The sequence below is a fragment of the Adiantum capillus-veneris genome, chromosome 2, assembly GCF_014529385.1.
Source record: "Adiantum capillus-veneris isolate H3 chromosome 2, ASM1452938v2, whole genome shotgun sequence".
Classification (NCBI taxonomy): domain Eukaryota; kingdom Viridiplantae; phylum Streptophyta; class Polypodiopsida; order Polypodiales; family Pteridaceae; genus Adiantum; species Adiantum capillus-veneris.
In genome coordinates, this window is record NC_140932.1 from 81,133,027 (window position 1) to 81,205,115 (window position 72,089).

Genomic DNA, 72,089 nt, shown 5'->3' on the forward strand with positions numbered 1-72,089 from the left:
TCTATGGTTATGTCTAGGTTTAAAGTGAGGTCCAAGTTGTGTTTATTGCAAGTACACATATATGGTTTTATGGGCAAGGTCAATTTTATCCAGTATTTTGACAAGGAACTCCGGCTTTATTTATGGTGAGTCAAGCTTAGTGATTTTTATCGCCATGTTGATTGTGTTTATGGTGAGGTTTGGTATAGGCTCAATGTCGAGTTTTTGGCAAGGTTCAATGTATTGTCATATATAGATTTATGGACAGGTTCTGTTTATGGTCACGTCTGGGTTTAGGAGGTTCGGTTGTGTTCATTGCCAGTTCGAGTTTACAAGTTTATGGCATGGTCAATTTTTTCCAAGTTTATGGCAACGTTCGACTTTTCTATGGTGAGTCTGAGTATATATAATCATGTTGGATTGTGCTTATGGTGAGCTCTAGTTTAGGCTCAATGTGGAGTTTTTGGTGAAGTTTGGTTTATCATCATATCTAAGTTTATGGCAAAGTTTGGTCTATGGTCATGTCCCGGTTTAGGACGAGGTCCGTTTGTGTTTTTTATGAGTCCAAGTTTACAGTTCTATGTGTTAAAGTTTAGGCATCTCAAGTGAACTGCCCAATGTGATCCCATCATTTAGTTTGGCTTTTAGGTATTTATTTTACTTATTTGTCAAAGTCTTGGGCAGGGAAATCTACTAGGCTTGCTATATAAGCAACCCTTTGCCTCCATTGTATACACACTCAGTTATTCATTGCCAAGGTTCATTGGTTTAGGAGACTCTCTCTCTCTCTCTCTCTCTCTCTCTCTCTCTCTCTCTCTCTCTCTCTCTCTCATGCTCACTCCCCTTGGTCTCTACGCTTCCGCATCGTCGACTTTGACATGGTATCAGAGCATGTGACTTGAAGCCCTTGATGGAGGAGCAGCCCCGTGAAGAGAGGAACCCACTGGTCACCGGCCACCTTGCTCTTCCCATCTATGCTGTAGGGTTTTAAAACGCAGCCCAAAACACACTGTGCATTTTCAAAACGCTGACATCGTTGCCCGTTTCCACCTCCCCTCCCAACAACAATTTAAAACACCATGCCCAACAGTGCCTCCCCTCCTCTGCACGTATTGAAACGCCGGCCAACCTGCGACACACAGTCCTGCTCCTCCTGTCCCCAACATATTGAAACGCTACCGTAAATAGTGCCCAGCCTAACCTCCCGATTTGCATTTTGAAACGCTGCCCGCCCCGACAAAGTTTGGCGGTCTTCCCAACTGCACAGAGCATTTTGAAACGCCGTGAGCTACAAGGTAAGCACCGCTTGGGTTGCAGTGAGGGAGATTTGGACACGAAGTCAATAACTTTTGGGGAGATTTGGAGTCTCCAAGGGGCTTCTAGGGCAAACCTTCGGAGGAGTTTGGTGGAGAGTTTTATCACGCGGCTTGGAGGAGTGCAGAGTGCTAGGATTTGAGTGGCCAATTGGTGGGAGTTTTGAGCGGTTTCAAGTCTAGAGAGAGATAGAAGAGGGTGTGGAGCGGCTTGGCACAAGCAAGGAAATTGGAGATCTTGCGGCTTGGTTCAGTCCATTAAGACTTCCAAAATGCTAAGGTTCCAAAATTCAAAGGTTGTGTCCAAAGGTCAAACATTAGGGGAATTGGATGCTTTGAGTGTGTCCCAATAAGTCTTTGTCAAGCCCTACATAGGAGGGGGCGAGCCCAAGAAGTAGGGGATGAGAGAGAAACACCCACACACATCACAAGCTTCATTTGTACACAAGGGGAAAGAGGGACACATGTCAGCTCCCTAGGCCAGATGCCCACAAGGTGTACTCAAATCCTATTGGATGGCCATGGAGGTGAACCAATGAGAATTAGGCTAGAGTAAATCTAGTTTAATTAATTTAAAAACACTTAATAAAAGAACCAATAAGAATTAAGCTCTCTAGAAGACTATTGGACAGTCTCCCAAGGGGACCAATGAGCATTTAGCAGCCCACTGGCTTGCCTGATTCCTATTGGCTAGGAGGCAAAGGGGTCCAATGAGAGTTTAGTTTCATTTATTGATTACCTAAAGCTCTCACAAAAGGGGAAAGGGGGACACATGTCAGAAGGCTATCACTTATGCTGCTTAATTTCCATTGGCTGAGGCTGGGGAGGTTCAATACGACTATAGCATGAGTAATTAGCAAGGGACATTGACCAAGAGAGAGAGGGGGTTGATTTTTGGAAGGCATTATCACACACACACACACACACACTCACACAATCTCATGTGTGAAGCAAAGAAGGCTCTCTCTCCTTCTAAAGCTTTAATAAAAAGCTTACCACCTACTCTAAGCTTGTGAGAAGGGAGGCCTACACCAACAACTCTTGGCTTTGTGATGCAAATCCAACCAAGATGCAAGCTTCAATGCATGCTCATCTTCTCTACCATGCTAATTACTAAGCTAAGCTATGCTAATATGAGTGATTATGTGAGGAGATGTACATCTTTCTCGTAAGATTACTCCTTCTTCCTCTCAATCTACTCTCATACCCCACTAGCTCTCACCATCTTCGAACGTGTGTGAGGTCTTGGGTCTGAGACTGTGAGTGAATTGATGTTGTGTTTGATAAGTGTTTTGCTTAGTGCATGAAGTTTCCATCTTCATTGCACTAGCTAGTATTGAAGGAACACAAAGAATTGTATTATAAAATGTCTCTCTTGATGGGAGAAACCATAATACAAAGCCTTTTGGAGGGGGGACCGGCTCCATGCAAATCCGGTCCTCAACTATTGTCAATTTCTTAATTTCTCTCTCTTTTGAAGTATTGTTCATGCTATCTAACTAGGTGTTATGCTTTTTGTTGCTCTCTCCACCCAAGCACTCTTGTTAATCTCATTAGGAATCTATTCTAATGAAATGCTCACTATGTTCATGCTATTTTCCACTACACACAAGTTACTAGGCCATTAAATGTTACATTGGTATCAGAGCACAAGGTTTCTCTTTTCTTGATCAAGAAGGGAGGTCCTCAAGCTAGCTGTAAATGGTTGTTACTATTAATTGCATGTGAGTAAGTAGAATAGGGATTTTTCAGCCTTGCAGTGCACCTGCCTTTGTGCAGTTAATGGGGCATCACCGTCGAGAGCTATGGTCTTAATAGTGGAGTCCTATGGGGCTTGCCTACGGCTTACCTATGGCTTAACCACTATTGAGCTATTAGAATCTTGATAGGAGCCGGTGCTGTTTTGGTGTTGAACGACCCTCTCTTCTATTTTTTGCAATTAATGGTATTCGAGCCACGAGTACAGTAGCTTGAGTGCTTTTTTTGAAGGGGTAAAGAGGAGTAGCAAATAGGGCTTAAAGTGCCAAAGTACACCTAAAAAGTTTACACCTAAAAGTTGTTAGAATGGCTGACAATAGTAAAGAGAGTGAAATTAATGTTGATAACTTTGATTTGCTAATGAGCAAGCTACTAATGATGCCCCAATGCTTGTTAACTATCTTGTTTCTAGGCTTCAACAAGCCATGGAAAATCCATCCCTCCAAACTGAAGTGCAACGGCAGCTTCGTGCTCAAGGGATTCTCCAAGCTCCCCACCGTGACGAGAGAGCACCTAGGAAGCCTCCTTGCAAGACTTCCAAAAGAGGCCTCCCTCCAATTCAGGAAGAAGAAGAGGATCCATATGAAGGGATCAGAAATTTTCTCCTTCATGAGGCATCTCCTTCTCAAAGGAGAACTCAAGAGCCTCCACCGAAGGAACGAGAAAGAAGTGAGTGTCCCGCCACCTTGGTGGAGATGGCTCCACGAAGACTGTGGGCTAAACGCTCTCCATCACCTCCAAAACGGAGAAGACTATCGCATACTTCTCCACACCATACTTCAAAGAGGGATGACAAAAAGCAAGAGAAGAAAAAGGCAAGAAAGAGGACACCCTCTTCTCCATATTCTTCATCCTTTTCCTCTTATGAAAGTGATGGTGAAGACAATGAAGATCAAGGAAAGAAAAAGGCAAGAAAGAGGTCACCGTCTTCTCCATCTTCCTCAAATTCTTCATCTTCTGAAGAAAGTGATGGTGCAACCTTTGAACCATAAAAAAGAGGAGGCCATAGGAAATCCTATGCCACGTGGAAGAGGTCGTCCAAGCTCAAGAAATTCAAAGAGGGAGGGAAGAGCATCTCTTTCCTTACCTATGATGGCACTTTTGGTGCTACGGACAAAGTCTTGGCCTTTATCCAAAAATTCGATGTGGTGTTTGGAGATGAGGGCTTCACAGAGTCCTCTAAGCTACGCCATGTAACTATGCACTTTCAAAAGTCCGCCAGGCAATGGTGGTCTAGCCTACGGGCCAATGGTGAAGCTCCACAAACATGGAAATCTTTAAGAGTTTCCATTATGAAGCAGTTTTTGGCCACCGATGCCAAAGACAAAGTACTCACCGAATGGCGAAGCTTAAAGCTCTCTCCTTATGAATCCATTCACAAATATGTAGACAAGTTTTGGGACCTACAACTCAAAGCACTGTCTTTAAAAAGTTGGATTTTGGAGAGCAAAAGCAACAATTTTGTGCGGGCTTAACTGAAGAAATGGTGGAGTATGTTAACTCCCAAAGGCCACGCACCATATCGGCGATTATACACCATACTATGGTGGCCTCTCAAATCAATTTCCAAACGGGGGCTAAAATGAATTCTAAGCCCACGGAAAACAAGGGTTCCAATGAGCCTAAGGGGAAGGACAATGTCCAAAAGTCTCCTAAGGGCAGCTCCAACAAAGCTAAAGAGAAGGGCGTTTATAAAGGCAAAAATAAACTCTCTCCTGAAGAGCTTGAGCATTATTGCAAGGATAACCGCTATTTCAAGTGCGGCGAGCAAGGGCATGTGTACCACGCTTGTCCCTAAAAGAAGACTCGCCATGAACCTCCTAGAGCTACCTTGGTCAAAATCCAAGAGGAGGAAATTCACCACAAAGGATCTCGTCTATGCCATGCTTGGGGAAAGGTAAGAGAACATGATGCTTTTATTCTCTTTGATCCTAGTTCTACTCACAATTTTATATCTATAGAGTTGGCCACCAAGCTAGGCATACAAGCCTATGAGATGGGAGATGTCCTACCCACAGACGGTGCTTTCAAGGGGCAAGAAGCTTCAGTCACTCCCTTAATCGGGAAGTTGAGGCTCCATATCCAAAGCTATGTGGACAAAGAGGACTTCTTTATCTCTCCTCTCAAGCATGAGGATGTAATCTCAGGGGCACCATGGTTTGATTGCATGGCTGCCAATGTTAAATTCCCTGAAAGGAGAATCTCCTTTAAGTTCATGAAAAAAGATATGTATATAGATGCTAAGGAAATGGGTAACACTGTACCCATTGTACATACACAAGCTTTCAACAATTCAATAGAGCTCTATTTCCGTGTACATGATTTTTGTTAAAAATCTCAACATGAACCTAATGTTTTAGCAAAAGAAAATATAAACAATCAAAAGGAATTAGAGTTATCCAATTTTCTCAAGGGGTTTCAAGATGTCTTTATTGACGACATCCCTTGTGAGCTACTTCCTAAACGAGGCAATGATGACCATGCAATTGAACTTCTTCCAAGAAGTTCACCGCCTAACAAACCTCCTTATAGAGTTCCTCAAGCTCAACAAGAGGAGATTATGCGGCAAGTGCATGAGTTAGTTGAGAAGGGCATGGTTAGGCCTAGCTCATCTCCATTTTGTTCTCCTGTGCTACTAGTGCAAAAGTAAGACGGCACATATCGTATGTGTGTCGACTATAGAGCACTAAATAGGATCACTATCAAAAATAGGTTTCCCGTTCCGCGGGTAGAAGACCTGTTTGATAAGCTACAATGGTCCACCTACTTCAATAGGATTGACCTAAAAAGTTGATCAAGACATTGTGAAGACCGCATTTCGCACTACGTTTGGTCTTTACGAATACATTGTCATGCCTTTTGGCTTGACCAATGCACCAATTACATTCAACCGCTTGATGGAGAAGCTATTCAGGCCTCACCGAACCTTTACTGGGGTGTTCTTTGATGATAACATCATCTACTCTAATTCATTAGACGAACACAAGCAACACCTCCAGGTAACATTTCAAGTTCTAAGAGAGAATAAACTTCATGTTAATTGAAAGAAAAGTGAATTTTTCTTACAAGAGATTCAGTATTTAGGTCACATTATCTCTCAAGATGGCATCCAAATGGATCCATCAAAGTTAGAGGTAATAAAAGGATGGCCTAAACCAAGGAATCTTCATGAGTTAAGAAGCTTTATAGGTATGTGCACATACTATAGATGCTTCACAGAAAAGTTCTCACTAATAGCAGGACCATTACATGACCTAACAAAGAAAAACGTTAGGTACACATGGTCTGCCAAGGAGAACAATGCTTTTGAAAAGCTTAAAGAAAAGCTTATCTCTCAACCTGTGCTTACACTACCGGATCTCTCAAAGCCATTTGAGGTCCAATGTGATGCTTGTGGTGATTGCCTTGGAGCTGTTTTGCTTCCAGAAGGGCATGCCATAGGCTATGAAAGTCGAAGGCTCGACCCTGTTGAGCAAGATATAGGCATATATGAAAAGGAACTCCTTGCAGTTCTACATGCCTTAGACTCATGGAAGCACTATTTATTGGGGACTCCTTTCATTCTGCGAACAGATCACCAAAGTCTTAAGTACTTCATGACGTAGACCAAGCTCTCCGACAAACAAATGAGGTGGGCAAATTTCCTTTCACAATTTCATTTTCATATTGCTCACATTGCTGGCAAGCATAATCAAGTAGCCGATGCACTCTCAAGACGGTCGAGAGTGAATGCGGTTTCCATAGCAACTCACAATGATCTATCTTCTATGATAGATGAGTATGCTATTGATCCCGATTTTAGAGATGTGATTTCAGCCCTTGCATTAGGGAAGAAAGAGGAACCATTTACTCTAAAAGATGGTTATCTTCTCTATGGAAATATGATAGATGAGTATGCTATTGATCCCGATTTTAAAGATGTGATTTCAGCCCTTGCATTAGGGAAGAAAGAGGAACCATTTACTCTACAAGATGGTTATCTTCTCTATGGCAATAGACTATGCGTTACTAACTCACTACGTGAGAAAGTAATGTATGAATCTCATGCTCCTCCTTATGCGGGGCATAGAGGGATTCAATCTACCCTAAAAGGGATTGAAACATATTTCTATTGGCCTACCATGAAAGCAAACATACAAGAGTATGTTTCTAAATGTGTGGTATGCCAAAAGACAAAGTTTGATAGAGGGAAGCAACCTGGATTATTTAACCTTTGCCAATCTCTAATTCACCATGGGAGAGCATATCCATGGATTTTATCTTTGGATTGCCTAAGTCTATCCATGGGAATATGGGAATATTGACGATAGTAGACAGGTTCAGTAAACAAGCTCATTTTATACCTGTCAAAAAGACTATCAAAGCCCATCAAATGGCAACCCTCTTCATTTCACAAATCTTCAAGTACCATGGCTTGTCAATGTCCATAGTGTCGGATAGAGATCCTAGAATGACCAGTAATTTTTGGAAGGGTCTCTTTGAGAAATTAGGAACAAGGATAAATTTCTCTTTGGCCTATGGCACTCGCAAACGGATGGCCAAAGTGAAATAGCTAACCTAACAATTCTCGATCTACTAAAAGCCTATGTAACGGAAGTAGATCAAAGATCCCAATGGGAGAAGTACTTACCCTTAGTGGAATATGCCTACAATAACACCATACATATTTCCACGGGAAAAGCAACTTTTGAGGTAATTGAGGGAAGATCAAAAAGTCCCTTGTTACTTAAGGCACACGAGAAGATCTTCGCTGCAGATGAGTATAGCCGAGACCTACAAGAATCTTTCCAAAAGATTAAGGATGCTATCTCTATCTCACAACAAAGGCAAAAGGTTGCTGCTGACAAGCACATAAGAGCCCAAGCCTTTAAAGAAAATGATTGTCTTATTAAAATTTCTCAAGGCTCGATTAAGGCACACGACAGGCAAGAGTCCTACAGGACACCAGAAGTACTATGCTAAGTAAGCAAAAAGTTACTATGGTCCCTTCCAGATTCTTAGGCCAATCAATGAGATAGCCTATCAACTCAAGTTGCCCAATCATTGGATCATACACAATGCTTTCCATGTGTACCTACTAAAGCCTTACAAAGGAGAGCCACCTCAAGAACCAACTATTGAAGACCCACCAGAGATCGAGGACCAAGAAGAGGTGCTACAGCCCGAGTCCATTCTCCGACATGAAGACAAGGTACTAAGGGGCGGTAAGACTATCCGACGATATGTTATTAAGTTTAAAAATTATCCTTTTGAAGACGCTAGATGGATGCAAGGCATATAATTAAAGGATAACCTAAACCTTGTCAATGCTTACAATGCTTCCCTAGAGTAAGCAACTGTACAAATGTTAAAAATGAACAAAGTTTTTGTCTTATAAGACTCTCTTTTTCTTTATTGTGCACAAAAATGAAGTAGTATGCATGCTTAGATCAAGTTTGCGGAGACAACGTCTCCCGAACACCAAGTAGAGCTTGTCACTCTACTATGGAAGACTGCTAGGACTAATGTGCAGACATGCTTGCGGCAACTTAGGCTCTCAAGCACCAAATGGACTAGCCATCCATTCTGGAACAATGTTGTAGGGTAACATAGGGATCCTCTACCCACTACGAAAAGGACTAATGAATATGATTTATCTTCTCTACCCCATAGTTGAGGACGACTATGATTTCAAGAGAGAGGTAATGTCATAATAATCAATATCTAATTCTCCTAAATGATTTTCTCATGTTAAACTGATCATTTAATATGGGGAAGTGCCAGGGGAGAAAAAGCTAGAATATTAGTAGGGATCCAAAGGAGGGAAAATAGGCATCCAAGGGGGGGGCCATCGGAAAAAGAGCTATGTGCAACAATGTGATCAAAAGACCCTAAGGTTCAGCCAATTAAGACTTCCAAAATGCTAAGGTTCCAAAATTCAAAGTTGTGTCCAAAGGTCAAACATTAGGGGAATTGGATGCTTGGAGTGTGTCCCGATAAGTCTTTGTCAAGCCCTACATAGGAGGGGCAAGCCCAAGAAGTAGGGGATGAGAGAGAAACACCCACACACATCACAAGCTTCATTTGTACACAAGGGGAAAGAGGGACACATGTCAGCTCCCTAGGCCAGATGCCCACAAGGTGTACTCAAATCCTATTGGATGGCCATGGAGGTGAACCAATGAGAATTAGGCTAGAGTAAATCTAGTTTAATTAATTTAAAAACACTTAATAAAAGAACCAATAAGAATTAAGCTCTCTAGAAGACTATTGGACAGTCTCCCAAGGGGACCAATGAGCATTCAACAGCCCAATGGCTTGCCTGATTCCTATTGGCCAGGAGGCAAAGGGGTCCAATGAGAGTTTAGTTGCATTTATTGATTACCTAAAGCTCTCACAAAAGGGGAAAGGGGGACACATGTCAGAAGGCTATCACTTATGCTGCTTAATTTCCATTGGCTGAGGTTGGGGAGGTTCAATAGGACTGTAGCATGAGTAATTAGCAAGGGATGTCGACCAAGAGAGAGAGGTTGTTGATTTTTGGAAGGCATTATCACACACACACTCACAGAATCTCATGTGTGAAGCAAAGAAGGCTCTCTCTCCTTCTAAAGCTTTAATAAAAAGCTTACCACCTACTCTAAGCTTGTGAGAAGGGAGGCCTACACCAACAACTCTTGGCTTTGTGATGCAAATCCAACCAAGATCCAAGCTTCAATGCATGCTCATCTTCTCTACCATGCTAATTACTAAGCTAAGCTATGCTAATATGAGTGATTATTTGAGGAGATGTACATCTTTCTCGTAAGATTACTCCTTCTTCCTCTCAATCTACTCTCATACCCCGCTAGCTCTCACCATCTTCGAAGGTGTGTGAGGTCTTGGGTCTGAGACCGTGAGCGAATTGATGTTGTGTTTGATAAGTGTTTTGCTTAGTGCATGAAGTTTCCATCTTCATTGCACTAGCTAGTATTGAAGGAACACAAAGAATTGTATTGTAAAATGTCTCTCTTGATGGGAGAAACCATAATACAAAGCCTTTTGGAGGGGGGACCATCTCCATGCAAATTCGGTCCTCAACTATTGTCAATTGCTTAATTTCTCTGTCTTTTGAAGTATTGTTCATGCTATCTAACTAGGTGTTATGCTTTTTGTTGCTCTCTCCACCCAAGCACTCTTGTTAATCTCATTAGGAATCTATTCTAATGAAATGCTCACTATGTTCATGCTATTTTCCACTACACACAAGTTACTAGGCCATTAAATGTTACATGTCAAAGTCTTGGATAGGGCAATTTACTGGGCTTGCTATTAAGCAGCCCCTTTCTTCCATTGTATACACATTTAGTTATTCATTGCTAAAAGTGATTTGTCAGGAGACTCTCTCTCTCTCTTTCTCTCTCTCTCTCTCTCTCTCTCTCTCTCTCTCTCTCTCTCTCTCTCTCTCTCTCTCTCTCGTGCTCACTCCTCTTGGTCTCTATGCTTCTGCATTGTCGACTTTGACACTATGGTGAGGTTGATGTGTCCACATTTATGGCAAGGTCCAACTTTGTTTATGGTGAGTCAGGTTTTTTGGATCTATGTCAAGGTTGATTTTTATGGTCATGTTGATTGTGTTTATGGTGAGCTCTAGTTTAGACTCAATTTCAAGTGTCTTGCAAGGTTCAATTTATCATCATATATGGGTTTATAGCAAGGTTTGGTTTATGGTCTAGCGAGGATTGATTGTGCTTATGGAGAGTACAATTTTATGGTTTTTATGAGGTAGATTTTACCCAAGTTTATAGCGAGTCCAGGTTTATCATTGTGGTGGTTGTGTTTACAGCAAGGTATGTTTTACTGATCATGCTGGTTGAATTTTTGGTACGATCCCAAGTTTATGGTTCTATGGCAAGGTCAATTTTTGTCAAAGTTTATGTAAGGTCTGGTTGTGTTTATAGCTCCCGATTCTAGGTTACGGGCTTTATGGCGAGGACGATTTTGATGGTCTTGTTGGTCATGTTTATGATTAAGCCTTAGTCAATGCTGACTTCATGTCTAGGTTTAGGTCAAGGTTCGGTTGTGCTTTTGGTGAGTCCAGGTTTATGGTTTTATCGCGATGTTGATTTTGTTTAGGTTTATGGAAAGTGTGACTGTATTTATGGCAATTTTCCAACCCTAAACCCTAAACTAGAAATTGCAACATACTCTGCCTCAGTGGTGAAAGACAAAGTGAAATTTTGGATACATGATCTCCAAGAAACTGCCGCTCCAGCAAACAAGAAAACATAACCAGATGTGGATCGCCTAGTGTCCACACAACCCGCATAATCTGGATCAATGTATACAACTATGGATGCATCATCTCCCTCTGTTTCGGAGCATTCTGCATGCTCCAAAGCTTTGGTGTCGACGAGATGATATTCACACTCGTCTAGGCACTGACGCTCTAGTCGTGGCAGTGGCGGTTGCTGTAGGGATGCCGTCGCTAATGCCTCGACACAGCCTCGTGTTCGATGAGGCTCCTTACCTTCCCCTTCTTTGCTCGCCCCCACACCAGCCACTACATCGCCATCTATGCCATGTTTTGCACGGCTATCTATCGTTCCTGGCTACACATCACTATCTACTCCTCCGGGAGTCACCCCAGTCGACACTCCTCGCTTTGGGGCCAAGACTCTAGTGGAGACACATGACATCCATACCCCCATTGAGACGTTGCTAGAGACCCCTCTCGAGACACCCAAGTTCATGCGTCACTGGCGAGATGGCTTGCCGTACTCGGTCAACATCAACGACGACATCATCTTGGATGACAAAGGCAAGAAGGTGATCTCGCGCATGCGCAGTCTTTGCTCTCAGGTGTTTCGACACTACATACTAAACACCTGGAGTGAAGTGCCAAATGAATTAAAAGACAGAGTCATCAGCATGCTGCATGATAAGTTTTCCGTGTCAAGTCGGGATGAGTGCTTCAATGAAGAGACTCGATGAAGGTTCTAATGCGCGAATACTGCAAGCAAAAGCGTTCTAAAGTACAAAAAGCAACAAAGCATGGGTGGAACAGACTAGCTTGGCTGACCAAAGAAGATTGGAAGAATGAAAAGTGAACAGTGCACGAGAATCTTAACAAGTGGAAGCAACAAAAGGAGGCAGCCAAAGCGCAAGTAGAGGCAGGGAGCTAGCACCACTTGGGGAGCGGTGTGTGGGCATCATTTGAGGCCAATTTTGTAAGTGTTTTTGCAGTGCTCTTTAGGTTTGGTAGTTACATCTATTTCTACTTTTAAATTCTAATAGTATTTCACTTTACTCCTTTACATTTTTGTTGTATTTTAATGATAAGCTAAGAAAATAGATCGTTTTGTAATTATATGTGTATACTTACACAAAGTCTTATTGTTTTTTTCTGCAGAATTCGACAAATATGCCGCTTAGACGCGATGAGACGTCTGATTAGGCGACGTCAATCTAGCCGTAGCCAGATAGCATTAGTTTTCTTTTATCATAGCATGTATAATGAAATGACGTGTATACGTCTTTTTGTAACTATTGAAAAACCATGTATTTTCTCAATAATGACAATTGTGTTGTAACTATTACATTTGCAAAGCTTAATAATCAAGTGATTTTGTCTATGATGTGTATAATTATCATTGATTTACTTTTATCAATTTACTTTCGTCCAATTACTTTCGCCAGTTTTGTATCTTTATTTTGCAAACAATACTATATGATAGAGTTAATGGTTATATTGTCTTGTGGGTGACTACTTTGGGCCTATACCTTGCACTTTCTTTCAAAGGTAAATCTGGGCTTATCTTGGATTCATTTAGGTTCACTCTATTCTGGAAACATTCAATATGGTTGATTGAATGCCCTACCACCCAAATTTTTTTACTCTCGGGCGTCCCTATCAGTGTCTCTATAAGGTTCTGTAACGTCGCTATAAGCGTCGCTATGAAAGGACTGCAAGTGTCACTATATGCATCGCTATATAGCAATACGTATAGCAATGCATATAGCGATTATTATAGCGACGTTCCCGTAGCGACGTTGTTAGCAACAGTCTTATCGACGTCGGGGAATATAAAACCCAATGTATTTCCGTTGCTAAAAGCGTCACAAGTACACATAACCTCTTGTAGTGGATGAGGTGGAAATAGCTAGCACAGTACATTCCAGATGGATGTTCTTTTTAGAACGTTTCATGAAAATGCTCAAGGGATATGTGCGTCCGAAAGCACGTCCGGAGGGTAGCATGGCCGAAGGTTGGCTGGTATCAGAGTCCCTAGTTTACATTGGAACCGTGGCTAGACGGATTTGATAAAGCCCAAGACATGCTATGGCGAACCATAGATGATGAGCGCATATATGGGATTCTCATGTGCCATATCGGGGTTGAGAAGAAGATGATGAAAGATCTAGAGGCTAAAATCAACCGATTTTGCATGCTTCACAATCCAATGATGCAAAAGTGGATTTCACAATACGAGGATGCAAAGCAAGAGCGATAAAGGGCACGAATCGAGTGGAGACGGGGAAGACGACCACCGATGCATTATCCAGAGGGTCTGGAGAGCCTACCAACATTCATGAGCTTAAGATGGTTGCACAACCAATTGAAAAGCGTACAACAGTGCGGTGAAGAAGTGACCGAGGAGGAGTAAGAGTACTCTAGGAGTTGCACGACCAAGGTGAGTTTGCAATGTACGACTCATCGAATTTCTAGATGTTTGAATGGCCACTCATAATCTTTGTTGGTTATAGTATAAGTCATACACAGCAACATGGTATAAAGGTCGACATTTTAGGGTGGAACGGATCGACAAAAAACGTTTTACACAAGATTGTGGAATCATGGCAAATTTTGAATAGTCTAGTCGATGACGGTCCTCTGATGCAGATCTTGTGGTGGCGGAACTCACTTACTTCGGCAGGCCACAAGAGATTTCAAGGATTGATTATAGAGGATTTTTTGTTGACTTGTTCGACATGCAATGGTTCAAGATAAACATGGAGGGTTGTAACGCTATTGTGCGCAGAGGGGAGTCTGGTTTCCTTGAGGTGGATTCAACTAAAAAATGGACCGACCTAAGAGACACTTTCATACTACCCGAGCATTGTGAATAAGTAAGTCTGTAAATATTTAACATCCAATTTTAAAAGTCATATGTCTAGAAGCACTTATCTAAGTTATGTGGCTCTGGCAGGTGATATTTCATGCTATAAAGTCTGCATAAAACTGGTGGTACGTCATAGAGGTAGCCACTCGTAGTGCACAGACGTATGAGGCTACCATGTGCCAATCACAGTGGCATCAATGGAGGAGATCGGAGAGGATGCTCAGTCAGAAGCCGCTGAGGTGGTGCCAGATGAGCATCAAGCTACTGCTCCCTATAGGGTGCATGCAGAGGATCTACAAAATGAAATGGAGGACATCTGCCTAAACGGAGAGCTCTATATAGACATAGGGAGTTATGCTGAGCTATGAGAGAATGAGAGAGAGACCTCTTAAAGCCATAAACATTGTATTTGAACAATTTTGCTCCATTTTATAATACATATTATATTCACGTGGCTTTTTATCCATTCTTGCCTATATGCTATACTTGAGAAATTTAAATTGTGTTTAATTGTCATTGCTTCCACTCCAAGCCGAAGGAGTCCTCAAAGGGCAGGTAGATCTTGCTCTTCTAACGAAGAAGCAAGAAGCGTGCATCGCTACTCGCTAAGGTTTAATTTGAAGCTGGCTTGAACTCCTCGTCGACAGGATTCCCTCCCCCTTTATGAGTCCTCTCTCTCTCTCTCTCTCTACACAGGAATCTCTCTACACAAGAATCCCTCCCCCTTTATGAGTCCTCTCTCTCTCTCTCTCTCTCTCTCTCTCTCTCTCTCTCTCTCTCTCTCTCTCTCTCTCTCTCTCTCTCTCTATACACAGGAATCCCTCCACCTATTATCTATAGTATAGATTATAACTTGTCCATATTTTCTTCTCCATTCAATATTAAGATTAAATGTTTGTGCGTTTAATGAGGTATAGATGATGATCACTATGAAAATCTCCAAGTGTTTACCGTGCTATTTTACCGCGTTTTGTAGAGAGAAGGTGTAGATTCAATCAGAGAAACAAGAGAGAAGGGTGGGTTTTTTTGTGTTTTAAAGTATTACCACGACTTTATCCGCTGTTATTACCGTTGTTATTACCGCGCTCATTACCGTCGTTATATTCGCTGCCCAAATTTAGCACCTCAGAACTTTCAAATTCTGGCTTAACCCCTCCCCCCCCCCCCGCCCCCCCTCAAATTTTGGTGTCTCTCTCCTTTCAATAAAAATTAAAGAATATTGTATATAATTTTCAAATATAAAAAAGAAGAGAAAGAAAGAGAGAGAGAGAGAAAGAGAAATAGGGGGAGAAGGAGGCGGGGGATGTAAGATTACACTTGGTTACAACTAAAGTAATCCGAATTGTCAATTGATTAACATAATTGAGCATATTCTCAAACCTAAAGAGAGGAAGAGGAGGGAGAGATAGGTGAATGGATTACATGACCAAAAAACTTCATAACTGCAAAATGTTTATGAATCATCTTCCAAAAGATCTCTACATGGAGCATCATCCAAATCTAAGCCCATGGCTCCTAAATCAATAAAGAGAGAAACGGAAGTGTCGTTTGTGGATGCATTGCTAGCGTCATCATCTTCGAGTTCATCATCCTCCATCTCATCATCTTCATCATCATGAAAATCATCCTCGCTAAGACTTGCTGCCGCCGGACTTGATTCATCAACCTCCCTCTCCTCTGTTTCCACCTCATCTAAAGTTGGAGGTGGAAGAGGGTCGAAGATAGTCTCCACTTCATTAGTGGAAAAAATGCTTCTCCCCCGAGGTGTTACGGAATTATGAACCAAAGTTTTGGTTGGTGGATTGCTGGGATATAGATGACCTATAAAATAGAAGCTCAAAGTGAGTAACATTGGTATAACTAACGCTACAAATAAATAAGAATAAAAAATGTACATGTCACTCACCTACTCACAATTGCGTGGTACAACTAAATTGTCATACCTCCCTGTGTGATGCACACTAGAGTCCACCATGTAGAGGCCATTCTCATGTCGTCTAGACACATTTGCAAACCACTTGCACTCGAAGATGAAGTTATGAAAGGTTCTAAAATTAACCTTTAGTATCCTTTCAATAGTTTCGTAGTACCTGGAATCATCACCGTCTGTGTCAAAGCTTCCCATGATGGCACAATCCATGGTGGTTCTATGCTCGTCAATGTGGCGCGTACGAAAGTGACGACCCTTTGACCACATAGAGTTAAGGAAAGGCACTACAAAATAGAAAAATATATTAATTTATCAAATACATATTAAAGATAATTTCAAGAAATAATGAGACAATATGGTTTAGGTATATGAGTACTCTACCTTTGGTACGCAGCCTCGTGCATACTCTCATTCTTTGTTGGTGATGTCATCTCCATGCGCTTTTGCCTCGGTCATTATCTCATGAATCCACTCTGCACTAATGAGATCTGGGAAACATACAAGGTGTCTAGGCACTGGGGGTGCCCTCCTTCCTCCATGTGCTTGTTTTCATGCTTCCCTCTCTTGCAAACGCCTGGCCTTTGCCACTGTTCACAAGTCCACCCACTTGGTCATAATCTTTGCATTGGGAATGCAAAAGTTATTGACCACTCGGGATAAATTCATATCCATGTTAAGTAGTTTCCCTTTCCACTTGTCAAGTGTAAAGTCATCCTTGCATCTTCCTTGTCTGACCACATACGAGGCATTGAAGGATCAACTTGTGCCAAATACTCTAATATGTAAACAAATGCCTCTTGAACAATCCACCCTTCATCCATACATGCCTCTGGTTGAGACCGTAGCCGCACAAAATCTTTGAGAGTCTTTAAAAACCTCTCTAAGAAGAACATCCATCCTGCGTGCACTACTCCAGATATATAGCTATCTCCTCCAACACGTGAACCAAGAGGTGAATTTGACTAATAAGGACCAATCGAGGAGATGCATCTTCAATGGCACACATAGTTTCTGTTGCAAGTGTTTGAGCAACAGGGATAGCATCTATTTCGATTTCCTTGGAGCTCACAAATATGCAAGAAAACACACAAGGATGCACTAAGTGTTAGTTGAAATTATTGTGTACATAAAAAAGGTGCAGTTGAGTGGAGTCTTGGGGTGTACCTTACTAGCTCTCCTAATTTGAAAATAGCATCCCTGACTTTCTTGTTTCGACATATACACATACTCACCGGCAAAATGAACTACAATGTAAATCAGGGAAAGGAAAAGTGAGTGATAGTCATACACAAAAACTATAGATAGAATAGGGAGTATGAAGATTACCTGAAGCATCTTGTGCCAATAGTGGGACTTCAACCCATAATTGAACGCTTCCACCCTTCTTCACTTTTGTGAGAGCTCCCTTTAGCGACCTCATGTATCCTGTTGGTGTGCAAATAGAGGTGATGGTACCCTTCACCTTGTCTAATTCTTCTTTTGCTAGCATCCATGGTGCTTTAGGAAGCACAATCTTTCCATTTGGGGCACGCCATGGAGTGGCAGAGACGGGGAGACGTTTTAAAAGCCTCAAATCCTACCTCGTACCCAAAGAGTCCTTCTTGCCAATAATGTGGTCCCATAGTGTTTGGGCTACATTCTTGAACATGTGCATTGGATCCAAGAGGTGTTGTATTTTTAAGTCCTTCCAATATGGAAGCCTTAAAAGGACACGGAGCCGGATTGTTGTTGTGGTGTTCCTCCCAAATGGTTGCCCAATCTGCCATCGTGAGCTTTAGAGGAGCCTTTCCATTTGTTGGAGCCTTGTGCTTGTTATGCCCTTGGGGTAAGAAACGATGGTTGTTTGGATAGATTACCTTGCGTAAGGAATCTGGCCTCTCCGTCACCAACGATGGCCTGCAAGTAGGACATGCATTGTGCCTCGATGTGGACAACCCTGCATACATATCATATGGTTAGAGAGATGAGTGAACTAAAGTGAGCTAAAGGGAGAGAGGGAACGAGGGAAAGAGAGATAGAGGACAGGGGGTTACCAGAAATCTCTCCAAGCCCAGGATAGTTGTGCATAGTCCACATAAGGATTCCCCTCACTTGAGCCTCTCTCCCCCCCTTTGCAAATGAGACATCGACAACAGGAATGCCTCTCCATAACTTCTCCAACTCCTCGATGAGGGGCTCGAGGTAAATGTCAATATTTGACACTTTGTACTTCCCTGGCACAAGCAAGAAAAGAAATATATTGCCCTTCTTGGTTGTCTCCCATGGTGGAATATTGTAGTTGACGATCACCACAGGCCAAGTGTTCCATGAAGTAGACTTAGTGCCGAAGGGTTGACACCATCACTTGCTAACCCAAGCCTCAAGTGTCGAGGCTCCAACCCAAACTCTGGCCATTGAGTTTCGATGTGCCTCCATGCAGGTGAATCGGCAGAGACACGTATCATTCCATCATTTGAGCAATGGTTTGCGTGCCACGCGAGAGGCTCCATGATAGACCTGCTTTTAAACATGTGTTGGATGTGAGGAATTAATGGAAAATGTCTTAATACCTTGTGGGGTAGGTGTGCCCCGCTCACATCTGTCTTGTATCGTACCTCTTCGCACACGGGACATGAGGTAGCATGTGCATGCTCATTGCGGTATAGCATGCAATCGTTGACGCACGCATGGATGCGCTCATACTCCATTCCAAGTGCAGTGACATACGATCTAGCTCGTCGATGATCTGGAGGCATGTGACGATCTTCTGGCAACATTTTTTCCATCAAACTACAACAAACATGCGTATTAGTATAATTCCTAGAAGACGACACCATAAAGAGAGAGGGAGAGAGTATATAAAAGCCACATTCCATACTTACAGAAGTAGTGCATTGATACTTGCATTACTCCAACCGAATTTTGCTTAGAAGTTGAGTACTTCCAATGATGCTTGGAGCACCGAGTACTGTGCACTGTCGTAAAGAGGTGTTCGGGCACTTGTCATCAATCTATCCTCCGTTTTGGCAGCCCGTTTAGTGCAGGGCTGACAATCCTCCTCGCACACGTCGCGCTCATAAGCTAGTAACTCATCACACATGTCGAACATGTGCTCATCCTCTACCTCAAAGTGCGATGAAGACGCCATAGGAGCTGTCGACGTAGAGCCAACGGGAGGATCACCATGCGGTGCACCCAAATCGCCCAGTCGCTCTTACCTCTGCTATTTGGCCTTGCATGCCGGTGCACCACCACCGAACACAGACCTATGGGGCACCTCCTCAAGCGACGGGTGAGTCGCGCTATCATCTCTCTGAGTGCTTTTCCGAGGATGCCAAAGCCCTTCATTCTCCACGTGCTCCAAAGCAATGCGCCTCTAGCAAGGAATTGCCCTTTTGCACTTGGCGCAAGGACAAGGTAGCTTTTCCTTGAGCCAACAATCTCGCTCTAGGCCTCCAAGAGGACCACGATCATCCCAATCATCGATGTCCTGCACACGCGAAAGGTTGTTTATTTAGTCAAGTGTCCTAAAAAATAAATAATTAGAAAAACACTTAATTCCATTAGAAAAATTACATATAGTTAAAGTCAAAGGGAATAAATGACAGTGAGTGTTAAAATTATTTTTTAACTAAATTTTTTAATAAAAAAATTCAATTAATAAACATTTAAAAGTACTACAAAATAAAGTATTCATAAAAAATTAAAAATCTTCATCAAAAAACTTAAAAGGCTAAAAAAATGAAATAATGTATAGCTAAAGCCTAAGGGTAGAGGGGGTGGTTTGTACCCCACCTTGCAACCTCGGATTTGCATGTATCCGTTTGAAATGACCGGCCGCGGTAGTATAGGCGATAATAAGCGCGGTAATAGTCGCGGTAATAACTGGCGCCTAAAAAAGAAAAGAAGGCAGAGTATGTCGTGTTTTTGCAGCATACCTTGCGTTCTTGCTCTCCGCCCCCGCTCCCCTCCGCCACCCCCCATCTCCCTACCCTCTCTCTCCTTCAACAAGCCTCCCCCCCGCCCTCCCCCATCTCTCCCTTGCCCCTCTCTCCTTCTCCAAACTTCTCAAGTTTCGTCGAAGAGGGTTTCGTCCAAGTTTCGGCAAGGGAGTATTCCGCCATCGTCTTTGGAAGCTCAACCTAGTCGAAGCTCAACCGCGCTACAAAGAAGAGGTAAACACAAAAGCACATCCTCACTCTTCCCCTTTTGTTTTCTACTACACACACTCACACACACACACATTAAAAAAAAAAGAGAAAATAGAGAATCCATAACATACTCTGCGTTCTTGCTCTCCGCCATCGCTCCTAAGCTTCCCCCCCCCCCTCCCCTTCCCCAACCCCCATCTCCCTACCCTCTCTCTCCTTCAACAAGCCTCCCCCCCTCCCTCCCCCATCTCTCCCTTCCCCCTCTCTCCTTCTCCAAGCTTCTCAAGTTTCGTCGAAGAGGGTTTCGTCCAAGTTTCGGCAAGGGGGTATTCCGCCATCGTCTTTGGAAGCTCAACGTAGTCGAAGCTCAACCGCACTACAAAGAAGAGGTAAACACAAAAGCACATCCTCCCTCTTCCCCTTTTGTTTTCTACTACACACACACACACACACACACATTAAAAAAAAAGAGAAAATAGAGAATCCATAACATACCTCGTTAATTAGGAAATGGTTGTTTCGCACGGCTTGTTTGAAATGGTTGCTTTGCTAAGCACGTTTGAAAATGGTTGATTTGTTACACACATTTTGGGAATGATTTTTTGGATAGTGTTAGATAGAAATAGAGAGAGAGAAAGAGATAAATGAAGAGAGAGAGAGAGAGATTTAAAGAGAGGGAGAGAAATGTTAGATAGAGGAAGAGAAATGTTGGATAGAGAGAGAAATAGAAATGTTGGATAGAGAGAGAGGGAAATAGATAAAGAGAGCGAGAGAGGGAGAGAAATGTAAGATAGAGAGAGATAAATGTTAGATAAAGAGAGAGAAATAGATAAAGAGAGTGAGAGAAATGTTAGATAGAGAGAGAGAAATAGATAAAGAGGGAGAGATAAATGTTAGATAGAGAGAGAGAAATAGATAAAGAGAGTGAGAGAGAAAGAGGGAGAGATGTAGATAAATAGAGAGAGATAATTAATGTGTGTGTGTGTGTGTGTGTGTGAGAGAGAGAGAGAGAGAGAGAGAGAGAGAGAGGGATAGAGAGAGAGAGATATAGAGGGAGAGAGAGAGAGAGAGAGAGAGAGAGAGAGAGAGAGAGAGAGAGGGAGATAGAAATAGGGAGAGAAAGAGAGAGAGATAGAAATAGGGAAAGAGGGAGAGAGATAGAGAGATAGGGATAGGAATAGAGGGAGAGATAGGAGAGAGAAAGATAGGGATAGGGATAGAGAGAGAGAGAGAGATAGAGAGATAGGGATAGGAATAGAGGGAGAGATAGGAGAGAGAAAGATAGGGATAGGGATAGGGATAGAGAGAGAGAGAAAGAGAGAGAGAGAGATAGAGAGAGTGTAGATAGAGGGAAAGAAAGAGAGAGAGAGAGAGAGAGAGAGAGAGAGAGAGAGAGAGAGAGAGAGAGAGAGATAGGGAAAGAGGGAAAGAGAGAAAGAAAGAGAGAGAGAAAGTAGAGGGAGAGAGGGAAAGAGGGAGAGAGATAGAGGGAAAGAGGGAGATAAAGAGAGAGAGAAAGAGAGGGAGAGAAAGAAAAAGAGGGGGAGAAAGAGAGAGATAGAGGGAAAGAGGGAGAGAAAGAGAGAGAGAGAGAGAGAGTGTAGATAGAGGGAAAGAAAGAGAGAGAGAGAAAGTAGATAGAGGGAGAGAAAGAGAGAGATAGAGGGAAAGAGGGAGAGAAAGAGAGAGAGAAAGTAGATAGAGGGAGAGAGAGAGAAGGAAAGAGGGAGAGAAAGAGATAGATAGAGAGAGAAATAGATAGAAAGAGAGGGAGAGATAGAGGGAGAGAGGGAAAGAGGGAGAGAGAGAGAAATAGATAGAAAGAGAGAGAGATAGAGGGAGAAAGGGAAAGAGGGAGAGATAGAGGGAGAGAGGGAAAGAGGGAGAGAAAGAGAGAGATAGAGGGAAAGAGGGAGAGAAAGATAGGGAAAGAGAGAGAGTGGATAGAGAGAGAGAGAGAGAGAGAGAGAGAGAGAGAATAGAGAGGGAGAGAAAGAGAGGAATAGAGAGATAAGGAAAAAGATAGATAGAGAGAGAGAGAGAAAAAGAAGGGAAAGAGGGAGAGAGAGAAAGAAGTTAAGGAGATGAAAATTGGGCTCCAAAGGGATACCTAAGCAACCAACACCAAGATTATCTTCAAGGTGAGGACGCTTTGTTGAGCGAAGGGCAGCTCATCCCCAAGCTTGGAGGGTGTAGGTAGAAGAAAAGGGGTTCCACTTGTAAAACATGCCGATCTATGTTTTGCAATAACGGGATGAAGCAGCTGCCTCAGTTTGTGAGGCCAATCCAGGACATGGTGGATGTCCTTGGAGTCGCTCTTGTGAACGTACGCGAAGCCCGAAAAAGTGGTGCCCAAGTCCAAAGCCACCACGACATTAGCCGAAACCTCCATGCCTCGGCAGAAGATGTCGTCCATGTTTGGCTTCTCATCTCGGAGAGTGCTTGCTTTACATGGAGGCGCAGACATGACTCTGGGATGGAGCTATCGCTTCGTAGTTCAACTGCACAACCAAGAAGGGAAGAGCGAGAGGGATAGAGAGAGAGAGAGAGACTTATTAAGAGAAATAGAATTACTTATTGCATTACATTAGAATTGTAATGTTACGATCAATTGATCACTTAGACGTTGAATTTAGGTGCAACCAACACAAAACGATGGCTACATTTACAACCTTAATAACATATATATGTGTGTATATATATGTGTTTATGCATGTATGTAAGCACTAAGTACGGGAGCATAGCATCCGAAAGTTAGATGCTTCCTCTTGGGTATAGTCCTTTTTTAATCGTGGCGTTGCGGTCATTGATCCACTCATGCATGGATTACCGCAATGTACCTTTGGTTTTACCGCGGTTGAGACTGTGATGATATCTAAAGAAGTGCAGTTGACCTTTGGCACTACTAGCCTCTACTTAAATCTACTAGCATGTGTATGTATCTACGTGTTTGTGTGCTAATATATATATCCTCTGGAAGAGAATTGTAATGTTACGATCAATTAATCACTTAGACGTTGAATTTAGGTGCAACCAACACCAAACGATGGCTACATTTACAACCTTAACATATATATGTGTGTACATATATATCTGTTTATGCATGCATGTAGGCACTAAGTACGGGATCATAACATCCGAAGGTTAGACGCTTCCTCTTGGATATAGTCCTTTTTTAATCGTGGCGTTGCGGTCATTGATCCATTCATGCATGGATTACCGCAACGTACCTTTTGTTTTACCACGGTTGAGACTGCGATGATATCTAAAGAGGTGCAGTTGACTTTTGGCACTAATAGCCTCTACTTAGGTCTACTAGTATGTATATGTATCTACGTGTTTGTGTGCTAATATAATTGTGTACGTATTTATAGATGAGTAACTAGGGTGGGAAGCTTAATCTTATATTGCTCTTTGTAATGTAGATGTCAGATGACAGACCAACTGGTGAGGAGCAGCTAGCTGGCTCTTCTTTTGGTTGGTTCACATCTTAGGTGGTCTCTCACCCGGGGTGGACCTGAGTCTTGAGTCGGTGAGAACAAACAAAGAAATAAATAATGTTTCTACGTAGTTAACCATAAACCATGAGTGTCATAGTTTTTTTTTTGGTTATTTGCAGGCATGGTCATCCTACACCTACCCTTCTTAGATTCCTCCACTGGTCGTAGATCCTGATTTACAGCGGGCTATCTCTTTACGAGAGCAGTACCTCCGTTCGATGGAGGATTTGTTTGGCCGCTACACTCCGCAGCAGCTTGCGACCTACGGCATTTCTCCACAGACTACACCATGGGGGAGTCAGGGAGGGACTCCTTACCTATAGAGCCTCGCACCGACGGCACCTCCCTCTACTCTCCCTTCCTATCGTTGTACTCCTATTCCATCGCACGGTCCTACTCCCCTTGCATCGTAGTGTCCTACTCCCATGGCATCGCAGGGTTCTACGTCACTCCATTCCACTCTGGCTTCGCCTGAATATCATCGACGGACTTCCTCTGGCAGCACGCATCGATGTTGTCTCAGGACAGCGAGCACCCTGAGAGACAAAGCGGCGACGGATCTTGTGGTTTTGCATGTTTTGGTAGTGGTGGGGGAACGAAGTCTCCACTTTCAGAGCGTGCCATAGAGGACGAGGATACTGACGCATCCGTGTCAGACACGCATGGGTGCTACTATAGGGTTAAATATGGCGGGAAGGTGGATTTTGACACAGCACAGGGCAGGGTATTTCGATACCATCTACAAATTCTTATACATTCAACGCATGAGAATTGTTTTATAAAGTTTAGAGACCAACTGCCCGATCATGCACGGTACATAGAGGACGGTCTGTTAGCTAGATTTCCAAACGCCCCCCATCAACGTTTTTCACAACAATGGTTGGAGGGCTACATAAATACATTTCTAAAAAACAAGCAGTCCAGTGTGCGGTGGACAGCAGCCAACCAGGTCAGAGATCCAGACAAGAGTTACAGTGGTGGCAACATGGCAGATGCGGAGTGGGAGTGGGCAATTCAAGAGAAGAGCGATCAAGCTGCGACGGGCTCATCATACAGACAACAACGCGAGGCTCGCGCAAGACAAACTCCCATGCACTATGGCTCAGGAGACAAGGGAGCTTGGAAGGATAAATATGTAAGATTATTTGGAATATAACGTCGATCAGTGATTATAAAGATTGTAGTTGCTGATTTGACATTGTTATTGCTAACTTAGAAAGATGTCACTCTCTCTCGACCAACCAGAGAGATGGTCAAGTATCGGGAGTAACATACAGAATTTGATACTTGGCAATGGTTGTTCGAAAACAACCACATCTCTTGCAAGCAATTCGACGCGGCGGTTGGACCACTACAAGGAGTAAGTTTAAACAAGTAATTTTATATCAATTGTTTTGATCTGTGGATAATTGTTTAATTTGGTTTGGGTTTATGTAGAGTCAAAGTGATCCAACATATGTGCCTTTGGACGACGACGAGGATTAGATAAAAAAATGTTTTGTCAAAACTTTCGTAAAGTTCCAATGTGACACAATGTATATACAACTATGATTTACTTTTTAGTGCAACTTTTTTAAATAGTTGATCTTCTACATTTTTAATTATCAAGGTAAAGTAAATTCAATTTCAGCTCTTTGGTATTTTTTATACTCTTCCAAAAAACAATTGATGTTTTATTGTTTTATGTAGGTAAAAAATAAAGGTGCTCATTTGGGCCACCCAAAATTTGGGTGGCCCAAATGAGCACCTTTATTTTTGAATTAGCGTGTAGTGGTAATAAGCAGGGTAATAACAGTGGCAAAGTTCGCGATAATAGCAGCGGGTATATTGCCACGACTATTATCGCGCTTATTGAGAGGCTTATTGTTGAAAAACCACTACCGCGTTCATAGACGCGGTTATTGTCGCCCCCATAAATTTTTCTCTCTCTCTTTTCCTTTGTTTTTTCACGACAATATTAGCGGTTATAGACAACTCCTCTTATAGTGGATGAGTTTCTTTCTTCTTTGTCACCCTAGCAAAGGAGGTGGTACGAGAAGCGTCATTTCTGTGGAGCACCATCACGTCGTTTCACTCCTTCAACGTCTCCCTCTGTTTTGGAGCATTTTGCGTGCTCCGAAGCTTCGGTGCCGATGACATGATCTTCACACTCTTCTAGGCATCGATGCTCTAGAGGTGGCGACGGCGATTGCTGTGGGGATGCCGCCGCTGATGTCTCGACATCGCCTCGTATTCGATGAGGCTCTTTACTTTTCCCTTCTTTGCCCGCCCCCACACCAGCCATGACATCGCCATCTATGTCATATTTTGCGCGGCTATCAGCCGTTCCTAGCTACAGACCACTAGCTACTCCTCCGGGAGTCACCCTGATTGATACTTCTCGCTTTGGGGTCCAGACTCCAGTGAAGACACCTGACGTCCATACCCCCATCGAGACACTGCTAGAGACACCATTCGAGATCCCTGCCGAGACACCCAAGTTCACGCGTCACAGGCAAGAGGGCTTGCCGTACTCAGTAGACATTAGTGGCGGCATCATCTTGGATGACGATGGTAAGAAGGCGATCTTACGCATGCGCGATCTTTGCTCTCAGGTGTTTCAACACTATATACTAAACACCTGGAGTGACGTGCCAAATGAATTAAAAGACAGATTCATCAACATGTTGCATGACGAGTTTTCCGTGTCAAGTCGGGATGAGCGCTTCAACAAAGACCTGATGAAGGTTCGAATGCGTGAATACTGCAAGCACAAGCGTTCTGAAGTACAAAAAGCAATGAAGCATGGGTGAAACAGAATAGATTGGCTGGCCAAAGAAGATTGGAAGAATGCGAAGCGAGCAGCGTGCGAGAACCCTGACAAGTGGAAGCAACAAGAGGAGGCAGCCAAAGCGCGAGTAGAGGCAGCGAGATCGCACCACCTGGGAAGCGGCGGATGGGCATCATTTAAGGCCTATTTTGTAAGTATTTTTGCAGTATTATTTAGGTTTGGTAGTTACGTCTAGATTTGTACTTTTAAATTCTAACGTAAGGTATTCTTTGTATGTTTTGAACAGTGGTTGATGATAGGACGTGATCCCACATCATATGAGCGCGAGTACGTAGACAAAAAGGACTTAAACGCCCTGATGTATATTCTCAGTTCTAGCGGTGGCATGGTTAGTATTTCACTTTACTCTTTTACATTTGTTGTATTTTAATGATAAGCTAAGAAAATAGAGTGTTTTGTAATTATATGGTTATACTTACAGAAAGTCTTATTGTTTTTTTCTGCAGAAGTCGACAGATATGCCACTTGGACGTGATGAGACATCTGATTAGACGACGTCAGTCTAGCCGTAGCCAGATAGCATAAGTTTTATTTTGCCATAGCATGTATAATGAGATGACGTGTATACATCTTTTTGTAACTATTGAAAAACAATGTATTTTTCACATAATGACAATTGTGTTGTAACTATCACATTTACAAAGCTTAACAATCAAGTGATTTTTCCTATGATGTATATAATTGTCATTGATTTACTTTCGTCCAATTACTTTTGTTAAGTTTGGGTCTTTATTTTGCAAACAATACTGTGCATGATAGAGTTAATGGTTATATTGTCTTGTGGGTGACTACTTTGGGTCATACCCTACACGTTCTTTCAAAGGTGAATCTGGGCTTATCATGGACTCATTTAGGTTTACTCTATTATGGAAACATTCAATATTGTTGATGGATGGTAGGGCATCCAATGCCCTACCTTCCAAAAACATTTACTCTCGGGCGTCGGTATAAGCGTCTCTATATAAGGTTTTGCAACGTCAATATAAGCGTCACTACAGAAGGACTGCAATCGTCGCTATAATCATCCCTATAAGCGTCGCTATATAGCGATAATTATAGCGTTATATATAGCGACGGTCATAGCAGCATTCCCATAGGGACGCTTTTAGCGACTGTCTTAGCGACGTCGGGGATTAAAAAAACCCAATGTATTTTCGTCGCTAAAAGCGTCACAAGTGCACATAACCTCTTGTATTGCTACTACTTTGGAGGAAAGGGAGACAGAGACGAGAGAGATCGATGATTCAAGTCCCATGGCCACAAGTGATCTTAGCGAGGATGATTGCCATGAAGGTGATGATGATAAGATGGAGGATGACGAATTCGAGGATGATGAAGCCAACACATCCACAAACGATAATTCTATTTCTCTCTTTATTGATTTAGGAGCCATGGGCTTGAATTGGATGACGCTTCTTGTAGAGATCTTTTGAAGATGATTCATAAACATTTTGTATACTTTAAATTTTAAAATAAGTTTTTTGTTGTGTCGTCCATTCATCACTCTCCTCCTCTCTTTTTTCTTTCTCTAATTTTGTGAAGAATGCTAGATTTAGTTAATCAATTTGGAGTGATTAATTTAATTGATAACAAAATATTTATTATTTTTTGGAGCAATTATTTATAAAATAAAGCATTATGGTGCAAGTGAAGCTACCGTTTTGTGTTGTGAGCAGTGTGAGAGTGCTCTGAAGAAAAGCTTCAAGAAACTATCATAGGTGCTACCATCTAGTAAAATGTGGGCACACTTCACTTTATCATCCCCATGCCTCGATGCAAGCAAATATAATGTATATATATTTTTTGCAAGCAAATAGGAAAAAACACCAAAATTTGAATGTTTAAGCGTCTAATCTGGGTTCGATAATGAGCGTGATAATAACAACGATAAACGCAGCAATAACAAACACAATAATACATGCAGATATAATCACGATAAATATTTGATATACAAAATCTCCCTCCCCCCCCCGACGGTCCTCCTCTCTCTTCCGAACCCAACCCATTTTGGACTCTTTCTCTACAAAACGCGATAAATGAGTGCGGTAAACGATTTAAGATTTTCATAGTGTAAACATGAGAAGACATGTACACTCAATACACTAAATAGACCAATGTCATCGCTTTGCAATACTTACCAGCATTATTTATTTAGTGGATTCGTGCAAAGAGTAAGTAGTTGAAAGTTTGAATCATTGCATGCTACATTACTAGGTAGAAAGTGAGAGTACATGCTGCATCCATGGTTTCAAGATGATGGCCTGAGTACCCATTTGTTTATTTTTATGAGACTCCCAATGCCAGGTGCTCCTTCTTCTTTAATATAAGCATAGGCAAAGAAAAACCTACAAAGTAAAGAGAGAAACTTAGTGTAAATTAGTGCAAAAACGTCCAAATTTAGTGAATTTGCCTCTGAAATTTATCATATGTAGGTTTGCCAAGTTATTGGAAAAAAGTTTTTTTTCTAGCAGTGGCATGAAGCTGAAGATATTGTGCAAGGCAACTATTCATGAAGGAGAGAATATATGATTCTGAGTATATGTCTCATTGAAGTTAGGTGATGTAGTGTTCTGTTCTTTGGAAGTTTAGAGCCTTTATTGCCAAAGGACTAGGATTGGGAGTTATGTCCACTCTCTCCCCCCCTCTCTCTCTCTCTCTCTCTCTCATTTGCAAACATGATTCTATAGTATTCATTCTGCAGCGGAACACACACACACACACACACACACACAATCTCTCTCTCTCTCTCTCTCTCTCTCTCATACACAGAGGGAGTGTGTCCTTCGACTCCTTCCTTATAGTCACAAATTGCATGTCCTTACTTTAGGCAGTCTCTCTCGCATGGCGGAAATAGATGACATTCAAAAGAGCGAGGGTACACAAATTACACCAAATCTCTCCCACGAACACATATTCATCTCTCTCTCTCTCTCTCTCTCTCTCTCTCTCTCTCTTCCTTCCTTCCATCCAGGCTCCAGCACTGCGTACAACGACGCGTCGCACCTGCAATCTCTCTCTTTCTCACGAGCACTCAGCACCCATTACATGGTGAAGGGCCGTGGCACCTCTCTCTCTCTCTCTCTCTCTCTCTCTCACACACACACACACAGAGCACACGAGCGCGATAGTGAGCTAGCTGCGTTGCACGAAATAAGCTTCCCATCATTATACTTAAATTTCACACACCCTTCCGCAATCATTACTCTCTTACTTTCAAATTATAAGACAAGAGAACTTCCTCCTATCCCAGAGCTGTAGAGAGACGTACAGAGCGAGAAGCTGTGAATCTGTGGCCGACACCACGCGAGAGAGAGAGAGAGGGAGAGCGCTGCCAACTCTGTGCAGCCGCGCAGCGTTGAGAGAGCGGTGTACTAGAGAGATTGTACTTGCGTACCCACGTGAGAGAGAGAGAGAGAGAGAGAGAGAGAGAGAGAGAATAGTAGTAGTAGCTGCTGCTCTAGTGCGTCTTGTAGAAAGAGTGTACAAGAAAACCTGATTGAGCAGAGAGAAAGGGAGTAGCGTGCGTCTGTACAAACGTGTCTTTTTGGGAGAGAGAGAGAGAGAGAGAGAGATAGAGAGAGATATGGTGAGGGAGAGAGAGTGTGTGTGTGTGTGTGTGGTGCGGGGAAAGGCATCCCAGATGCGCAGGTGAGGGGTGTAATAAAAATTGCATGCATGCGCGCGCACACAAAACATAAGATGCACACACTCCTCCGCCATGCCAGCCTTGCCAGCATCCCAGCCCCATTGCCTTTTTGTCCCCACCCCCACCTTTCCTTCCGTCCATCCACCCATCCCCTCCCCCCCCCCCCCCCCCCAAAAAATAAAAAAAAAATTCACTACCATCTTCTTCTCCCCTCTAATCCCAATTATTATAATTACCCTGTTACTACTTCTAATTAATTACTCTTTCCTCAATGCTTTCTATATGGATTTCAAGTAAGGACTTGTCCTTCAACTTTGTAAAATCAAATTTTTTTGGCTCTGTCCTGTGCTTATGTTAAATAACCAAAACTAAATCTTCCTACACCTATCATTCAGCCCTCGTGCTTAACTTTTTCCTTGTTGTCATAAGCATGCTTTGACTAAATTAGAGAGAGTCTTAATCCAAGCAGGAACAGACTTGAAGGGGTTATCATTTTACAAGGGCTCAAAATATGATGGTGGCTGGGTAAGGTACATCAACAATATTGTTTAATTTTTTGAAAAATAAACCGTTTGAATCTATACTATCTATAATGCGGGAGGCAGTCTTGTCCCCCCTCCCTGCCACTCGTAAAGCAGCACCTTCATCCGATGGGTGTGGCCTACAAGTCCGGGCGCACGGCGATCAAAGAGAGAGAGAGAGAGAGAGAGAGAGAGAGAGAGAGAGAGAGAGAGAGAGAGCGCTTGCACGAAAATCAAGAGAGAGGCGGGCGGCCACACTAGTCTTGATTAGAAGAGACAAAATGATGCATCCAAGGCTCCACTGATGTAATTCACCCACTTTTATGGTTTTTTCCTCAAAGCTTACACATCCATCGTTGCAACTTTCTAGCTTTGCAAAAAAAGACCATACGCTGTCTAATTGCTAGCAATGACTTGGGAGCAGATGGTCTAATTACCAATTGCGATATGCGAAATTTGCACTTTTCAAAATTCACTTCATGAATATCCTTGCTACGCTATTCTTTTTCTTCTTGTTTTTTGAGGTATCATTGGGTATTTCACCTAAGTCTTTATACACCCACACAACCACCTTAACCATTACCAACCTTTTCATAGCTTTCTAGCTTCATATTCTTTTGTCCCTAAAACAAGGAAAAACCTAAAAGCTCATTTTCAACCTGATCACGACTTTTAATTAGTTAATTTTCTTTGTCACTAAAACCCCCTAATTATAGTCAGTGGATATCATGGTTGACTTTACAAGCATTCTACCCTTTTTTTTATTGATAGGTTGCCAACTTTTTTTGGGGGTTTAAAATGTAAGCTACCCTTCAACATATACAATTCATTGTTAGCCAAAAGTATGTAAAATCTTTCAAATTTGAAGGGCACGAGGTCTCCTCAGAAATCAACCTGGCTAGTTAATATTAGCGTACTCCTTTGTAACTCTTAGGGTAATGATTTTTAGAACTGTTTCTCTTCAAACCTTCCAAATTCTTTCCAATCTAATTGTGACTATTCATTAAGTCACTTGGCCTTCTAATTGAACTTCTAACTTTCCTCCAAATTCTTTCCAATCTAATTATGACTATTCATTAAGTCACTTGGCCTTCTAATTGAACTTCTAACTTTCCTTGCCCATACATTTTTCTCAATAATCCTCATTAGCTTTCATTTAAATCATCAAGGCATATGAAACTATGTACTAAAAAGTGGTCTATTTTTTCCACGGTTTCTCTTCTGAAAACATCCCCCATTCAAACAAATTAAAAATAAATCTTCACTAAACGCCATATTGGAGAGTTTGAGGCTTTAGAGCCAATTCGAGAATCACAAATGTCTTGACCATTTGACCATATGGACAAATCTCAAACTATTTTTCAAGGCCAAAGCCTTCTACAAGGTAGTACTTGAAAAGCTCTTCCAAGCCATACTCTCAAAACTTTGGCTAAGGTTTGTCCAAGTCGTCAAATCTTAAGCTCATCTTGAAAGTGGGAATTGAAAAATTCCCAAATTCACATTAATATGATATTACTAGCTTTTGCCCCTAATTTCTCACTCCTTTATGGCTTATGATTTGCTACATACATTACTATTTCTATGAACAAAAGTGCATCCAAATTAAATTATAGATTCCATCAAAGCTTTAATTCAATAATATTTGCAGTTAACAACTTTAGCAAGTTCCAAGTAGTGTGCTAGAAAGCAAGGGCACCTTGAGCTAAAGTTTGAATCTCTTATGAAGTTCCACATCTCTTATTGGTGATGTCCTTGGGGAACTTCAATCTTTCTAGCTTCCACATTAGGGGAGGCCAATTCATTGTCATGAAGTTTCACAAATTCTTCTCGTTGTTAGTAATGTAAATCAACATAATAGTGTTTTTGCATGTTCCTCGGTATGATTCTAGTCTCTCATTGTCAATGGTAGGCTTCATGTATACTGCAACATGTGACTTGTTTTGGCATGGCATAATAAAAACTACTTGGTTACAGCTAAGTGAAAGCATTTTGTAAGGACATATCCCAACAATATCATACTAAATGATGCAAAAAAGGAGAGAATTCATAGCTTGTGGATAGCAACCACAACTTAAGAGCTTGCTAGGAAAGCAACCCTACATGACCTATCTCCCAGACCAACCAAGGCATCACAAAAGGTTGTACAACTTGGATGGACATGGCTTCATATGCATGTACCCTATAAAATGTACCTTATCTCCAATCCCATTTATGAACTTTGAAGGGAGGAAATGGTTGTGTGCACTTTTCGATTTATAGTGATCCTTTTGTTTGTAAAGGGACACCTTATGGAACATGGAGTGCTAAAGTAATGTTCTCAGTGTTAGAGTTGTTAATTGTTGAGGACATCTCTCAAAATTTGCACTAGAATGCCAATCTCTAAGCATGTCAAACAAGCCCACCAATTTTCCAAATGAAGGGTTCTCTATTTCAAATAAACCAGTCCACATTGTCAGTCATGACTCTTCTAGTCTGCGCTTATGAGCATATGCAGAAATAAGAATGCCTTTCGGTATGTTTTATAGCTATATTATGTTGGAACTAGTCTAACCATATGGATCATACATAACCTTCTTTCATACAATAAAGTGAATGGATGAGTCATGGTAGCGCACACGCACACACACACACACACACACAAGTTAGCATAATGACACCTCTATGGAGCAAAATACAAATATCCAAATAAAATAAAGGGAATGCTAAGCTGCTTTCTACTAAGAGTTTCTTTACAAAAATGTATTGTGCATAATGAAAATTCACACTATCTGTCCAAAAATACACTTGAAGCGTGACAATAGCAAATTTTTCTTAGAATATTCTTATTTCACTCAAGTGAAAGCTTGTTGTCAAAGATCATCACTTGATGACGCCGGTGTACATATAAAAAGACACAAGTGTCTTTGTATGTCAAATTGTAAGGCTATGTGTTCAAGTCTCATTGCTAGCTACTGAAAAAGAGAGCCGGCATTTCGAGGGGTAGCCAACAATCCTCCAGGGCTCAATTAGGCGGAAGATATAGTCCCAAAAAGGGACTTAGCTTTCGTAGAAATGGGTGTGGTGTCTCAATTATGCGAGCTTGAGTTAAGACCCAACCCAATCAAAGTGTTCATGAACATTTGTTGATCACAATGCAAAATGAACCATACTTTGCATGAACTATAGTATGTTATATGAGTTCTAAAGAATGTCTTTTTTTGTTCCATGGGAGAATATGTGTAAGCTGTGACGCACATTTCCGCGAACATCAATGCCGTTGCTGATAGTAGTCAAGAAACTTAACTATCTCATTTAAGTTAAGGAGAGGAGCAAGATGTGAGTAAGAATCATGCATGATGACTTAGGAAGGGCTAAAGTATGTAAAATGAAGGGGACTAGAGGAGCCTTGAAAAAGATGGTTAGAGAGGGAGACCTTAGCCAGTATATGGTGGAACCTTTGAATAGTAAGGTGCTATGAGAGGACTAAAGTAAGGTTAAGGACTTGATTTAATGAGCATATACAAGCTGCATATGTATGTATGTTTGATATTATACGTCAAGGATCAGCAAAGCAGGCCGGAAGAGAAGGGTCCCGTGAAAGCTCTATTTCACCCACTATTCTCTCTCATCACGTCTAAGCCTCTCTCTCTCTCTCTCTCTCTCTCACACACACACACACACACACACACACACACACACACACAAGCAAGGAGGCCAACAGAGCATCTCTTTCTCCCACTAGCTCTCTTCCTGTCCCTTTCTCTGTCCCCCTTTCTTTCTCCATCGTAATGTAGCTTAGTCTCTTCCTAATGACCCATGACTAGTCTAGTCTTCTGTCTTCCTAAATACATAACAACACACCAATCCAACTCTCTCTCTCTCTTTTGTTTTGTTTTCGGAGTCGGGTAGGGCATGCCCGGCCGCTCCCCCTCATACAACTCTCTCTCTCTCTCTCTCTCACTCACACACACACACACACACACACACACACACACACTCAGTATTATACACACACTCAAAACTTGTAATCTCTCTCTTTTTGAAAGTATGTTTTATGCATACATTAACCCCCCCCCCCTTTTCTTTCAACATTGTCTTCTTCTTATCCTCTCTTTGCTCTCAACCTCCCCCCTCTCTCTCTCTCTCTCTCTCTAATTCACTTTTGGACATACTTTCTCCGTTCTCTCTTGCTCTACATTGCTCCAAACATTCTGAATTAGTCACTTTCTTTTTATGTTCTCTCTAAAGAAACTCTCTCAACAAAAGTTTTCCTACAAGCTTTCTCTCTCTGGCCAGGGAAGAAGAATCACACAATCAAAAAACACACACATATAAACGCACACACATCTCTCTTTAGAGTCTAGCTAGACACACAAAAACACACATACTTTTCCTTGCAGAGAGGATATTACTGCAACACTCTTTCCCTAGAAAGTATTAACATCAAAACTCTCTCTCTCTCTCTCACACACACACACAAACACACACACACACAAACACACATTTCATTCCACTGTCTCTCTCAACCTCAGCAGCACTAAGGAGGGGGATAGCAGCTGCAGCTACAGGAGTAGCAGGGGCTTTAGCAGTAGGCTGCTCATACTATCCATCTACCTAGAAGCTATTCTTATACTCTCCCTCTCTTCTCCTTCTTCTATTCTCTTGCTGCAGGCACTCATCATTCTCTACCAAATTCCTCCACTTCCACCCTTAATCATTCATTCACTGATCCCTCCCTAATCTCTCTTATATAACTACTTCTCTGTAGCTCACCACTTCTTACACACATACAAACCATGCCCTTCTTAGTGACACACTCTTTGTTTGCATGGATGCAGGTTCAATGGCCCCTAGCTGCTCTTCATCATGAATCCTCCAGCTGGGACATTGCACCCACAAAGGAGCCTGCTGCCTAGGGCCTCTTCTTCTCAAATGTAAACCATATTAACTACCCTTTTTTGTCTTCTTTTGTAATTTAAACCTTTAATGTTTAAAGGTTTCAACTGTTCAATGAGACACATGGTACTCACACCATCTGGTATGCTTCTTCCTCCTCTAGAAATCACTTGCTTTTCCTCAATGATCAAAAGATTGCCCTAAAATCCTAATACCAAAAGAGGGTAGTAAAGTTGATGTTAGTGCCAGGGAGACATTAGAAAGAGGATTCAAAGATCCCCTTTCACTTGTAATGGTGTATGGATGCATGGATGGTGAGGAGCTTAAATAGAAGGTCTGGCACTAGCTTGTGGGCTTATTTTATGTGCCCATAAAATAAGAAATAATGAAAATCTTTCTAAAGTACCAATATTAAATTAAAAACACTTAAAATAGTAAAGGTTTGAATTCTTGGATTAGGTTGTGCACTTTAGCACAGAGAGACACAGAGAGAGTTGTGCCTTGAAGCTTGAATTTTTAAATGAGTGTATGTAGTTTGTATGCCTGCCCTGCTGACTAAAACTGGGTGGTTTTGGTTCTCCTAAAGGCTAGATCTCCTAGCCCTAAAAATGGGTGGTTTTGGTTCTCCGATAGGCCACCACTCTTTTTAACAGAGGGGGTCAAACAGAGCAGTCAACATACAGAGATTACTGCAGAATTCTTAAAAACTGTCATATTTAACCATAAGTAGTTGGAGGCAGAGTCAAAGCCTTCTCATGCCTCAATACTTAAAAGCTAGTTTGTGTTGCTGCTCATGATAAAATAGGGTGGGCACCAATCATTACTATATTAACAAGCTCATTATTCTGCAGCACACCTTATAGCTGGCTGGCTCCATGGGCCATGGAATCTTGTCTCTAATATATGAGGGTTTTTGTGTCTAAAAGTCTCAGCAAATGAATAATTGGTTTCTACAATATTCACATGGCATCTTGCATGTTTTTGGCTAATCTAGTTGGGGTACATCTCTCCTGCTAATTTTTAGGCCTGAGTTTTTGAGACAATGCATTAATTGGCCATAGCTAGCTACCATCATTTGCATGCTTGTATCATATGCTCTTTAAAAGCATTTGCCGAGTCAATTTTTCTTTATTGATGAGAATCCCAGGAAATATCCTAGAACTTTATCTAATGTGCAACAGGAAAGCATTTTTACACAGCTGCACCATCGCCAAATCAGCCCTCATTTATGTCCATGGTATGCAAATTCTTTGCAGAGCCCAACCTTGAAAATGCAGAGCATCTTCGTTCGAATGTCTTCCGCAGCAGAGATCATCAAGAAGGGCAATTCCTGTCCCGGATAACCCAATTGATTTATACAAGCCATGATTGATTGAAGGCAGTGATAGGATGATAGAAGGAAAAACTTTTACTGTCATGATGGCTCAGGGATGAATAAATGATTATAACTAATCCCAGAACTAGTGCCAATCACATGGTTTCATGAGCGCAGAGCAGTATAATACGACGGTGAGATCAAGCCACGACAAGTCAGAATGGGAAAGGTCTCTGGTTGGCCATCATCAGCAACAATCTTATATCCTTCAGCAGGGTACTCCGCTGCAAACACAGCATGTATACTCTCATCATCATCATCATCATCCTACTGGTGGCTCTTTGGAAGACGCAACGCTTCCACGCACTGCCGCAGAGTCCGCATTTGGAAATATGAACCCCTCCATTGATGGTTGTATCATGCAAAGTACGCACCACCATGCTAATGCTGGCCAGGGGGCCAATATGCCGTCCCACCGTAGTAATCAGCTGTTTGGTATATTGCCACCTCTGCACACATCAAACAACAATAACCATAGAAGCTCTGTCAATATTGCTTCAAGGCCACCCCGCCAACCGCGAGGTGGAGAAGAACACATGTATTCAGGAAAGGCAGGGGCAGCACTATCTATGTCAACACCTACCAAAAGCTCTGCTCCCAGACGTGTACGCAATTCTTCCCTTTCGCCTTTGACGGTGCGGCCAACTGGAACAAAAGACAGACACAGCAAAGTGAGAACAGCCAAGGGGCTTCGTGACAGGCGGGTGAGACTGTCAGCCCCGACCGCTATTCAATTTTTTGATGTACAGGACAGGCTTGGATATGATCAACCTAGCAAAGCCGTTGACTGGTTGATCAAAAAGGCAAGGGCTGCCATTGATGAACTTGCTCCAGTAGAGGGAGTGATTGTCGGGGACGAGATTGCTGATAAACCTGTGCATGAACTGAAAATGGGCAAGGACCATCATCTTCATAGGCCCTTTGTGAAGGTCAAAGATGAGGAACAGAACCTGGCCGGAGCTGCTGGGAGTGGAGCACGCGCTGAGTCGCGGGCCAAAGCTAGAGAAAGAGCAAGGGAGAGAGCAAAGGAGAAGACAATCACACCGGTGGCCGGTCTGACTAGCAACACATCAGTAGAGACTGCCTCCACATCTCCTGCTGCTTCTTCGACACCAGCACAACCGTTTACTCCGCCAAATATTCATCTTTTCCCGGAGTTTTATGTGCTTTCTAGCCAGTTTCGACAGCAATTTGATGAGTTGCATCGGCCTGCTGATCTTTCCTCCATGCTTGTGCATTCGTCGGCTCCGCCGCCAGCCCCTCACCTCATTCCTTTCACCTCATCGTTCTATCCGACAAATTCAGCCGCCTCATCATTCATCGTTCCAGGGGATGGGGGTCCACTCCAATACTCTGTTCACACCGCCTACAACAGCAACAACAACAACAATGACGACAACAACAACAACACACCCAACTCACCCAGGGGTACCCTTCAGTCCATTTTTAGTAGTCCTGCAAGTTCCTCCATGCAAGGTCACGTGCAGCCCTTGCCCCCTCTCATGATGATGATGGGGCAAACACAAGCATATGGGGCCACCACACTCAGCTCAATTGTCAGAGAAAGCGGACATGATCACCACGAGACCACATTTCGACAGGGTTCAGCTGAGCTAGGTCGGGTCCCTGATTCACACCATCATTCCCGCATCCCTATGCGCATACGAGGAATGGAGCTGGCTGTATCACAGGCTGAGGAAACCAGGATCACTCCCTCTTCTATGCAAGCAGATTATCAGTAAAAGTCAATGCAGCATGAATGTAAGGCAGTTTATCGTCTGGCCGAACATCAAATGGATCATTGGGCAAAGGGCCCATAGAGGGTATGCAGAGCATTAAGTCAAACCATCATGATCAGCTTATGTTGATACCAATGGAAATGTCTACACACATAAAATGCAATATATTGCTCATGTATGTTGACCAATTGTTGTGCAAAATACATGCAAAGCAGGAATATGGTGAAGTTCGACAACACATCAATGCGAAAGGGCTCAAGCTGATCTCTCTGCTCATGCTGGAGGAACATTGTATTATCAGCAAATTTCTATTTAGGATTTCGAAAACAGTGAAAGCTAATGAAAGATATAACATGCAGGCCATGACTTTAATTCAGGCATGAATTGACTTGGCAACTGCCTTGTCATGCATGCTTCGGATCTATGCATTCTGCAAAATATGGTGAATATTGCTATGGATATACATCAAATTCCATAGCATGAAATGCTGCTCACGAGGAGAATGCAGGATGATCCTATTTTGAGCTTGGTAACCAGATAGTTAAGGATAAAATTCAATATTTTACTCACTTTTGCATCAATTTGTTGCAGAATTACCACTTGAGAATTCACTCTTTTGTTGTGGTGATGAGCTTAATTGCAATTGATTAGCTTACAGAAAACCTTTGCTGATATTTTATTTCTTGTTGATCGATGTGGCCTTGATCAATGCAGGCTAGTTTTTCTGTAATTAAGCTAAACGAATTGATTAAGCTCTGTTGTACATCAATGCAAAGTTGCTGACTGAAAAAATGGAGATTCACATACCATAAGTTGAATGGCTCTTTGGTAGCGATCCCCATGCCATTAATGTGGATAATACGAACTTTAATCTGCTCACATATCCTCTATATTTCTCTGCTCTAATATTGATTGACCCATCTTGGTTTTAACTGTGGATTTCGTTTTTGAGGGAAAGCCCAAGTGTGAAATGGATCTTGATAGTATAATTCTTCGCTCGATAGCTGACATTAATGATCTAATCGTCAGGTAATTAAGGGCATTGAATGCATTAACTGTGTGTGGCCCTAATGAGACTTTCCTGTGTAATTTTGGAGTTTAATTTGAGTTCAAATGATGACTGCTGGGATTCAAACTCATCTATAAGCCACTTCTTTGGAAATATCTGATGAAAAAATTTGGATCTAGAGGAGCCCATCAACGAATTATGTGTAGAATTTTGAGCTGTTTTCTTGTTTTTTTCAACCAGTTTTTCTTCCTATTACCTCAGGTTCTATATTATGGTGTAGGGAATGGTCACTGAGAATGGTCCTTCAGTGACCATTCCCCGAAATAACTGTGACCGCATGGCGAGCGGCGGGGAGGCTGTGAGCCATGGCGGGAGCAGTTATTTCGTGGGAATGGTCACTGAAGGACCATTCCCGGCCGTCAATAGTCCAGGGGAGGGGGGCCGTCAACAAGTGTAGGTGACAGTGATGACAATACAGCTCAAGGCGTAGGTTGCAAGCGACATTCCAGCTGCTGACTTGGCATGCGATGATTGCCTTATCTTGCAGAAAATTCTGGCTGCAGCACTGCAGTGCGTTCCATGGACTGATGTGTCAGCACTGCAGACTGTCCTGGCTTCTAAGGATTCCGGCTGCTGAGTTGGCAGGCATCGGCAGCATGCAGCCTGAAATTACGCATTATAATCGACACCAGATATACGGCTGTGGTGCGCCGCCCCTTGACCCTGGACTTTGACGGGGTAGGGAAAGGACAATCAACGTCCTTTCCCGGCCGTCAAGGTCTTGGGGAGGAGGCCAACCTTCAGCCGCCACCTGGCCGGGTACAGAGCACACTGCAATACAGACGCCATTGCAGGATGGTCTCGGGTGCTGAGTTGTGAGCAAGACTCTCTGTTCCAGGTGCTGAGGTGTCAACTGTTGAAGCTGTTCCGATAGCTGACCTGGAGTGCCAACATTGGTTGTTGGCTACGAATATTACGGCTTTTGATCTGGCAAAGATCCAATAGGTGCAAGAAAAGATTCCGGGATATAAAGCAGGGTGGATGGAGGGCTGAGATTTGCAGCCCTCCTCCCCACGACCTTGACGGTGTAGAGGATGGTCCTTAAACGACCATTCCCCAAAATAATTGTGACCTCATGGCGAGCGGTGGGGTGGCCATGAGCTATGGCGTGAGCAATTATTTCGTGGGAATGGTCATTGAAGGACCATTCCCGGCCGTTAAGAGTCGGGCAAAGGGGGGCTAACATAGTTACAGTGGGGTCGAGGAGCTCTGAGCTCTGCAAAACAGGGAAGCGGTACAGTAGGCACTGCAGCACTGCAGTAGGGCAGCAACCCAAGTGCGGACTGTAGCACTCCAACAAGAAAGCAACACAAATTCTGTGTGCTGACGTGGCGTATGTTCCGTGTGCTAAGCTGGAGAAAATGGATAGGCTTGCATGGCTTAACGTTCTGCATGCTGACGTGTTGCCCATCCAATGGCTGCAGACCCATATTCCGCCAGGTTTGGGACAATGTGTAATTTTGGAGTTTAATATGATTTCAAACGATGACTGCTAGGATTCAAACTCATGTATAAGCCACTTCTCTGGAAATATCTGATGAAAAAATTTGGATCTAGAGGAGCCCATCCAACCAACTTTCTCCTGAAATTATATGTAGAATTTTGCAAATCTGCAAGAATTTTGTGTTGTTTTCTTGTTTTTTAAACCAGTTTTTCTTCGTATTACCTCCGGTTCTATATTATGGTGTAGAGAAGGGTCCTTCAGCGACCTTTCCCCAAAATAATTGTGATCGCATGGCGAACGGCGGGGTGGCCGTGAGTTGGCCGCGAGCCATGGCAGGAGCAATTATTTGGTCATTTCCTGACCGTTAAGAGTCGGACAAAGGGGGGCCAACATAGTTACAGTAGGGTCGAGGAGCTCTGCAACAGCGAAGCGGTATAATAGGCATTGCAGCACTGCAGCAAGGCAGCAACCCGAGTGCAGACTACAACACTGGAATAGGAAAGCAACACAAAGTATGTGTGCTGATGTGGCGTAGGTTCTGTGTGTTGAGCTGGAGAAATGGATAGCCTTGCATGGCTTAATGTTCTGCATGTTGACGTGTTACCCATCCAACGGCTACAGACTCATATTGCAACATGGAATCGACAGTAAACAAAGGAGCAGGATGCGTTGCCCCCTGATGCCTGACCTTCACGGATTTTCAATCGGCTATAGGCTAATTAGTTGAGGCAATCCTTTCTCAAACACTACATCTACACCTGCTTTCCCATCCAACTCTATCAAAATTGCCAAAGTTGATACCTTCTCTACCTCCGCTTGAGGATTCAACGAGGAAATGATGAGGCTATTGTGCTTTTTGCAGATGCATAATTCAAAGTAGATGACACTTAGCCCCGGTCATTCCTCGTGTGAAAACCCTCTTAGGAGCCTTTGCCCTTCGCTCCAAAAGGACCACCTACGGATTCCAAAATTTTAATGACTTTTTTGAAGTCGAGTACACATATTTAGTGCATACTAGATCTCATTTACGGTGTATGTGTATGTTGCTCAATATGAATTGTACTAGCTCTAGATGCCACATCCACTGGCCTACTTAAGGAGCTTGACTTAGGGCACATTCGCATGGAGAGGAGGGCCGGGGTAATGCTATGCTCAGCTGTTTTGTCAGCATTTGCCCAATGAACCCCATCATCCCTCAAGCTCCATTTGCACGCTTGATGAAAGAGATTATGGCCATATTTTTTTATGATGTCGCATGAGTACAAACTGCGGCACCTGGAGATTTACAGGAGGCATCTAAGGATATTATCGTCTCCCCGAGATGAAATCTACATTTAAGCTCACAAAAAACTAGCCTACCAATAAAACTAAACCCTGAGCTAGGATGTATAGTCTCAAGACTCAGGTCCACCGGAGGCGATGTCCATGCATCCTGGATGGTCGCCTACCTGGGACGTGAACCATCCAAAGGAAGAGTGCAATGGTGGCTTCTCCCCACCAAACAATCTCTCATCCATCGACATTTACAAGAGATACATTGGAGACTATTAGCCAATTTTTACTCTCCCTATACCTAACCTCTTTCTCTCTTTCTATCTCTCCCTCTGTCTCTTTCTCTCATTCTCTCTCTATCTTTACCTCTCTCTATCTCTACCTCTTTCTCTCTCCCTCTTTCTCACTCTCTTTCTCTCGATATATCCCTCTCTCTCTCTCTCTCTCTCTCTCTCTCTCTACTTGCACTAAAGGGGCACAAGCAACAGAGGACACATTGCTATCAAGTGCGTGAACACCTCTTTACAATGGTGCCCAGTACTCGCGCTCCGAGCATTGTTGGAGTCTTCAACTTGCAAGAAAAATTACAATTGGAGCAATACAAGTGTAGATGCACTTCTTGGGTAACTTCTATCTATGGGTTTTTGAAAATTTCACTCTCTTGTTGCCCCTCGTTGCATTTGTACCTTTTTTTTTGTGTTGTAGCATGATGGGAAAAATGCTTCCTAAAGATCACCACATGCCTTCGAATCATCATCGACAAGCAAGGTTGAATGATGTCACCGCACTTGGCATGGAGTATGAGCACATCCATGTATGTGTCAATGATTGCATACTATACCACAACGAACATGTACATGCTACATGCTACATCATGTCCCGTGTATGGAGAAGCACGCTACAAGATCGGTGTGAGAGGGGCTCAGATACACCGCAGGGTATGGAGACATGATGTACATGTTACATCATGTCTCGTGTATGGAGAAGTATGTAATGGAAATGGCCTATGAACTTTGAGAGTAGCGGAATTAGGAAACTAGGTGAAGCACTTTTGTGAGATTACTTTCTGAGCATAGCGACTGAACTTAATTGATTGTAGCAACATAAACATGGTACTTAGTTAACTTGGCATGAACAAAACTTTTGCAAGAGAGAGAGTTTAGAGAACATGACAATAGTTGAGGCCCGGATTCATACGGAGCTGGTCCCCCCTCCAATTGGCATTTGTATTATAGTTTCTCCCATCAAGAGAGACTTGGAACAATGCAATCTTTGTGTTCCTTGTGACCTAGGTGATGCAATGAAGATGGAAAGATTCATGCATCACAAACATAACATAAACTTTGTAGAAAACATTAACTATCCCAAGCCTCAGTCTCAAGGCCTCAAACACCTTCGAAGGTGGAGAGAGCTAGCGGGGAATGAGGATAGGGAAGAGGAAGAAGAAACATTTCATAGGAGAAAGAAATAGTTCCTCACTTATCATCACTCTGCTTGCTAGCATACATAATAGCATAGTAATGAAGATGGAGAAGATGGCAAGCTTAAGCATTGGAGCATGGCTCTTGGTTGGATTTGCATTCCATAGCCAAGAGTGTTGGTGTAGGCTCTCGCTTCTCACAAGCTTGGAGAAGGAGGTGGAGTTTCTCAACTTTCACCAAGTGAGAATTGTTCCACAAAATGAGTGTGTGTGGTGTATATCCCCTTAGCACCCCCCTTGCTTGCTTGGGGTGAGTTGCAACTTTTCCACATGCTGCAAGCTCATTGGACCCCTCTCCCCCTAGCCAATCACATGTAGCATGCAGTCAAGTACATGGGTAGTCTTTTGACAAGTGTCCTCCTTACCCCTTAGAGAGAGAGAGAGAGAGCTTGAAAATATCTAGATATTTGTTGGATGGAACTAGAAGCTCATTGGACCCCTCACCAATAGCATTCAAGCACACCATGTGGTTAAGCTTAGTGAGAGTTTGACATGTGTCCCATGTGCCCTTTTAGAAAAGGGGCGCACTTTGGGTGAGTGGAAGGTTGGGTCAAAGATTCCCCTAACTTTGGGACTTTCATGCATGGGAAGCTTCTCAAGCAACTTCCTCATTAAGTTTGTAGGGTATCTTTTTTACTCAAGCACCTTACCTTCCATGCATAGGAAGCTTCTCAAGCACCTTCCTCATTAAGTATGTAGGGTCTCTTTTTGACTCAAGCACCTTACCCCCCATTCATAGGAAGCTTCTCAAGCACCTTCCTCATTAAGTATGTAGGGTCTCTTTTTGACTCAAGCACCTTACCCCCCATGCATAGGAAGCTTCTCAAGCACCTTCCTCATTAAGTATGACAAGTACCTCAAGTACCTTAGTCATCAAGCATGACAAGCACCTTAGGTGGAGTTCCCATCGCCTAAGGTCAAAGGAAAGTTTAGGTCGGGTTCCCACCTCAAGCTTAGCCCTAGCTTGCCTAAGGTCAAAGGTAAGTTTAGGTCGGGTTCCTACCTCAAGCTCAACCCTAGCCTAAGTTCAAAGGACTTTTAACACTAACCATTGGAGGTCTTTAATGAAGCTAACCCTAAGGTCTTTTAAGCTCCATTAGATGCACCTTGTTCTTTGATAGACTACCTTCTTCTGGACCCCTATTGGGATGTAACCATCTCTCCTCTTGGTCCCCTTTTGAGGTAAGTCCAGAAGCACTTATTGCACATTGCTCTTTGATAGACCATCTCCTTTTGGACCCCTTTTGAGATGCAACCATCTCTCCTTTTGGTCCCCTGTTGAGATAGGTCTAGAAGCACATGTCTCTATTCTAACTCTTGTTCCCGTTTAGTCTTCCACATTAAATGATCAGTTTAATATGAGAAAATCATTTGGTAAAGTTAGATATTAGATTTTATGACATTACCTCTCTCTTGAAATCATAGTCGTCCTCGACTATGAGGTAAAAGAGATAAAGCCATAGTCATTAGTAAATTTTTCTTAATGGGTAGAGGATCCCTTTTTACCCTGCGACATCATTCCAAGATGGATGACTAATCCATTTGGTGCTTGGGAGACATAGCTGCCGCTAGCATGTCTGCTCTTTAGTCCATTTCATCCTCCCAAGTAGAGTGATGCATTCTACATGGTGTTTGAGAGACGTTGTCATCACAAACATGATTCTTAGTATGCATACTACTTAAATTTGTGCACAATAAAAAGAGAACTAGTCTTATAAGACAAAAATATGTTTCATTTAAAATGCATTTTCATATGCTTACTCTAGTGCAACATTGTAAGCATTAACAAGGTTCATATTATCCTTAAGCTAGATTCCTTGCATCCACTTAGCATCTTTAAAAGGATAATTCTTTAACTTAATAAGATATCGTCAGATAATCTTACCGTTTCTTAATACCTTGTCTTCATGTCATAGGATGGACTTAGATTGAAAACTTCTTCTTGATCTTCGATTTTTGGAGGGTCTGCAACTATTGCTTCTTTTGATGGCGCTCCTTTGTAAGACTTATGTAGGTTCCATGGAAAACATTGTGCATGAGCCAATGGTTGGGTAACTTCAATTGATAAGCCATCTCATTGGCTGACTTAAGAATTTTAAGGACCACATTATCTTTTTGCTAGTTTAGCTTCATACTCTTGGTGGTCCGTAGGACTCTTGCCCGTAGTATGCCTTGGATGAGCCTTGAGAAAATTTAGCAAGACCCAATCATGTTTTCTAAAGGCTAAGGCTCTTCTATGCTTATTAGCAGTAGCCCTTTTTGCCTTTGCTTTGAGATGGATATAACCTCTTTAATCTTTGGAAAAGATTCTTGTGATTCTCGGCTATATTCATCAGCAGCAATGAAGATCTTCCCATGTACTTTAAGTAGTAAGGGACTTTTGGATCTTCCCTTTTTAACCTTGAAAGGTGTTTTCCCCATAGAGTATGTACAATGTCATTGTATGCATACTCCATAAGAGGTCGCTACTTCTCTCATTGAGAATGTTGATCCACTTCCATGACATAGGCTTTTAGTAGATCAAGAATTGTTAGATTAGTTATTTCACTTTGGCCATCCATTTGTGGATGATAGACCAAAAAAAAAATTTAATCTACTTCCTAGATTCTCCATTAGAAAATTTTGGAGGTCATTTGGAGGGCCTTATTGAAGAGAGAGAAAAGAAGGCGCAGCCAATGAGCTGCAACCTTATGTAACGTAGAAATACATGGAAAACAACACAAAAATGAAAGAAAACATTTTAAAATATTGAGTTTTGTCCCATTTTCCTAAGGTAACTTCCTGGTGTCACAAAGTAGGGCCCACTACTAGTAGCCGTCAAGTTCATGACACCTGACTACTGATTGATAGCTAGCTCTCTCCCTTCATTAAAAGATATCCACTACCTTTATGAAAGGCTTTCAAACCTCATTCTCCCTCCATTTTACCTATGGCTTCGTCTTCTACCCGCCCAAGAAGTTCTAGAGGTTGCTCTACACTGTCCCCAACTAGCCTCAGCATTAGTGTGCCAAGAAGACCATGTAGTAGCATAAGCACTATCTCAATCTCAAACTCTCTCACTACAGATAATAGGTGGCAAGAGCAGAGGATAAGCAAAGGTTCTTGGGTTCTTATGCAGCCAAGAAGGAGAAAAAGCTCGAAAGCAACAAACATATTTTGTTCTGCATGGAAAGCAAGAGTTATGGATTTCAAAGTCGAGGTTGGTAAGAAGACTGTGAAAGAAGTCTTTGTTCAACATGTTTTCACTCACTCTGATGTGATTGCTAATGGCGGCGATGTCTCCATGGTGCATAATCCACGGTGCAAATGTAAATTAATTATTTAGCACTCCTCTATAAATGTTATCTTAAGTTCAAATGTGAATCTGTGTTTTTCTTCTCTTATCACAGGTATATTATTAGATTATACAGATGTTTGTATTTATTTCTATTCTATTACATTCACATATGTTTATCCTTCTTCATATGAAGAATGGAGCCACTGGAGTGCATTATAGGTCTCATCTCTGTGGCTAATGCTCATATTGGAGTCTTGCAATATGTTGGCAGAACTAGCAAAAGCCTGGCAGACGAGGGTATTTTCTTCTATGACCATTTCTACCAACTCAATCAAAGGAATCAGAGAGGAGTGTTGGTGAAGGTTCCACTACCAACCAACTGGAACTCCGTGGATTGACCCGTTCCCGAGACAACAATGAGTGAGGCATTGAGGAGCAGGCTCTATAGGGATGTTCAGAGGTGTCTCCGAAACTCTGTACCCACTAAATTGGTGAAACTTGCAAATTTTTGTCCTATTGGTCTCTTTGTTGAGTTATTTCATACCTGCAAAGTACATGTTGCTAAAACAATGCTGCTCTGCAAATCATTCGATTCCCTCTTGTGTGATAAGCTTCTTGATCGAGGGTGGTATGTAAAAGGAACATATGGCACATGTTGCAAGATTGCTCTTGACACTTTCATTGTCAAGTATATGCTTGCGACACATACATTAATAATCTCCTTTTGGTACAAGGTTACTGTGTGCCTATGGATCAAGAGGCAGCAAGTTTGGCAACCAATGCTGTCATAGACGTGGAAGTGGTGGACAAAGACCTAAATCTTGTGACAGTAATTACAATAAGGTAGCAATGCAATCTTTTGCAACTTCAACATGACATAGTGGAGGAGACTGCCGACATTGACTCCGTAAACTTTTATTTCTTGCTGGATGGACGAAGAGTAATGCAATGAAGGGTGAATCAATTTTTTTGTGGAGATCTTTCTTGCCGTATTTAAATTGTGCCCATGTAATCAGCCCTGAATGGCTTCAAGAAAATGTAACATTTTTGACTAGTTTAATCTTAATATAAAGTGTTTGCTCAAGGCTCTGGCTCTCTCTCTCTCTCTCTCTCTCTCTCTCTCTCTCTCTCTGAGTATTCGAAACACATAGACAGGTAGACAGTATCAATTTAAGGTATAATCAATGAATTACTAAGTACATTTGTAAGTACAAATTCCAATGTGCTCAATGGGCTTAAGTACACTGCTTGCAGGTATGCAACCAAAATGTCCTCTAGGTAAAAATCGTGAAGATGCCCTTCAAATGAAAGTGGGGATATAGTAGTGCCGGATTTTGATTGAGTAAACCTTTATGTGGTGTGTCATCAATCAACAAAGTGTTGAAAGCATCATAAGTCACATTGATCTGTTCAAAGGTCTTGTAGAAAAGTGGTACATTAGCTTTAGTTGGGTGGAAATGTCCCGCAATGGTATTACAATTTCTTTGAGTATACACAATATAAAAAGCCGCTATCTCTCAATTTCAGCCAAATTACAAACTATGGAAACAAGGGGATTCAGGATATGGGCCTGCATTGAAGACCAGATAGCAACCCTAAACCTTGGAATCAAAAAATTCAAAAATTTCTTTATGCCTGGTTGAATTAATACTTTGACATTTCCCAAGCGGAAACTACGTAAATTGGAGAACTCTGTATGTACACTGTATGGTTGTCGTAGCAGTAACAATCCATTGAGATCCAAGATAATCAGTCTCTACAGTCATTGTGTGCATACATATAAGTAGTTAGAAACAAAAAAGCATATATTATTTAAGTACAATGGATATTACCAGAACAACCATATCTACTTGAAGCAAGAGTCCATACTGGTCATTTCGGATGTTGAATTTCGTTGTTGAGTGTCGATGTTTCCTTGTGTATTGCCAAGGGTATCCACCTCTTGTGGTTGTGCAGTACATGAATCTTGTGTTTCCATGGCCGAATGGTTAACCTGTTTTGTTGTCTGTTCCTAGCCTTGATTTGCAATATTGGCCTCCTCCTCTGCTTGGCCTAGAACCTCTATTGCATTCTTCGTCTCTAAGGAGCATTTTACATCTGCATTTTCACGGGCTTGGTCTACTTCACATTGCTCAACCCCAACTTTGGATTCAGCCGCTCCAACTGCAAAGCTTACCGGTGTCTTTTTCTCTAATATGGGGTCAGTTTGAGGAATTTGGTTTAGGGTGTTGGAAATTGGCCTGACTTCCTCTTCACCGGTCATTGTTAAAGCTATAATATGGTCGTTGACAAAACTGTCTTCTGCATCTAAAATTCTTGGGGTTGAAAGAGATAGTAGATGTTGAATCATTGAAGCGCGGTACTTTGTAAATATTCCAATGTATAATTTTCTAGAGAATTATGCAAAATTAGGTTAACTTGTGGTCAATACTTTAATTAATAATAGCACTAATGTTGGTCCATACCATAGCAAGGAAATACCTTTGACATAAATGGATTCAGAGTAAAAAAACTCTAGAGCATATACTCTGCATGGAGAAGACATCTCCAACCACAGGAATTTGGATCTGTTTGATTAGGCACTTTGATAGCTTTAAAGGTGGACTTGTACAGTTCATGATTTCCACAGAGTTTTCCATAGACATGAAGTAATCTTTTTACACATCTGTGAACAGTGAACGTTATTTATTATTAACAATATTCAGGTCATGAACCATACCCCAAATAAACACTAAAGGTTTTATCAACACTTACACTTTTATCTTTGAATCTGTTGCTTGTATGGAGTTGATAGTCCATACCACTTGTTTGTCCAATTCTATGCATACAAGGCTCCAATGATTATTTGATTCGTATGGCAACACCAGTGTTGTCACCTGGAGCATTGGACAGTGGACGAACCATCTCTCCAATGTGCCATGAGGGGTGTTCTTTATTCGGAGTGGCACAGATTTGTGGATCTAACATATAAATTTCATTTTGGGTTTCTTGAGGGAGCTGGCTCTTTATTAAGCTACAATCACAAACAAGGATTTAATTAGAGGCCAAGTATCAACAAAGAAAGATCTTAAAGGTAGAGATGAGCACTTACTTGAGGCATACATAAACAATAGAGTTGGTAATTTGTGCATTTGGATCTTTCAATATCCCAATATCAACAGAGTCGAGTGCTAATTGCCTACTACCATCAGCAAGGGGAATGCTTGCTAACAGTCCCTCTGTCATGGAATGTAAAACATCATTGTTTCTTTCATTTAGCTCTGTGGCATTAGGGGAATTTTGAGGTCACTTTTGTGCCCTGTAAGAATATGTAGAGAGAGAATATATACTTTATTTTAAAAATAGTGAAATGTTTGTAAAAAGGTGAGTTTGCGTCCTTTTTACCTCCACCGAAACATGTCATTGTCAAATCTTTCTAGGATCTTTCGTATTCTAAAAAATACTCCCTCCAAAAACGAAAACGTCAGTTCTGGCCCAAAATTCAAAATTTCCAAAAGCTGAAACAAACCTTTTCTGTGTCGTCTTCTTCCTCGTATCTGCACAGCTTTTTCCAATAGTACTATCTCTAACAAATACTGTTAACAGACTTCCATGAGGAAGAGAAGAAGCTTATACCATCTACACATTGAGCTAAATGAAGAATATTGTCCAGTGCGCAAGAGAAACAAATGTGCAGAGGTGTCCTCGTCCATATTTGAAGCAATGCCGCAAGATCAAAAAAATCACATTGATCTCTGGACTGATGGAAGATTGTATCCAGTGGACCCAATGACAAAGAGCACTCCCCCATTCTCAAATTGTTCATCTTTGATAAAATTTGTGGGTGATGGTCAAAGAGGGTTGCTGGGTTATACACAGAGTCTTGCGGCAGAGAGAGATATTCTTAAGTTAGAAGATCATTTGACCAAACAAATGATAAATACTCTTAAACAACAACTTGAGGAATGTAAAAAGAGCAACGAAAAGCTACAAACTCAGCTCAAACAAGCTAGAAGCAAGAATACAATGTTAGGAAACAGACAAAGAGAAAAGAAGTTAAAGAACATTGAAGCCTTGAGACGTGGTGGAGGAGGTTGCAGCAGGAGAATCAGAGCAGCAAGGTATTGTTATTTTATATGATTCTGCTTATGTTAGGTTGTTAATCTTTTTGTTAGGTTGTTATGCTTATTTTATATGATTCTGCTTATGTTAGGTTGTTAATCTTTTTGTTAAGTTGTATTGTGATTCTGCTCCACATTATTATGCTTATGTTATTGTTATTATGCTATTGTTCTTTATTAAATGATTAATGTTCAGTTAACTTTAATTTAGTTTGTTTATTTTGTTGGTGTCATTTGGACAATAATCAGTTAATTTTGTACCTTTTGATTTAGGACTTTGCTACAACCAAACTCTGCATCAAACATGGAAATGACAGCTAAACATTATTGTGATGTTTTACCTCTCAAGGTTGCCAAAAAGATTTTCACAGAGAAGAAGTTTAAAAAGGCAAAGGAGCAGTGCATTGAGGGATTTTTGCAGAGCTCTTGCTTGGACAAGGAGGATGTGCAATATACTATGGATAAGGTAGGCATTAGCAGAGATGGTTATAGCAAGCTGTTCAGAAATATGAAGTCAAGGTTAAAGCAATGTAAGGTCAGGTCCTCTTTGCTTCCAAAGCCATCCATTGTGTAGCAGGCAAGGAAAAAGATCAATGAGAGGATAATGGAGATGTTGGGTGAGCCTCACCACATTCATGGTACCTATCATGGTAAAAAGAGGGATCTTCAATTTGACGAGTTCAATAATATTTTCCTTGACTTGAAGACACTTCAGAAGGAAATGATCAGATTCTATGAGCTGGAGCATACAGAAGCAAATGGTGTTGTCAGTTTTGTGATAAAGCTTGATGAATGTGAGATTGTTAAGAACAAAAAAATTGAGAGGATTTCCATAACTTTAATGAACAGAGCATTGAAACCGAAGGATACCAAGTACTTCAGCGTGCAATCGGAGAAGAATGTCTGGTGGCTAGGTGCTTTTGAAGTAGAGAGTGAAGACTTTGATGTTCTGGATTGGGTTTTCCATCAAACAACAATACCCGAAGTCATTAATGCACAAGAATTAGGGGAAGAGCTTGAAGTTGAAGGGTTTGGAAGTTACAGGGTGGAATGGCACATGGGAGGAGACCTTAAAACCCTTAAATGTATGTACAATGTCTCCAAAGGAGCTATGGCAAAGAGCCCTTGTCTGTATTGTATGGCATCAGCAAAAGAATGTAATCCTGCAAATTGGAACAAAGCACCCAATAGGCATACTCAAGATCCAAACTTCAAAGCAGTTTTAAATATTCCACTTGCTAATGTCCACATATGCACTCTGCATGCTCTTTGCAGAATTGTGGAGAAAATTGTACATCTCTATGTGGGGTTTGCCTGGAAGTTACAGCCAAAAGCAGCTAGAGATGCTGCAATCAAATGTATTGAAACGGTTTTATCAGAAATTGGCCTTCACAGTGGTAAGGTTAAGATTGAAACAGACCTGAAGAGGTCTTCAAATGGAAACAATGTGCCTAGAAAGGTATCTGTTGGTGGTGTGAAGGCCAGAGCTTTCCTAGGGTTTCATGGCAAACTAGGAAATGTAAATGCCAAGAAGGGTTCATCCAATGTGAAGTATAACCACTGGAAAGCTCTCCACAATGCCATCAAAGATCATGGTCTTGAAGGTACATCAAGAAACAAAAAGGCAGAGGTATGGGAATCACTAGACAAAGTATTTTCCTACTGTGATAAGACATCCTGGGGAAAAAATGATATGCCAAATTTCAAGAAAGTGCTCAATAACTTCAGAAGTGCAATGAAAGATGCTTGGGATCAGGAATTCACACATTACATGGTAAGTTTTTTATTCCTTTTTAATATGTACATACTTTTAGTTTGGAAGCATATGATTAATCTCATACTTACTAATTATTGACACACTTTTACTTTGCCAGCATATAATTTACAATCACACTCCCTGGTTTGTAAAGAGATGGGGCTCCCTGTCCATATGGTCTACACAAGGCATGGAGAAATCCCATTATCAAGCAAGAACCAAGTTTTTCAAGCATACAAGACATGGAGGAGGTGCAGTGAAGGCAAACAGCTTGCTTGAGGTTTTCCAATGGTTCTATAGACAAATATGGCATAGAACCAGATCAAAAATGACAAAGAAAGCACTACTGAACTCAGATTTAGCAAATGCCTTACACAGGAACAAGCAGAAAAGACAAAATTCATATAATAGTTCATCTGCAAATGAAAAATTCTTACAATGGCTAGCTACAAGAGAGAGACAAGGTAGAAAGTGGACCAAAGTACAGGTATGAGCAAAGTCAGTCTTTTGATGAAGGTACATCAACTTCACCCCTAAACTTCAGAAACTTCTGCTTATTGTAGCCTATCATTTGTCTCTTGAGGTCCCCAGAGTGGGCAAGCACATAGGATGCCATTGTTGCAAAATAACCAGCTCTAGAACCAGTAAGGCCAGGGGAGAATCCAAAAATTCTGATGGCTTCCTCCTTTTCCACCAATATTAACTTCTCTAACCCTGGAGGAAGCTGATATGAACCAGCAACCTTTGTAAGTGCTTTAATTGCAAGCATTGGCAGCAATGGTTTTCTTGTAAACTTGTTATGGAATATAATGACAGTCTCTTTGTTGAGCTTCCCAATAAAGTGTCCCAAGCTCTGGTTCCTTCCTAAATTTAAGGGTCTGGAACCCTTCCCCCTGCCAAGGAATTTGTCTGTGTCCAGTATTTCAATCTACAAAAATATGTCTTGGTTAATTGTTCAGCACATTAATAAGACAGGGCAAAATGGTCATTAACATACCTTAGGAGACTCATCCTCCTCAAACAAGGCAGGTTCCCATATATCAATGGATCTAGTTGGCCTTACTTCATAATCTCTGGTCTTTTCCTCTCCCATATGCTCTATTTTAAGCCTTTTCTGGATCTCATTGAACTCCTCTTCAGAAGGTACACCCTGTTGCTCATATCTCAGAACAATGTCCTGCACATGCTTTCCAACACTTGAGCTGTCAATAAAATTTTCTGCCTCTGTGTCCAAGACTGCTAAGGGGCAAGGTGAGTAATCAATAAATCCTATGTCATTAGATCCCCACTCAGCCAAAACTGCCAAAGCATAATCTTCCCTTAGATAAAAAAGATGCTGAATGTCATTCAGCAAAACATATTCCTTTTTGTTAACTTTGTATGTGGGAAATGTTGCTGTGCAATGCAAAGGATCAACATCTTCATCCTCAATGTCAACATTCTCCACTTTAGTGATGTTTTCTGCTTTAAATTTTGCAATGTCCAGCATCTCAGTGCTTTGTAGCTTCTCTTCCTCTTCATGGAACTCCATCTCTATCTCCTCTTTCTCCTGGTCCTCCTCAGCCTGGGAAATCTGCTTTGGAATCTCTTTGCCCTCTGGTGTTGGGAGTAGACTGAAGAAAATGATAAGTCCAAGGTCATAATCTACCAACTGGCAATGCATATTACCATGAAATTTGCAAGGCTTTATGATCTTTTGCCAGTCTGGATGAAGGCTTGACCACTTCTTTGCAATACCTGTCCTTGACAAGCTACCTGCTTTGCATATATCAACAAAATGAACAAGATTGTCAAGCCTGTGATCTCTGATCAATTCTATATATATCTCTTTCAAGTCACTAATTTGTGTAGAGAAGCCATCCACAAGTGCTTGAAGATCAAAGGCAGCATTAAAAATCTGTTTGACACTTTGAAATCTTGTAAGTTCATTAAATTTGTAAAGAAAAGACATGAGCCTATCATCAGCGGTCTCTTGTATATCCTCTGTATCCATTATGACAATCCACAAATGCTCAGCTGAAAAAGAGAAAAGAGAAGTCTATCAAGACATTAACCACCCTTCTTTATATCAAGTCTACAAACAAATTAAAAGCATAAAATTGTCAAGCAAATTAGGTGCACAAATTAAGCGCAAGCAAAAAAGAATTACATAAAATTGTGACATGCTATGTTTGTCACTTGCTATGCGAACTTTGAGAAGTTAAGAGAAACTCGTCACTCACTAACAACGCGCACAGAGTGACACTTGGTACGCGATTTCCTATTGCTAGGAAGAGGTTGACGTCCACCAAAATCGCGCACGGGTGTCGCGGTGTGTTGCTTGGAGGGTTGGAGGCTTAAATTCGAAGCCTTGTGAATGACAATAAGCGAATCAACGGGTTGGGTAGGTTCCTTTTATGGGCAAAAACGCCGCCTCGGGAAGTGTGCAAATCCGTTGCCGCCTCGAAGTTTGGTCCAACGGCTAGTTTTTATGCGCCTAGGGACTTGCGCCATGCACCCTATATAAACATCCTCAGAGCCCAAACTAAGCGCATTTTGAAGGAGGTTTTGAAGGAGGTCCACAACCCAAAACTTCGAGCGCTTTGAGCGTCACACCGTGCGCGATATTCGTAAGTGAGAAGACTTTGCCTCCTTTGTCATTTCGCGTACCGAGTTTCAAAGCAATGTGTTCCACTATGTCCACATATGTGATCATGTTTAGGATGTGTACCGCAATGTGTGCCATTATTTTCACCATGCGTACAATATGTGTCTCAAGATGTTTAAGAGGTTTTCACCGCTTGGGATTCCCGTCACCCCGTGCGCGAATTTGGTAAGTGGGAGGACTGTGCTCCCTTCGAAATTTCGCGTACGAAGTGTCACCGTATCTGTGTAATGCTCCGTCACATCGTGCGCGATCACCGTTAGTGTTAGGACATTGGTCCCTTTGTGATTTCGCGTACGGGGTGTCATCGCAATGTGTTCCACTATGTACGGAAATGTGTGCCACTAAATATACATTTTGAAGGAGGTTTTGAAAGAGGAAACTTCGAGCGCTTTGACCGTCACACCGTGCGCGATATTCGTAAGTGAGAAGACTTTGCCTCCTTTGTCATTTCGCTTACCGAGTTTTCAAGCAATGTGTTCCACTATGTCCACATATGTGATCATGTTTACGATGTGTACCGCATGTGTGCCATTATTTTCACCATGCGTACAATATGTGTCTCAAGATGTTTAAGAGGTTATCACCGCTTGGGACTCCCGTCACCCCGTGCGCGAATTTGGTAAGTGGGAGGACTGTGCTCCCTTCGCAATTTCGCGTACGAAGTGTCACCGTATCTGTGTAATGCTCCATCACCCCGTGCGCGACCACCGTTAGTGTGAGGACATTGGTCCCTTTGTGATTTCGCCTACGGGGTGTCACCGCAATGTGTTCCACTATGTACGGAAATGTGTACCACTAAATATACATCGTTTACTTTTTTTTACTAATGTTTGTTGTGTAACAATCATTCCTATCCCTTTTGAAGATGGCAAGGACCAAGAAGACTGCAAGGAAGGTTGATAAGCCGGTTGATAAGCCTCTATCCGAAGATGAAGAAGAAGCTCAGCCTAGAAAAGCTTTAGCTGGTACTTCAAAACCAAAGGAGAGCACATCTCAGAGGAAGGACCCTAAACCAAGTACACCTGACCCTCAACCAAGCAAAAGAAAGACTACACATCAGAGGAAAGCTTTCAAGCCAGTGCAGCTTAAGCCTCTCCTTACAAAGAGAAAGTTCAAGCAGGGGGTCAAATGTCTAAGAGAGATAAGGAAGGCCATAAAGGCCATCAATCTTGCAATTCCCAAACTGCCCTTCCAAAGACTATGCAGACAAGTTGTAGAGGAGTACAAGATTGACATGAGGTGGACTAGAACTGCATTAGCATGTATCCAAGAGGCTTCTGAGGACTTTATGATTGAGCTTTTCCAAGATGCCTATATCTGTGCAGCTCATGCCCATAGGGTTACTTTGATGGACAAAGACATGATCACCCTCAGGAGGCTGAGATACAGGTTTTCAAGAATGTTGGAGCCTGTCCTTATGCATGATATTAAGGCCTTTAATATTCTCAACATTCCTCCATGGAGGAAGCCCAAGGAGCCTGAAGTAGGAGTAGTTGATATTACTGAAGAAGAGGAAAAGGAAAGGAAAAAGAGAGCAAAGGAAGACAAGGAAATTGCAAAGAGAAAGGAGCTTGACCTGTTGGAACCTCAACTAGTGCCCCTCTTGAGGAGTGTCAATCCTACTGGTTTTGTTGTCGCTCTATTCAGTGAGGAGGATCCTAGGGAGGATTACAATTCACTTGACTCTGAGACCTTGGAAATTCTCAAGGACTGGACCAAGGAGATCAATTCTCCACTCCTTATCACATGCCTCACGTTGTTTTTGTTTTCCTATGTATTTTTGTTTATAGCAAGAACTCTTTATATAAAAATATCTTGTACCAGGTTAATGATGCATACATATGAGCTAGACCTTCAAAAAAAGGTGGAATTTTTAGACCCTTCTATCTCCCACTTTCTCAGGATAGAGACAAATATTAGAGAGCTCACAAAGTGGTTGATTCATGTGGACTTGGAAATCTGTGAAATTTTCTTGATTCCTTATCATGAGAGGTAAGTTTCCTACCTACACCTTGTGAAGAGAATTTACTAATTCATGTTAGAAGGCTAACTGAGGCTTGTTTTTATAGCTCACATTGGAGTTTAATTGCAATTGATATTGTGAAAAGAAAATGCTACTTTGTCAATTCTCTTGCTGGAGTACATGGTCAAGCAAAATTGTAAGTATAGTAGCAGACACATTTTGTAAACCACAAGCAGAACCTCAAGCACATACTTTTAATAAAGAATTTTGGACAGTGTTGCTACAAGATTTATAGAGACACTGGAGAATTGTCCACCCATGCCAAAGATGCTGACTGAAATCCAATTTTCAGTTGTGAAGGTTGGAATTCTTTATGCTTTGTTCACTTCAATGGATTATCCTCAAATATTTTTTCCCATAAATACATGTAATGAGTTGCAGGTTCCAATCCAGCCTGAAAGCCATTCATGTGGATGGAGGGTAGTGACAAATGCCAAGCTCCTCTTGGACTTCATATACTGCAATGACAATCAGAATATAGAAGTATAGCATATTTCATATTTGCTAGCTGTATTTTTTCTCATTTTATTGTTCCTAAAACTTGCTTTCTATTGCCTTGTATAGATCAACAGAGAGTGCTATAGTGAGAACCATGTATGGTTGACAAGAGCAAAGATTATCAAGTATATGATTGAAGCAAATGGACGACTGCAAGAGGTATTTAAAGATGATGATGTTGAAGAGCTAGAAAAGGCAAAGGGGAAAGCAAAACTAGAAAAGGCAAAGGGGAAAGCAAAACTAGAAGAGGCAAAGGGGAAAGCAAAGCTAGAAAAGGCAAAGGGAAGTGAAGAGGAAGAAGAGAGTGGTGAGCAGGAAAAGGCAAGTGAAGAGATGGATGATAAGAGAAAGAGGAAGCAACCCTCAAGCCCTCCTGCCAAAGAGCCCACAAGAAAATCTCCCAGGACAAAAGAGCCCACTGCAAAAGCACCAACCCCTAGGGACAGGAAAACTCCTGGCAGAAAACTATTCTAGCTTTTTGTAGCCCACTTGTATCAAGCTTCCCACTTGTATCCAATTGTCTATTCTATAGCCCTTTGTATCAAGCTTGTATCAAGCTTTTTGTATCAAGCTTGTATCAAGTTTTTTGCAGCCCACTTGTATCAAGCTTCCCACTTGTATCTAATTGTAGCCCACTTGTATCAAGCTTCCCACTTGTATCAAGCTTCCCACTTGTATCCAATTGTCTATTCTATAGCCCACTTGTATCCAATTGTCTATTATATAGCCCACTTGTATCCAATTGTCTATGTAATTGCAAATATTTGAAATTGAATACATTTTGATCACCTTGTTTTAAGACTCTGTTACAAAATCAAATCATTGATGTTTGGAAAAGTTGCATTTCAATAACAAAATAAAGATCCTTTTAGATCTTTATTTCAATAAGATCCTTGCAGGTCATGTGATACAAAACAAGATCCTTGCAGGTCATGTGATACAAAACAAGATCCTTGCAGGTCATGTGTTACAAAATTGCCTTAAAGGATGTTCAAGGCACCAAATGTACAATGCCATCCAAGATGTCCTTGCACTGTAGCCTCTTTTCATTCCTTTTTGATACCTACAAAAACAGCCCAAGTTAAATAAAGAACCAATAAGAGAACAAGAGACTTTTAGGGATAACAGTTACCTTTCCACCATTTATTTGAAAGCAGAATGTTGTGGGCAGTTCAATTTCATCATTTTGCAGGTCCAATCTCAATTGATGTAAGCTACACATGCCTCTTATCTTTACAATTGACAGATGCTCATTGTTTACCCATATATCAATGTCTTCTATTGGGCTGTCAATGAAGTCCTCCATGTCTTGATCAAGTGGAGTTAGCTGACCACCAACATAGTGCCATCTTCTGTAATAAAATGACATAATGAAGTTTTGTGTCCCTATCATGTATTTGCAAGCAATTGAGCCAGCTTGCACATTACAAGTGATTCCATTCACTGTTTTGGTGTTCCAACCCTCATCCACAAATTCAAGTACATTTGCTGAGTCTAAAGTCTTCACTGAAAACATTGTTCTAGATTTTCTGACTTCAGCATTAGAGAAGAAGTCTACAAAAACTGTAATGGGCATGAATATAGAAATTCTACTCTGTTTGCTTTCAAACACTTTTGAATCTCACAAAACAGTTTGCACCTGTAGCCCTCACTTGTATTTGAGCTAGGGAGTGACCATTCTCCACTTTTGAAATCAGGCAAGTTTAGCTTAGTTGTGGCTCCAAGTTCTCCAGTCCTTCTAGGTGGAACATAATAATGGTCAAAGAAGAATATTCCATTCTCTGCCAATGAACCCTTAGTCCTTCCCTTGTATATTTCTTCACCAATTGATCCATGACACACATCCAGAATATTTATAACACATTCTACTGGCTGCCACTCCATAATGTTTGAAGGATACAAATCTGTACAACAAATAACCTTATACAACATGCATTACAAATAAGAATTTAAGTTAAGAGACTTACAGTTTGGTCTATGTAATGGCAAAGCAGAACTCTCTGAGTTAATATGCAGATCTTTATGCATGTACACATGCTGCACCAGCACCTCTTTGATTGATTTTTTGTTGTCGCCAAAGCTGAAATCTTTAACAATGCCCTTCCATCCCGCCAAGAAAGAGTTTTTGGTGGAAGACTTTATTCTCTTGTTCTGTTGCATCAGTATCCACGTTCCTTTGTGTATAGTTATTGGAATCCATTCTCCATTTTGATCAGTCGTGTTGTAAGTGACAATGGCTTCAATGGAAGTTCTTGGTCGTTTTGATCGTGATGAAGATTCCATGGTGAAAAAATAAATGAGCAGAGAAGTCTAGTCTGAGTTCAAGAGAAGAATAAGCAGAATGTGCAAAAAACGGTTCAAATCTGGAAAAGATCATGAGATAGAATCCAAACGTTGTTTTATGATGACGACGTGCAAAATGAAAACAATATAATATGAGAAGTACGTCTTTCTAAAAGCGACAGTTATTGAATGCCTTTGCACTTTTACTTATTTACATTGCTATTTACCAGCTCAAAGTTGCGGTAAAGATAGAATATTTGCTTTTTTTGTGAGTTTTCAAAAATAGAGGTTCCGTAACGGAAGCTCTTCAACCATTGGTTGAGACCACTCTCTCTCTACACGCTAAAAGGCACAAAAATGACCTCAAAATTCCCCTAATGTAACTTGCCCATAATTTCTCCTCTGGGCCTCTTCATCAGCAGCAGCAGGCTGTATACTCTTTAACTTCTCTGCTTCAGAGTGACGTCTTTCTTCTTACTCAGCTCTGGCTCTGGTGTTCACCTCATGAGTAACCTCATGAATCTTAACCCCTTGAACTTGGCGGCCTGGTGGTATTAGCAGTATATCTTTCATTTTGGGATCAATAAACCCATTAGGGATAAGGAGCTTATCGTATCTCCAACGCACTCTCTTAAGAGTCTCATTGTCCTTGTCCATTATGGTCACACGGTGAGCATGAGAAGCAACAATGGTAATATCATTAAAATACCCCAAAAGAAAATCTTCTGCTGCTTCTTGAAGACACAGCAAGGCAACTGCCTTCCACCTCATTGTACCAGCAGATGCTTCCTCACAGATTTGTCTTATTGCTCTTTGAAAAGGAAGTTTAGGGACACAAAGCTCAATACATTTCTGAGCTTTCCTGATCTCCCTAAATAAACCCATGTTTCTTTGAATATTCTTCATTCTTGGGCCCTTCAATATCTTCATTGGTTTACCTGAAGTTTTCTTCTTACTAGCAGACCTTCCACATGCTTTCTTTGCAAGCCGTGGTCCTTTCTCTGCCTTCCTTGCTGTTGCCTTGGTTCTTGCCATTCCACTAGAAGAGAAAAATGCAGAGGATCACTCTCTCTCTCTCTCTCTCTCTATCTCTCTCTCTCTCTCTCTCTCTCTCTCTCTCTCTCTCTCTCTCTCTCTCTCTCTCTCTCTCTCTCTCTCTCTCTCTCTCTCCTCCTTTTTCTGGGATCACAACGTGCGGGCTCAGACTTCACATGGGCTAATAGCCTATTGTACATCGTGATCCACAAGTGAAAGGAGGAAAATTAGAAATTTACTTCAAGCCTTGTAGGCAACAAGCCCCAATTTTAATGATTATTAAATTGAGTCTAAAGTAGTAATCTTGAGATGTAGAATACTATCTCTATCTCTCTTTCTCTCCTCTCTCTCTCTCTCTCTCTTTCTCTCTCTCTCTCTCTCTCTCTCTCTCTCTCTCTCTCTCTCTCTCTCTCTCTCTCTCTCTCCCCCCCCCCCCCCCCCCCCAACCCTGTTTTCTTTGGATCACGGCGCGCGGGTTCATCTTTCAGCCAGGCTAGTTGCTGTCTGTGCATCGTGATCCACAAGAGGATCGAGAAAAGTTTGTAATCTATATCATGCCTTGTGAGCAGCAAGCCTCAATAGTTTTGTAGGAAACTTTATCTCTCTCTCTCTCTCTCTCCCTCTCTCTCTCTCTCTCTCTCTCTCTCTCTCTCTCTCTCTCTCTCTCTCTCTCTCTCTCTCTCTCTCTCTCTCTCTCTCTCTCTCTCTCTCTCTCTCTCTCTTTGTATGGATCACGGCGCGCGGACACAAAAGCAAGCAAAGAGAACACTCTATCGCGAGCCGTGATCCATTTTGTGACATCCCTCTCTTTCTCTTTCTCTGTCTCTCTCTCTTCTTCTTTCAAACCAAGCAAAGCTTCAAAAGTACTATCTCTCACACTCTCTCCCTCGATCTCTCTCTGTCTTTATCTTCCAAACCTAACAGACAATCAACAACTCTAGCTCTCTCTCTCTCTCTCTCTCTCTCTCTCTCTCTCTCTCTCTCTCTCTCTCTCTCTCTCTCTCTTTATCTCTTTTTCACTCTTCATCTTTAAAAATCACTATGGAAATACCTCTCTAGGTGGAATTCAAATGGAAGAAAACGCGTGTAGGAGCCTTGCACCTTGGTTGCAGAGGATGTATCGGCTGTAGGTGTTTCTCTGTCTCTCTCTATCTCTGGCAGAGGTCATCTTTTTCGTTAGCTATCTCCCTCTGCTTCTCGTGGAGGTCGTCTATGCAGGCTTTTTAATATCTCTCTCCCTCTCTCTCTTTGTATTTCACTCTATCTCTCTCTCTCTCTCTCACTCTCTCTCTCTCTCTCTCTATCTCTCTTATCATGAAATCAAATGTGCTTTTGTTACTATAAATGTCCACGTATTTTTGGGTTGTTCAAAATCACTTTTTTGATCATACCGCCCATTAAATGCATGTCCTTGTAACATGCGTTCAATATATGTGGCTCGCATCGTTAAAAATGCCAACGGTAATATCTATTATTGCATGAAAAGGGGAGAGGAGAGAGAGAGAGAATAACTCGAGAGAGAGATAGAGGCTACAGAGAGAGAGAGAGGGAGAGATTAACTGGTGTGGTCAAGCTAATTACAGACCTCGAAAGAGACAGAGATAAAGGCTTGAGAGACAGAGAGAGAAAGTGAGGAAGTGGGAAAGAGACACCTAAGAAGGCCTCTGCCTCCTTCAAGGTGCAGAAATAAAAATCTTGAAGACTCAAAACTACATACCCAGTCGTGAACCTCTACTCCAACAACAATCTCTAGTCTTGGCAAAGGTAAAGTCAATCTCTTCAGTTTCACTATGTCCTTAGTTTAGTTGTGTTTAGTGAGTGTGCTTCAAAATGTAAAAGATCATTTCACCATTCAAATACCATAATTGGATCACGGCACGCCAGTTACGTTATGGAGATTTGTTTACATACTCCGCGCGCTATGATCCTCTTCTAATATTTACAAAGGGATTTTTTGTATGATAATATTGTAGGTATTTCAATGCATGAAAGCCTGCTAAGTGGATCACGGCGCGCCAATAGTGTTTTTAACATTAGTTTACATACTCCACGCGCCGTGATCCTCTTTTGATTTTGTAAAATCGTTTTTTTTGAAAGTACAATTGCTTTGATGTATTGGTAGCTATTCTATTTTATGAAAGCCCAATAAGTGGATCACGGCGTGCCTATAGCTGTGTGGATATTTGTTTATGTATTCTTTGCGCTGTGATCCACTTGTATGGCTTTTACTCCTCACATATATAACCCAGTTTTGCATTTAATCCAAAGTAATCATCTTATTTTTTTGACTATATGATTAGTTGGTAACAATTGTGAGATACATAGTTTGTTCAAAACTTATATGATCATTTGGTGCTCTTCCTTTTATATATACTCATTGAAACTTATATTTGTGAGTATAAAATAAATGGCAAGTTTAAGATCACATAGGAGGAAGAGGTAGAAAATAGATTCTGAGCGCATTGTTGGCCTGTGCGGGATTACCCAAAGAGATGACCGAGTATGTCAAGTCTCAACGGCCTAGTTCTATCACCAAAGTAATCCACCACACCATGGTTGCTTCGCGCATCAATTTCCAATGAGGGGCTAGACGGAATGTCAAGCCCATGGAAAATAAAGACAAAAGTGATGCCAAGGGGAAAACCAATGCCCAAAATTCTTACCAAGGCTATTCCAACAACAACAACCATTGGTCCAAGGAGAAGGGAGTTTACAAAGGTAAATATAAACTCTCTCCTAAAGAGCTAGAAGCTTTTTGTAAGGACCACAAATGTTTTAAGTATAGGGAGCAAGACCATGTTATCGTCCTTGCCCCAATAGAATTTCCCGCAATGAGACTCCTAGATCCTCTATGTTTGAAGCTCCAAAAGAGGATGCTCATTGCCAAGGATTTCCTTTCTTATGCTTGGGGAAAGATGCAAAAGCATGATGCCTTTATTTTGTTTGACCCTAGTTCAACTCACAACTTCATATTCACGGAGTTGACCACTAAGCTATGGATACAAGCCCACAAGATGGGAGATGCATTGAAAGCCAATGGAGCTATCAAGGGACAAGACGTCTCAGTTACTTCTTTCATTGGAAAATTAAGGCTTCATGTCCAAAGCTATGTGGACAAAGAGGATTTCTTCATCTCCCCTCTCAAACATGAGAATGTTATCGTTGGGGCACCATGGTTTAAATGTATGGCTTCCAACATGAAGTTCCCTGAAAGAAGAATCTACTTCACCTATAGGGAAGAGAGCATGTACATAGATGCTAATGAGTTGGGGAACACCATATCCTTGCAATAAAGGGAATCCAGAGGAATTAGAGTTGTCTAATTTCCTAAATGGATCCCAAGATGTTTTCATTGATGACAATATCCCTAGTGAGCTACCTCTAAAATGAGGATTGATGACCATGCATTTGAGCTCCTACCAAGAAGCTCACTGCCTAACAAGCCTCCTTATCGAGTTTCCCAAGCTCAACAAGAGAAGATCATGAGGCAAGTGCATGATTTGGTGGAAAAAGGGATGGTGAGGCCTAGCTCCTCTCCATTTTGTTCAACATTACTTTTAGTGCAAAAGAAAGACGACACATATCACATGTGTGTCGACTATAGATCACTAAATAAGATCAGTATCAAAAATAGAATTTCTGTGCCGTGGGTAGAAGATCTATTTGATACTTTACAAGTTTTGGCCTGACAAATGCTCCAGACGCATTCAAACTCATGATGGACAAAAATCTTCAGGCCATTCAAATTCTCTTGAAGAGTACAAGCAACACCTCCAGGTAATCTTTCAAGTTGTGAGAGAGAATAATCTTTTCATTAATCAAAAGAAAAGTGATTTTTTCGTATAAGAAATTCAATACTTAGGTCACATTATCTTTAAAGATGGCACCCGTATGGATGCAACAAAGTTAGAGGTGATAAAAATATGGCCTAATCCAAGGAATCTACAAGAGGTACGGAGCTTCATAGGTATGTGTGCATACTATAGATGCTTCATAGGAAAAAATCTCACTAAATAGCAGGCCCATTACATGACTTAACAAAAAATAACGTTAAGTATTCATGGACTGCAAAAGTGCAAGAAGCTTTTGAGAAGTTTATCCCTCAACGTGTGCTCACACTACTAGATCTCTCAAGGCCATTTGAGGTCCAATGTGATGCTTGTGGTGATTGCCTTGGAGCTATTTTGCTTCAAGAAGGGCATGCCATAGCATATGAGAGTCAAAAATACTCAACTTCAATAAGTGAGTATTGCGCAAATACGAAAAAGAGCTACTAGCTATTCTATATGCACTAAACACATGGAAACACTATCTCTTGGGGACTCCATTCATCCTGCAAATGGATCACAAAGCCTCAAGAACTTCATGAGGCAAACCAAGCTCTCCGACAAAAAAATGAGGTGGGCAAAGTTTCTTTTTCAATTTAAATTTCATATTGCTCACATTGCTAACAAGCACAGTCAAGTGGTCGATGCACTTTCACAACGACCAAGGGAAAATGTGGTGTCTATAGCAACTCACAATGATCTATCTTTTATGATAGATGAGTATGCTACTGACCAAGAACTTAAGTATGTAATTACAACCTTTGCATTAGGGAAGAAAAAAGAACCATTCACCTTGAAGGATGGTTATATTCCAAACGGAAATAGGCTATTGTTGGTCTACCATGAAAAGTAAACATACAAGAGTATGTTTCAAAATCCGTGGTATACCAAAAGTTAAAAATTTGATCGAGGGAAGCAACTTGGATTGTTTCAGTCAACAGGCTTAACAAGAAAACACACTCTATGCCTGTCAAAAAGACTATTAAGGCACATCAAATGGCAACCCTCTTTAGATCTCAAATTTTCAAGTATCATGGCTTTTCGACATCCATAGTGTCAGACAAAAATCCTAGAATGATCAGTAATTTCTAGAAGGGTCTCTTTCATTAGGAAATTTCGGAGGTCATTCTAAGAAAAATAGAATTTTGAATTTATCTCTCTAGAGAATAGGTGTGGTAAAAGAAAATGTAAAGTTAGAATAACCATTCGAAAAGTGTACTTATAAGTAGATTTTTGCCACAGTGTCATAACGGCCGTGATGATTGAAGAATAAATTGTTGTCAGTTGCACTTAGTGAACGTTCTATAATTGGAGGGAGTTTCCTGTACATGGAATGTATGACTAAAGGAAATAGGACGTATCCTTCCAAACGTGCTCTCTCCTTACTCTCTCATTGTTTGTGCGTTGACCTTAAAGAAATCCTCCCTTTCTTGCCCTGTTGCACACATGGCTTCTTCCTCCACCCCCACAAACGTCCTCCTCAAAAGACCCTTCTATCATCTACACATTGACTTCGATCCCCAATATACGCCACTGTGTAAGCGAGGCAAAACTAACATCAAAGTGACACCGATCATGACAGAGATACTCAGAGCAGGGGAGCAAAACACTTAGATATTTGGACAAAAGGCTCACTCTATCCATTGAATCCCATGACAAATGCTTTTCCAACATTTTCAAATCCCACTAACTTATTGAGCTTTGCAGGTAATGGAGAGAATGGATTGCTTGGCTACTGTAAAGCTCTAAACAACAAATCAGATACTTATAAAGACATGGTGAAGCACCAAGAAAATGAGATTCAAAGACTTTCAAACTTGCATCATGAGGACCAAAAGACTATAATGCAGCGCACACAAGAATCACAGGTCTTGCGAACAAAGGTACGGTCATTACAAGACAAAGAGACAAAGTTAGGCACTCGTGTGCGAAAGAAGAAGCTACGGAATCTTGAAACATTGAAGGTAGGCTCTGGCGGCCTTAAGAAAAGAATCCAAGCATTGAGGTGAGCATTGTAAATTGTCTAGTTAATTTAAATTAATCTAAGTGTTTGTTTGTGTTAGTTATGATTTCTTTGTAGAGATTCCATCTATCTAGACAAAGAAAACATAGACCCGAAGGCCAATGTAGGAAAGCACTTAAAGCCATTGATAACTAGTGGTCTTGCAAAGGATATCATGCATGACAAAAAGTTTAAGGTTTTGCAACGAGATGTCATTGACATATTCATTTCAAAGAATGCAGTGCCTGCCAAGCATATACAGGGTACATTGGACTCCCTTGGAGTTAGTAAAAGAGGTTACTTAGCTATTCAACAATCTATCTCTTCCATGTTTGTGAAGAAGGGAATAAAGTCTAAGCTTTTACCAACAGCTGCAAGTGTTTGGAAGGAAAGACTACAGCTCAATAATGAACAGACAGACTTCATTGGATGTCCATTTCATATTCAAGATATTGATAGCTCACAGGGAACTACTGTCACTTATGATGAGTACAACAATATCTTCATGGACCTCACTTTGCTGCAAACTAGAATGGTAGAGTTCTATGATATCACATTTGAAGAGACAAGTGGCGTTCTACATTTCGTTTTGAAGAGTGTGAGATTCTTAAGGAGAAGAAGCTAGAGCGAGTTACAATCACATTAATGAATAGGGCCCTTTCCAAATTTCCCACTGATGACCCTTCATACTTCAGTGTTCAATCAGAAACAAACATATGGTGGCTTGGTGCATTTCTGATAATCTAGTTATCTCCAATTTTGCAGCTCTAGCAAGCCCTCTATTGTACCTAAATTTTAGATTTAATTTTTGTATCTCATAAGGATTGATCTTGCAGGTAAAGAAAGAAGACCATGACATTTTATTTTGGGTGTTCCATCAAACCCTTATTCCAGATATCATTGATAGGCAAATGAATCGAGGAGAGGTATTGACTGTAGATGGGAGAGGAGACTTTCAAGTTCAATGACATCTTGTAGGTGACCTCAAAACACTGAAGTGTATGTATAATTGTGGAATGGGTGCCATGGAAAAGTATCCATGCTTATATTGCATGGAGCCTGCAAAAGTGATGGACCCAAAGTGGTGGTGAAAGGCTCCTACTCATCACAATCAAGACTCTAATTTTTGACCAGTTCTGAATATACCACTTGTTAATGTCCATATTTGTACAATGCATGCTCTTTGCCAAATTGTAGAGAAGTTGGTATATTTGTACACTGGGTTTGCTTCGAAAATCAAAAAGTCATCTGAATGACAAGTTGCTCTAGAGGCTTTGGAACTAGTTTTGTCATATATTGGTCTACATAGGGGCAATGTGAAAATACAGCGGACGAAAAAAGGTCAACCAATGAGAAAGATGTACCCTGCAAACCATCCATAGGTGGGGTCAAGGCACACCGTTTTCTATCTAAACCTCAAGGTATGAAAGATGTGAAGCTAACAAAGTGAGGGAGAGTATATCACTCTACCTACATTAGCAAAGTTGAGTATATGCACTGGAAAAAACTTCATTTAGCAGTGAAAGACCAATAGCCAACAACTCACAATGCAAAGGGTGATGTGTGGCGTTCCATTGACATATTATTTCAAATGTGTGAGAATGATGATTGGTTGCAGGATAATCTCAGGAAGTTTAAATAGAACCTTCACCTACTGAAAAAATCCTTCAAGACAGCATGGACTGACACTCAAATCACTCATTACATGGTAAATTCAAAGCGCCTCATATAGTCTTAGTACTAAGTTTGTGTTTAAATTTCTAAATAAATTTCTTCTTTTGCAGCACATTATTTTTAATCATTTGCCATACTTCATCCAAAAGTATGGGAATCTAGGTATATGGAACACCTAGGGCCTGGAGAAGTCTCATTACATGGCTAGAAATGCCTACTTCAGACACACACAACATGGAGGCTCCCGAAATAAGGCAAACAGTCTAAAGGAGTTATTTCAGTGGTTTTATCACAGAATCATTGTCGCATGCAACAAAAGCAAGTATTGGCCTCTTCAGCAACCGTACAGGCAATCAGACATTTGAAAATTTAGAAAAGAAAGTGAGCAGACACATTCAAAAACTCAAGTGCTCTTGAAAGTCAAATTAGGTGGAGAGAGACAATGAAATATGCCAATCATCGGTGGAACAAGAGAGTTAGAGTTTAGATGATCAATGTACCACAAATGCCTGTAGAATTAAATTAAATATGTACCACAACTATTTCAACATTTTGATGATTTGCAAATATCATTTGGAACCTCGCCCTTGTATCTGATCATTAAATGTTTTCCATACTCTAAGAGTTTAGTAAGATTTTCTTTCCCTAAAGATAATGCCATTGCTGTGTATGTGTAGTAATATGCTGCACGGCCCCCAGTATATCCTGGTGAGTGACCAAAGTATATCTATCAACGAGGATTACTTTGTTAGCATTTTGTGGCAGCATTGGACCACCTAAGGAACGAGATAATGTCTTGAAAGCATAGGTTGCAGTATTCTCCTCTTGTGACATCCCGTTGTGGAAGATTAGGATGGGTGCCTCGCATAAACTAGGAAGATATTGTCCTAGAGCTGCATCCCTACCACGGAATTGTCTTCTTCGACGATGAAGAAAGTCGTCCTTTTTATCAATCCATGACTGTAAACAAAAGAAGTATTTGTGTATGTGTGTGTGTGTGTGTGTGTGTGTGTGAGAGAGAGAGAGAGAGAGAGAGAGAGAGAGAGAGAGAGAGAGAGAGAGAGAGAGAGAGAGAGAGAGAGAGAGAGAGAGAGAGAGAGAGAGAGAGAGAGATGGGGGGGGGGGGGGGGGGGGGGAGTAATTTATACCATGAAACTCTCATCTTGCAAAAAAAGCTCATCCTTCCATAGGTTGACTGATCCGATTGACTCCTGTGCTGGTCGCTTAAACCAATCCTCCATATCCTGTTTACTAGTTGATGGCTTAAGATTATTTCGAATAGCTTGAAATGTGGCTTCATCAGGAAAGATTTCTTACGATTTTCTGCCTTTTCAAAGCAGAGTTTAAGGCAGTCCACTGGGTTACTGGAGATCTCCATTGCCTCATCATCACTACTGTCATCTGAAACAAATCCATTCCTCTCCTCTTGATACTTGGAGATAGTGGCCAGTGCAAAGTCCTCCCGCAAACAAAAACTGCTTTGTATATCATGAAGGAAAATATACACCCTATCTCAAAATTTAAACTCTGGCACTCTTGATAGAATTAAGGTGGCTTGCCGCTCATTGAAACCTGACACATCTAGAGGTAGCTTGATATCTGAGGTTTTCACTAAGGGAAGATTGCTTCGTTTCACCTCTTTTGCTTCTTCTTCAAGATCAATGGACTCCTCTATCTCTGCCACTTCAATATATTCCTCATTCTTTTCCTCTTTTTCATCCATGACCTCCTTAGGATCTTTCATAAGACTTGTAAATAATCCATTTAAAAATATTCAAAATCCAAAGGATTCTTGAATCAGCTTGCACTCTTGATCATGTAAGTTGCACCAACGGGGCCTGTACATAAGAGACATCTGATTATACTTCAAGAGAATGTCTTTTAGGATCACAGTCTTTTGAATGGACTACCACCATTTCACCAACATTAACCCTGCCCTCTTGAGTGTGAAGGTCAAACTTCTCTCGTTCCAGCTTCAAGTGTTCACTCTATTTAGCTATAAACACATCAAGATTAAATGGAGCATTAAAAGTGCAAGGACACCAAATCAAACTTATCACCAGTCCCAGAAGAAATTGCAAAATCTAAAAGCCTTTCATCAATCACTGTAGGGTTTTCATAGATAACTGTCTCTTTTTTCTTTTGGATTGTTGCAATACATTGGGCACTCTGCAAAGTAGGTGCTGAAAAATCCACTTCTCTCTTAAGTGAGTTGGGTACAGTAAATTTTGGAGTAGAAGGGGACTCCATATTTTCTACAGATGGGTCAGTATCAGGGTCCTCCAAACCTACAATAGGCTCCTCCAAACTATTGGCAGGCTCTGCAACAATATAAATGATTAGTTTAATACGAGAAAATAATCTGGGTTGGTTAGATATTAGATTTTATGACATTACCCCTCGCTTGAAATCATAGTCGTCCTCAACTATGAGGTAGAAGAGATAAAACCTTAGTCATTAGTTGATGTTTCTTAGCGGGTAGAGGGTACCTTTTTACCCAATGACATCATTGCAAGATGGATGAATAATCCATTTGGAGCTTGGGAGACTTAGCTGCCGCAAGCATGTCTGCTCTTTAGTCCATTTCATTCTCCCAAAGTAGAGTGACAAATTCTATTTGGTGTTTGAGAAATGTCATCATCACAAACATGATTCTAATTAGCATGCATACTACTTAAATTTGTGCACAATAAAAAGAGAATTAGTCTTATAAGACAAAAACATTGGTCATTTAAAAGAACATGTACATTTGCTTACTCCCATGTACCATTGTAAGCATTGACAAACTTCATACTATCCTTAAGCTTTTCATTCCTTGCATCCATCTAGCATCTTCGAAAGGAAAAATTTTGAACTTAATAAAATACAGTCGGATAATCTTACCATGTCATAGTACCTTGTCTTCATGCCGAAGGATAGCTTTGGGTTGTAGCACCTCTTCTTGGTCTTTGATTTTTGGAGGGTCTTCAATAATTGGTTCTCTTTGTGGATCTCCTTTGTAGGCCTTACATAGGCTCACATGAAA

General features: G+C 41.4%; 1 protein-coding gene and 2 long non-coding RNA genes across 6 annotated transcripts; 1 reads left to right on the top strand and 2 right to left on the bottom strand.

Annotated features, from left to right (window-relative positions):
* Window positions 1-15,495: 15,495 nt before the first annotated feature.
* Window positions 15,496-17,980, bottom strand: LOC147463066 (uncharacterized). Its single transcript, XR_015190139.1, has 3 exons — window positions 16,443-17,980; window positions 16,038-16,345; window positions 15,496-15,952 (listed from the first exon to the last, which is right to left on the bottom strand). It is a non-coding gene; the product is annotated as an uncharacterized LOC147463066 (long non-coding RNA).
* Window positions 17,981-28,700: 10,720 nt separating this feature from the next.
* Window positions 28,701-30,429, bottom strand: LOC147463067 (uncharacterized). Its single transcript, XR_015184888.1, has 2 exons — window positions 29,790-30,429; window positions 28,701-28,866 (listed from the first exon to the last, which is right to left on the bottom strand). It is a non-coding gene; the product is annotated as an uncharacterized LOC147463067 (long non-coding RNA).
* Window positions 30,430-35,082: 4,653 nt separating this feature from the next.
* LOC147463068 (uncharacterized) lies at window positions 35,083-39,429 on the top strand. Of its 4 annotated transcripts, none has more exons than XM_086487026.1 (3): window positions 35,083-35,101; window positions 35,506-35,601; window positions 36,820-39,429. In XM_086487026.1, exon 3 carries the CDS (start codon window positions 37,046-37,048, stop codon window positions 38,678-38,680), a length of 1,635 nt encoding a protein of 544 aa, XP_086343152.1. In that variant the 5' UTR covers window positions 35,083-35,101; window positions 35,506-35,601; window positions 36,820-37,045; the 3' UTR covers window positions 38,681-39,429. The 4 variants fall into 4 exon arrangements, with proteins under 4 accessions (XP_086343152.1, XP_086343160.1, XP_086343145.1 ...); XM_086487034.1 differs by having other exon boundaries at window positions 35,084-35,101; window positions 36,745-39,429; XM_086487019.1 differs by lacking the exon at window positions 35,083-35,101 and adding an exon at window positions 35,108-35,255 and having other exon boundaries at window positions 36,745-39,429.
* The last annotated feature ends 32,660 nt before the right edge of the window (window positions 39,430-72,089 follow it).

Bases quoted from the DNA above. Each gene is read 5' to 3' on its own strand.
- LOC147463068 (XM_086487026.1), top strand. From the start codon at position 37,046: ATGAGCGCAGAGCAGTATAATACGACGGTGAGATCAAGCCACGACAAG.